At 44.1% G+C, this 57,884-nt stretch overlaps 1 protein-coding gene and 1 long non-coding RNA gene across 2 annotated transcripts; both read left to right on the top strand.

Moving 5' to 3' along the window:
* The first annotated feature begins 14,567 nt into the window (after nucleotides 1-14,567).
* Nucleotides 14,568-20,709, top strand: LOC115384123 (uncharacterized). The gene is made up of 3 exons (XR_003930802.1): nucleotides 14,568-14,773; nucleotides 20,379-20,523; nucleotides 20,621-20,709. It is a non-coding gene; the product is annotated as an uncharacterized LOC115384123 (long non-coding RNA).
* A 5,733-nt stretch (nucleotides 20,710-26,442) lies between these two features.
* Nucleotides 26,443-53,395, top strand: LOC115383831 (complement C3-like). Its single transcript, XM_030086021.1, has 43 exons — nucleotides 26,443-26,519; nucleotides 30,250-30,445; nucleotides 30,524-30,686; nucleotides 32,569-32,663; nucleotides 33,432-33,520; nucleotides 33,670-33,752; nucleotides 34,065-34,152; nucleotides 34,354-34,456; nucleotides 34,735-34,855; nucleotides 34,956-35,071; nucleotides 35,243-35,389; nucleotides 35,894-35,993; nucleotides 36,083-36,177; nucleotides 36,254-36,442; nucleotides 36,540-36,695; nucleotides 39,094-39,223; nucleotides 39,451-39,525; nucleotides 39,657-39,857; nucleotides 39,918-40,035; nucleotides 40,131-40,219; nucleotides 40,311-40,450; nucleotides 40,876-41,088; nucleotides 41,436-41,487; nucleotides 41,571-41,660; nucleotides 47,313-47,519; nucleotides 47,650-47,725; nucleotides 48,304-48,463; nucleotides 48,591-48,686; nucleotides 48,969-49,119; nucleotides 49,558-49,643; nucleotides 50,296-50,373; nucleotides 50,472-50,627; nucleotides 50,742-50,804; nucleotides 50,893-50,974; nucleotides 51,054-51,102; nucleotides 51,209-51,299; nucleotides 51,829-51,918; nucleotides 52,005-52,107; nucleotides 52,184-52,276; nucleotides 52,396-52,488; nucleotides 52,592-52,675; nucleotides 53,010-53,154; nucleotides 53,254-53,395. Exons 1-43 carry the CDS (start codon nucleotides 26,443-26,445, stop codon nucleotides 53,393-53,395), a joined length of 4,971 nt encoding a protein of 1,656 aa, XP_029941881.1.
* The last annotated feature ends 4,489 nt before the right edge of the window (nucleotides 53,396-57,884 follow it).

Below are 57,884 nucleotides of genomic sequence, written 5' to 3'. Positions count from 1 at the left end.
CGGTAAAATGGAGTCCGGAGCCCCTTGTTCAGGGCCTGTCCGGTCTCTGTATGACCGGAGTAGGAGTCTGGTCCGCATTGCCAGCTGTAAGTTGGAGCTGTTCCCGGTGCGTGTTGGACTCCGGCAGTGCTGCCCTTTGTCACCGGTTCTGTTCATAATCTTTATGGACAGAATTTCTAGGTGCAGCCAGGGGCTGGAGGGGGTCCGGTTCGGGAACCACAGGATTTCATCTGTGCTTTTTGCAGATGATGTTGTCCTGTTGGCTTCATCGAACATGGACCTACAGCTTGCACTGGGGCGGTTCGCAGCCGAGTGTGAAGCGACAGAGATGAGGATCAGCAGCTCCAAATCCGAGGTCATGGTCCTCGACCGGAAGAAGGTGGCTTGCCCTCTCCAGGTCGGTTTAGAGACTCTGGCCCAAGTGGAGGAGTTTAAGTATCCTGGGGTCTTGTTCACGAGTGGGGGACGGATGGAGTGTGAGATTGACAGGCGGATCGGTGCAGCGGCTGCAGTGATGCAGTCGTATCGGTCTGTTGTGGTGAAGAGGGAGCTGAGCCGAAAGGAGAAAGCTCTTGATTTACCGGTCAGTCTACGTTCCCACCCTCATCTATGGTCATGAGCTTTGGGTCCTGACCGAAAGGACAAGATCCCGGATACAAGCGGCTGAAACAAGCTTCATCTGTATGGTGGCTGGGCGCTTCATTAGAGATAGGGTGAGGAGCTCAGTCACCAGAGAGGAGCTCGGAGTGGAGCCGCTTCTCCTCCACATCGAGAGGGACCGGCTGAGGTGACTCGGGCATCTGTTCAGGACGCCTCCTGGACGCCTCCCTAGGGAGGTGTTCCGGCCATGTCCCACTGGGAGGAGACCCCGGGGAAGACCCAGGACACGCTGGAGAGACTATGTCTCTCGGCTGGCCTGGGAACGCCTTGGGATCCTCCCAGAGGAGCTGGAGGAAGTGTCTGGGGACAGGGAAGTCTGGGCATCTCTGCTGAGACTGCTGCCCCCGCGACCCGGCCCCAGACCACAGAGGGAATGATGGAAGCAGAGAAAGAAAAAAAAAATTAGGCATTACAGAAGCAACACCACTGAAAGAAGTGATATCATCATCACAACAAAAGAGGGAATGATGGAAGCAAAGAAAGAAAAAAGAAATTAAGCATTGAAGAAGGAAAACCTGCTGGAAAAAAATGATTGATATCATCATTACATCTCTGTGTCTGAGGATCGGTCGCCGGGCACCCTGCCGTCGGCTGCCACCCAATCCACGGTGTCTCTGGATTGGCAGTCCAGGGGGACCGGAGGGTGTGCTCCAACTATAGAGGGATCACACTCCTCAGCCTCCCCGGGAAAGTCTATTCCAGGGTACTGGAGAGGAAGATTCGACCGATAGTCGAACCTCGGATTCAGGAGGACTGATGCGGTTTTCGTCCTGGTCGTGGAACAGTGGACCAGCTCTATACCATCCACAGGGTGCTCCAGGGCTCGTGGGAGTTCGCCCAACCAGTCCACATGTGTTTTGTGGACTCGGAGAAGGCGTTCGACCGCGTCCCTCGTGGTGTTTTGTGGGGGGTGCTTCGGTAAAATGGAGTCCGGAGCCCCTTGTTCAGGGCTGTCCGGTCTCTGTATGACCGGAGTAGGAGTCTGGTCCGCATTGCCAGCTGTAAGTTGGAGCTGTTCCCGGTGCGTGTTGGACTCCGGCAGTGCTGCCCTTTGTCACCGGTTCTGTTCATAATCTTTATGGACAGAATTTCTAGGTGCAGCCAGGGGCTGGAGGGGGTCCGGTTCGGGAACCACAGGATTTCATCTGTGCTTTTTGCAGATGATGTTGTCCTGTTGGCTTCATCGAACATGGACCTACAGCTTGCACTGGGGCGGTTCGAAGCCGTGTGTGAAGCGACAGAGATGAGGATCAGCAGCTCCAAATCCGAGGTCATGGTCCTCGACCGGAAGAAGGTGGCTTGCCCTCTCCAGGTCAGTTTAGAGACTCTGGCCCAAGTGGAGGAGTTTAAGTATCCTGGGGTCTTGTTCACGAGTGGGGGACGGATGGAGTGTGAGATTGACAGGCGGATCGGTGCAGCGGCTGCAGTGATGCAGTCGTATCGGTCTGTTGTGGTGAAGAGGGAGCTGAGCCGAAAGGAGAAACTCTTGATTTACGGGTCAGTCTACGTTCCCACCCTCATCTATGGTCATGAGCTTTGGGTCCTGACCGAAAGGACAAGATCCCGGATACAAGCGGCTGAAACAAGCTTCATCTGTATGGTGGCTGGGCGCTTCATTAGAGATAGGGTGAGGAGCTCAGTCACCAGAGAGGAGCTCGGAGTGGAGCCGCTTCTCCTCCACATCGAGAGGGACCGGCTGAGGTGACTCGGGCATCTGTTCAGGACGCCTCCTGGACGCCTCCCCAGGGAGGTGTTCCGGCCATGTCCCACTGGGAGGAGACCCCAGGGAAGACCCAGGACACGCTGGAGAGACTATGGGCGAATCCCAATTCTCTGCTTAATCCTCAATCTTACTCCTCATTCCTGAAAATGCGCGCTCCCGTGAAGTTAAGTGCTGTCCCATTCCTAAAGAAGTTGAGGAAAGGAACGAGACTAAGGGACGTTATCTCCCTTAATTTTGAGATTCTACGAGACCTACCTTGGAGTTAAGGATGACCCAGAATGCTTGTTAAATAATTTGTTTTGCTGTTATTTTATTAATAAAACATTTTGTATATTAGTTTGGGAGTAATTGTATTAACTTTCTATCACAGATAATATTTACAAAGGCTATTAGAAAGAAATCAAGATAAAGGGCGAATCCCAATTCTCTGCTTAATCCTCAATCTTACTCCTCATTCCTCAAAATGCGCGCTCCCGTGAAGTTAAGTGCTGTCCCATTCCTAAACAAGTTGAGGAAAGGAGCGAGACTAAGGGACGTTATCTCCCTTAATTTTGAGATTTTACCAGACCTACCTTGGAGTTAAGGAGAATCCAGAATGCTTGTTAAATAGTTCGTTTTGCTGTTATTTTATTAATAAAAAATGGTGTATATTACTTTGGGAGTAGTTGTATTAACTTTCTATCACAGATAATATTTACAAAGGCTATTAGAAAGAAATCAAGAAAATTCATTTGAATGCATTTATTAACAAGGTCACACATGCAAAATGTTAAACATTTCTAATGCAGGGCGCATTACTTACAATTATAAAGGGCGTTGTTATGGATCATTGACCAAAATTATCACTGCTGCCAGCCCCCCCCCCCCCCCCCCCCCCCCCCCACCCACCCACCCCACCCCCACCCCCACCACCGCACTAAATTCTGCACCGCCTTGACAACGGAGAGGGGAAAAAAACAGCGGTCCACGCGTGTGTGCTCTCTCTCTCTCCTTCGGACGGTCCAAAGAAGCGTCGCGCGAGCCCCGAGCACCCTCCCGACGGTCCAAAAACTCCCCGCCGCGCGCTCCCCCCTGGCTAAACTTTTTTCCTGCAGGAAACACTGCACTTCTTTCGGCTTTCTTCTACCCTCTTGCGCAGTGCTGCCCCCTGTGGTCCAAGGACGTAACTGTCTTTAAGGGTTGTCCCATTTCCAAGTGACATTACATTCCTTAACACTTGTTTTTAGGAGGCACTTAATTTGATATTGAGGATCAAGGTTGAGGAGTGAGGATTAAGCAGAGAATTGGGATTGGGCCGATGTCTCTCGGCTGGCCTGGGAACGTCTTGGGCTTCTCCCAGAGGAGCTGGAGGAAGTGTCTGGGGACAGGGAAGTCTGGGCATCTCTGCTGAGACTGCTGCTCCCGCGACCCGGACCCAGGCCACAGAGGGAAGGATGGAAGCAGAGAAAGAAAAAATAAATTAAGCATTGAAGAAGGAAAACCGCTGAAAAAAGTGAATGACATCATTATGACCACAGAGGGAAGGACGGAAGCAAAGAAAGATGGTTTCCGGGTCTCAGGGGACGACAGCTTAGAGAGAGGTCTCCCAACCAAAAAGGAGAAATCTACCCCAGAAAGTCAAGTGAAACAGATGAACTCATTTGTTACGAGTTCTGAAGAAAGGGGGATGATGCCGAGCTCGTATAATCAAGCCAGCAAAGTTGACTACGAAAGAAGTGTAGCTGCTACACGCCGGAGACGCTAATGACAGCCCCGCAGACGCTCGCGCGGCTAACCCGGAGATGAGCAAAATGAGCCTGAAGCAGTATCGAATAACACAATCCTCAAGGGACTACGCAAAACGACAAGCATTCAGATTTACACCAGCAGAGGATGATGAGTAATGGTTTTCTACTTTATGTAAGAAATGCCTCATTCTTTCTTGCACAAAGTGGATTTGCACTGACTATATGGCTGACATCATATTGGAGGGCCCTCAAACTTCGGTGGAATCGAGGCTATCCCTCAAGCCAGCATCGGGTCAGGAAATGGGAGTAAAATCTTACATGTAAGTAAAGTCATGGACATTGAATGAGGTCCAAGTCTGGACCTTGTTCAATGTCCATGACTGTTTGTGTGTTTGTTGTAATTATTTCATTGTTGTGTGTTTTTATTGTTGTTAAAAGGGGTAAGTAACATCAAGATCAAAATATCGTATGTTGATCTATCTGAAAAGTTCAATAAAAACGTTTGAAAAAAATCCAAAATTCAGGATGGTGATGGAAGGTTTATTAAAATTACGGGAAGAATTGAATTACTAGATGTAACACTTCTAGATACTTACATTCCACCCGTATGCGATTGGAACATTTATAGACAGGTATTTGACATAATGGTAAACTCTCAAGGAGTAGTAATCTGTGGAGACTTTAATATTCGAGTAAACCACCAATTAGATGTATCAAAATCCATTAATCAAGAAAATTCATTATCGAACAAAGTTAATTCCTTTATAAAAGAAGTTGGAATCGTCGATGTCTGGAGAGAACCACATCCCAAAAGCAGAGATTACACGTACGACTCATGCCCACACAGAATCTATTCAAGAATAGACTATTTTTTATGTTCAGTAGTGAACGTTTCAGAGTAAGAGAATGTAAAATAAAGACAATTCGGAGTATCGGACCACAGCCCTAGTTAAGTGTCAATCAACTTAGAGAAAAAGGGTTAGAAACCTCTTGTGGAAGTTAAATGCCGACATACTGAATAATTCTGAAATAAGGGATATCATCATTACCCATCACAGAGGGAAGGATGGAAGGAAAGATGAAGCATTGAAAAAGCAAAACAAACCTCTGAGAACATTGAAAAACTGATATCATTCCGAACACAGAGGAAAGGAAGGGAGGAGGGAAAGAGAAAAAGGAAAGGAAACGTTGAAAAGGAAAAATCCTCTGAAAGAATCAATTGATATCTCTCTTACAAACATGTTAATGAAATAAACATTTAAATGCATCAAACAAATGATGTAGAATCTGTCCTTGATAGATGTAGTTTACAAAAGGTCAATGAATTTCAATGTTTTACATTGTAAAAGTAGTCTGTGTTCAAGTTTCTTCTGTTCTGACTCCTCTGTGGTGATGTACAATCTATTTGTAGACAGCCTTCCAGCCAAGAGTCCGCTGTGCCTCAGAGCAGATTCCTCCAGTTTCCTCTGTAGTATTTTATTGTCTATAATGTCAAAGGCTTTCCGCAGGTCAGCATCAATACCAATGGGATATCTGTCATTTTCAGATGCCTTAGCAGTTTCTTCTGCCATCTGCGTTATGACATGAGTAGTTCTGTTTTCTCTGAATCCAAATTAATTTTCATTTATTATTTTAAAGGGACTGTATCATGCAAAATTCACTTTTTGTATGTTTTAACCCCTTCAGCTCAGACCGGCCCGCCGGCGGGCCGGTCAACTTCTCCCGATGCATTTATCAAATATCCAGACGCATTTTGCAAATTCCACAGACGCACTATGTACCGTTAGAAAGCTGATATTCTCATGAATCCGCTGGTATAAACCTCTTTCAGATGTGATTACCACAGCGGGTAATATAAACACATTTGTCCAACATACAGCAAATTAAGTAAACAGCGCAACTCACCTTTGGAGGCTCATAACTGATCACAGATGATCCATAATCCAGATAATCCAGCAAAAACTGCCACAGTCCAAACGTATGCATCCAGGCAAAGCTAGAAAGTATAGCCTTTTTTCCAAAACATGTCTTGAAATAAGCAAATAATCCAGAATTAGACGCAGCGCGTCTCTCCGCGTGTGCGTCCGATAATCCATTTTTTTATCAGATAAAAACATCCAGACCTCTCTCACTCGCGCTGAGGATATCCAATATGGCGACTGATCGGTTTCCGTTGCTTATTCATCATATTTCAACCAATGAAGTGACTCATCCCTCCCTCCGATGGCTAACCAGCCAACCGCTGCCGAAACTGATGGGCCCACGTCATCGGTCGTCATCACTCGTCGTCAATGAATTCTGAGCCAATCACGTCGGTAGAAACGTTTGACTGACAAGGCTGGTAGCCAATGAGCTTGCTGAATGGCTGGCTGGCCCGCTAGCGGGGTTTTGTGACTTCTCAGACATCTGCTGAGGGATGCACCTGCTGTCTATCCCTGCTCCTCTCAATCCGAGTGCCTTATCCCACACTGAAGCCTATCTGAAGTGATTTTTTGAGTACTTTATGAGTTTTTGGAGTGAAAATAATGTAAAAACGGGCCAAAAACCAACATATACCATTGTACAGAGGGCATCCAGAGGGTATACAGAGGATGTCCAAAATTGACCCCGCTGGGGCAGAGCAGTACAAATACATGTGTGAAACACTCATTTCCTGTAGTACTGCTCTGACATTTTGACCTGAACTCTGTAAGACCCCAGGCTTTAGTAAAATTGTGTTTTCAAGCTCTCACAGTGCTTCCACACTTATTTCCAGGTGTTTTATGAGGGAAAAAATTCAGGCGAGAATGAAATTCATCCTAATTCAGTGTGCTGCAACATAAATAAATCTGTGCCAGTAGCACCTAGAGTAATTCTGACTGCACTGGGTGAAAATACAGGTTGTCAGCTTTAAAATGAGACCCCAACCATGCATGTACTCCAAACAGTTCAAGAACAGCATTCAGTTTACTTTGGGTACGTCTTTAGTTGAACTTTTAGGCGAAAATGGCCCCGAGCTAAAAGGGTTTTAACCCTGTTATATAGTTATGTACTCACCAAAAACACCCCCAAAGCGTTTTTTTCCCTTAGTGCCTGTGCGTTTGAGCTTTCTTCGTGTTTATGCTGCTCAGAGAGGCAGCCCCTCTCGCACCCATGAAAATGCTCTGTTTCCCATGTTTACATCAGAGGGTGAAGATGGCTCCCCTGAGCCCCCCTCCCACAGGCCCTCGGCAATCAGCGTTGTTGCTTTTTGTATCTCCGATTACGGAAATAAACTTTGACCATCGTCTGAAAGCAACAGTCAAGCAAGAGTCTGAAGGGTCTGCGCTTGGTGAGTTTCTAACAGGAAAAGATGTTTTCGCGTGTGTTTGCATGTAGAGAAGCTAAAGCTAAAGTACGCTGTCAGTCAAAGTCCACAGGGGGAGAGGCGGGATTTTCAGTGAAACAGAGCGTTTTCTCTTCCGGGTTTCAGAATTAGCCCCAGAAAATCTTTTATTTCACACAAAATGACTTTTCCTTAGCGCCAAAAATAAATACCATGTTAATGCCTTTTCTAGGGTTTGGACTAGCTAAAAAAGCATGATACAGCCCCTTTAAGCTTCCAGAGGAATGAATCTAATTGTTTCAAAAAGAATTTCTCCAGTGTTTTGGAAAACTGAGGAAGAAGGAGGGATGGTCGGTAATGAACATGTTCAGTCTTTGTGACTCGAACTCCTGTAGTGTGAGTCCAGTCTGTCCACTCCCTCATCATCAGCCTGGTATTCACTCCCTGATTGGCTGGACGACTCAACAAGGCGCTGCTGGAGCTGCTGTTAAACTCCTCCTCAACGCTCAGTGTGTTCTGGAGACGGTGAAACAGGGAGAGGTGGGAGCTGCCGGTGCAGAGTTCCGAGAATTTTAAAAACATCAATTGAGCATCCTGGCACTTCGCCAAGTGAAAGAACCCAAAGAAAATTCAAATGCAGACGAGGGAATAGTAGCTGAAATAACCATTGTTTACCACACTGTGCAACACGCAGTGGTGGCTGTAGAAGAGAGGTGGCCGGGGGCAAAGGGGGAATAAATTCTAAATAATAAACTAACAATGCGTTTGCTTCATTTTCTGGAAATAATCTGCCACAGAAGAGCAGATAAACAGTTTGGGGCGCTTTTTTATTTGAAAGTGTAACTTTGTAACCCCCAGGACTCCCTTGAAAAAGGGGTTTTTAATCTCATTGGGACTTTCCTGGTTAAATAAAGGTAAAATAAATGAATACATTTTAGTAGTGATTCCACCAATTACTGAATAATCTAAATGAAGGACATGAAATTAAACCAACCAGCTGTTTGATGGCTGCAGCTTGAGGCTCCTTTTAGATTCCCCTTCACTATATGGTGTATAAACGTACTGTATTTAAGTTAATGCCCACTGAAGACTAAAACTGAAGAACGATGAGGTGCCCAACCAAATAAATTCACCACCAGCTGCCACTGGCAACACTCCCCGTCACAGCAAAGCTTTGGAACGTTATAAGATGAGGGGCAGCTTTTTTTTTTTCTTTAATGTTATTTTGGACTCGATGCATCAAGAATGCGTTGGTGTCCCACTTTGTCCCACACAAACAGTCTTATTCTCATCTGGGGAGTCAGGATCTGGCCAGTTTAATTTGAATCCTTCAAATAGCTCTTCCTGCCACTTATCAGCCTTCACAGTGCCGAGCGCACGTTCACTACTTCATCCTGCAGAGACTTCATTACCCATACTGCACTGAGCTTTATGAGAGAAGTAAGCATGCGCTGTTGACAGAGTGACTGTCTGACTCCATCCAGCTGCTCTGTAACTCACATAGAAAATCTTTTGCTGTGTATGGTGTCTGCTAACTGCTGAAGAGGTAAACCTGGGGGAAAAATGAGTTTGTAGCAGTGTTTCAAACGAGCGGTCGAATCAAGAGGCAAGTTTGTTTCGGGATGAGCCATGCCTGCACTTCATTAATTTTTTTTTTTCTTTAAAGATTGACTTATGCAAAAGAGAGCACCGGCACATTCAGACAAGTCGGACTGCTTTAATCTGAGAGGATATCTGTAATTCTGTCATGAAAACACAACCACATCCTGACATATGACAGCAGCCTCCTATCAGATCGAATTATACAAGTCCGTTTCTCAGGAAATCGCTTCTTGCTCAACATGGTTACAAAAGTTTCATAACATGCACAAATATCCAGAGTTAAAAGTCCAAAAAAAAATAAAAAAACCTGATGCAAATGACAACAAATACATGAAAAACCTCCAGAAAGTGACGGAAGCCAAAAAGCAGGTGTAAAACTGCAATAAAGACATGTAAAGTCAATCCTCAGGTGTGTAAATCCACCAATATGAGAGATGATGTTAGACTGGACACCAGGAGGAAAACTGCTTCATTTGAATCCAGGCAGAAAAAGTTTCCCATGTGAGTCTGTGACAACAAGAGTCTTTAGCGTCTGGTGAAAAACATGCAGACAGGACGTGGGTGTGTGTGGAAGCTCCACCTAATGGCTGATAAATGTTGGGGACAGTTGATGATGAGACTCGGAGAGACGTGGTCGACCTGAACATGGAGCTGAAGCTGCTGCTGCTGCTGCTGTGGAGCTCAGGTAGGACTCTGCTGCTCACTGCTGCTTCTCTCTGCTGGGAATTCTCCTCCGTCTGGGAGTTTCAGTGCTCCACACACTGGAAAGAAGACAGTGTGGTCCTGAAAGCTGCTTCATGGATCATCCTGATGGCTCTTTTCTGGAGTGAGCACAGCGGTGGCAGTGAGGATTTGGAGCTTTTGCTCCAAACTTCCAGGCAGTCGTTCCAGTACGACAGTATCAGTGAATAATATCTCATCTGGAGAGCTTTGCTGTTTAGGAAGGATTCGGCTTTGCTGAGGACTGAAAGACTTGTGGGTATTCTGGATTCAGCATGTTTGATGTTTCACTAGAGTCACTCGAGTTTATTTGAATCAAAGCACTATTTGAATGTGTTCAGTTCTGAGTTGATTTCCTCTGAGAGCTGCTCTACATTCACCCTGGACAGAAAATGTTGGTGTCATCAGAAAACAAGATAAATTGTTGTATTTTACAGATTTTACCTCCTTCATGACAGTTTTTTTCAGTGGCTTTGGTGCATTTCTCACATGACTTTTTCCTTTTGCTCAACAGTCAGTTCAGCCTCCTCAACATTCAGTCATTTGTTCTCATCATAGCAGCAGTTTCTGGTTTGATAACATTATCGTTTGCTCATGTCCCGTCAGTCCAGATGAACTCTCCTTGCTGAATCGTCCTTCTCTTCTTGTTGAAGCTTTGAGCCAGGAGAGCATGGCAGAGTTTTCCTTTTATATTGTCTTAACTGAAGAGCTTTGGTTCCACACACCCTTTGGCTGGAATGGCGTGTTTACTGCAGGCAGCTTGAATGAGGCATGCACACTTCTGTGGTGAAGCCCAGGGCAGTATGGGTAATGAAGTCTGTGCAGGATGGGGGAGTAAACGTACGCTCTGCACTGTAAAGGCTGATGTGCTCTGATAAGCGGCTGTTTGAAGGATTCAAAGAGACGCGCTGGTGAGCGTACCGCTACGATGTTGGAGCTTTGAGAAGTTCCAGGACGCTCAGTGGACATTTTTAGAAGTCCTGGAACTCCGTACCGGAATGTACCGGACCACTGAAACCACTGACGAGCTGTCAACATGCGTCAAGCAGATTTGAGACATTTTCAATATTTTTCCTGAAAATATGTCCTAAATTGAAGAATTATTCTCAGGTGAACTTCAGCTTTCACTGATGAGGAGTGTGTGAAGCAGTTTCTGAACTGATCTTATTAGTTGTAACAAGTTTTGGTGACAGGGCTTCATTTTAATGACGCTGACAGGAAAATTTGCTTTTGAGTAATGAACTATCCATTTTGAGCCAGTGACACATTTTTGCAGGTTTTTTACTCCGTTTTCACCACCGGATCAATCACTCTGATCACACCTCACACCACAGGAACATCACACACCATGGCGTTTTCACACATCCATCAATCCTTTGCTGACGTTGATCATCAGAGATCAGGACAAAATTCATCCTGTAAGTGTGTTTCGGCATTAAGCTGTGAGCTTTTGGATCTTCTAGCTGCATAAAGGTATTACTTATTGATCCAGCCTGATTGGAATTAACTGATTGAAATCCTGTTTAAGAACATGGAGAATGAAGAAACACAAACATGTTTAGGTGCTGTGAATATTATTTTTCATCCTGCAGAATACACATTATGTCAAATCAGACTGCTTTAATCGGAGAAGATATCTTTAATTCATGGAAACACAACCACATCCTGACATGTAACAGCAGTCTCCTATCAGATCTAATGATATAAATCCACTTGTCATCAAATCACTTCTTGCTCAACATAGTTAAAAAAAAGTTTCTCAACCTGGACAAACATCCAGAGTTAAAACTCCATCTGAATCCATGTTGAATCTCAGGCAGCAGTTTGCGTTTGTCAATAAATTCATCAAATGAAAATGTTTTATATGATCCTGGAAAACTGTGGGAGTAAAGAAACAGGCCTGTTACGAGGGTGTACCCAAAAAAAAACAGAATTTGATTATAACTTTTTATTTATGACATTTCAAAATAAAACACTACCGTCGCTTTCAAAATAATTTCCATCCGCATTAATGCAGTGCTCCAGCCGCGTCTCCCACTTCACGAATGCGTCGTCAGACCCGCGCGTAAAAGTGCCGTTTTTTTTGCCGGCTGCGATTTTTCTGTCACCTCCTCCACATCTGCAAACCGCCGTCCCTTCAGCTCCTTCTTCAACTTGGGGAACAAGAAAAAGTCACTCAAGGCTACATCTGGCGAATAAGGCGGATGGGAGAGGAGATTCATCTCATTCTTCTCCAGAAACTGCGTGATGCGCAGCGCCGTGTCCGCTGGCGCTCTGTGGTGGTGGATCAACCGGGCTCCACTCCGCCACTACGCGAGCCGCTTCCTCCTCACATCCTCACGGAGCCGTCTGAGGACTTCCATGTTGTAGTCCTGATTTACAGTCTGACCTGGAGGGACAAACTCGCTGTGGACGATACCCTGGACAGCAGAAAAGCAGCTTAGCATTGTTTTCACGGCTGAGCGCACCTGACGCGCGGACATCTGGCCCTTTTTAAACCACCCGAACCACTCATGGACCTGATTCTTCCCCAGAGCATCATCCTTGTAGGCTTGCTGCAACAAGGTGAGTGTTTCTGCTGCTGTTTTTTTCCCAGCAAAAAGCAGAATTTAATGTTTACGCGCTGCTCTGGCTTCCCAGTCAATGTTGCCATTTTGGAAGAAAATCGCAGTCCGCCGCTGCACTCTGTTGCTTTAAATAGCGCCTGACAGGCGTCAGTGTAACTCTCGGAGCTCAAATTTCTCACAGATGTGCATGAGGCTTACCTGCAGCACATCTGACGGCCAGAAGTCGGAACTCATTATTATTATTGTTTTCTGACCAAATTCCGTTTTTTTTGGGTACCCCCTCGTATTAAAGATCTGGTGTTTTTCTCCAGTGTCGTCCAGTGGAATGACTTAAACTGTTTTAATTTCTTTTGGGAATTTATCAGTTTGCAGTGACAGACAGCTGATCGTCATATTGATACCATCCCAGTCCAGAGAAAAACCCCAAACCAGCACAGAACTAACCTACTATGACTCCAAAACCTGCCTGAACCACATCATAGTTTTCAGACGTATTCCCAGATTTTGTTTCTCTGGTCCCGTTTACACAACAATGTTTCAGGTGGCAACAAATCGTTCTTGAGTTTTTGTTTTGGAAAAGTTTTGCATCTATCAATAGAACAAAACTTTTGTTATGTTTTGGGGTTTCTGCTTACACAACGATGCTTGGAGTCACTGAAAACACGTTTTTGGAAATGGCTTCCAAGGTGGAAGTTTTTGAAACCACTCACGCTCCGTTTCCTTGTAGAGGAGAGAAAAGGACACTTTTTGGAAACGCTCGGGGCGTCTCCTGGTTGACTGGGGAAACACTGCCGCTGCACATGCACAGCACGGCCGGGCCAACAGTTCTTCTGCTCATGCTCAGTCGATGGACGACAACAACCAACAAACATGAGTTTTCTCTTGAGAAGTGGTGGAAACGGAGCCTTGGTGTCAATTAAAAACTGGCAATGGATTTTCTGTCCCAGACTTTAAGACTTCACGTCAGACTCTGTTAGATTTGCTTTTACAGTTAATCTTGACCTTTGAACTCTCTTATCCCAGTCTGGATGCTCTTGACCTGAGCTGGACTCTTCGTACATTCAGTTCATCTTCAGATCAAACATATTTCACTGGAATGTTGACACTGAACTCAAGCTGCATGATCAGAAGTGAGAATCACTAAAACCTGATGAATACTGAACTCTCTCTCTGTTTCCCCACAGGAGTCCATCTGGAAGACAGAAACCGTCCAGCTGGTAAAGAAAGTCCTCAAAGATGAAGAAAGAAAGAGAATCTTTGTTCTTGCTGACTTTGTGCTCTTTGCTCAGACGCTGATGTTGAGTTCAGGTTGGTGGGAGGAAGCTCTTGCTGTTCAGGTGGAGTGGAGCTGAAACACCTCGGAGAATGGAGACCAGTGGACGACAAGGACTGGAATCTGAAGTTATCAACTGCAGTCTGTGAATGTCTGGACTGTGGCTCTGCCGTTTCAGTGAAAACATCTGAGTCATCATACAGATCTGCGTGGAGTTTTGAATATGAATGTTTCAAGTCTCCATCAGATTTGAAGAATTTCTTCAGGTCCTCTTATGCTTCCTCTTTCATTAATCTCACGTGCACAGGTAAGACCAATTTGGTTTCAATTAACTCCATGTTCTCAACATGGTGAGTTCAGACAGAAAGCCTTTAACATAACATCACAGTTGATGAAGCATTAAAAAGTCAAGGTTTTTTATTTTCCATTTGTTCACATAAACCATTTCTGGTTGTAGGTACAATGTTTTTTGAGGTTGTAGCTGCAGTGTTTGTGATGAGGTTGTAGTTGCAGTAACCTCCTGTCCTGTGTTCAGACTCGGTGCGGCTGCTGAATGGATCCAGTCGTTGTTCAGGCAGACTGCAGGTGAAGACGAACCCGTCCGAGCAGACCTGGACCTGCAGGATGCACAGGTGGTGTGTCGGGAGCTGGGCTGTGGGGCTCCTTCAGTCCTGCAGGGGGCGCTCTACGGAGACGTGCAGACTCCCAGGTGGAGCCCAGAGTTCCAGTGTGGAGGCCATGAGTCTGCTCTGCTGGACTGTAGAAGCTCAGGCTCAGCTAGAAGCAGCTGCTCACCTGGTAAAGCTGCTGGACTCACCTGCTCAGGTAGAAGAGTAGCTGCAGCTTTCACTCCTCTTCTCTTCACACTCACTTCATCCTCTCACTCTTCTCTCTCTGCTCTGGGTTCAGGGGTCGATGAGTTCAGGTTGGTGGGAAGAGCCAGTCGCTGTGCGGGAAGTCTGGAGCTGAAACATCTTGGTGAACAGAGACCTGTGATGAATAATCGATTCAACCTGAAGACAGCAGCTCTCATCTGTGAACATCTGAACTGCAGCTCTGCTGTTTCTGTACAACCAACTGTTGTGTCAGGACAATCTATGTGGAGAATCAACTCAGAATGTTTTCAATCTGGATCTGATCTGTCGAACTGTGTGGCATCATTCTTCTCCTCTCTCATCCTGAAACTCACCTGCTCAGGTATGTTTTGCAGACTTAAAAAAAATATATCAATATTTTCTTCCTGGTTTTACAGCAGATTAATTTTTTGCTGCTTCTCTGCTCCTTCAGTTTGCTATTCAAACTAGAGATCAGCTGATTGGTCTCCAACAAAATGATGTCAGAAAAAAACCTAAAATCTGAGGATAGAATAGATAGATAAAAATAGACAACTCCTGGAGTTGCACTGAGCTTCTGCTGTTAACTCAGATTTTGTATTTCCTCTATTTTTACTGTCTCTCTTGAGATTCTAGTTTTCCTCTGATTTTCATTGTTTCTGCTGAGATTCCAGTGTTTCCTCTGGTTGACCTCTTACCACTGACTTACTCTAACTGCTGAAATAAAATATAAAGGTTACGTACCAGAGCAGTTTTAATTTTATACCAGTAAACAGAAAAAAAGACGAGGACAAATATAATGCCTCATCCAGTCAGTGTACTGACAATTCTCACACACCACAAACACAAAATGCTCTCACCGTTGTGAATACCTGCTGAACTCTGTGCTCAGCCTCAGTTAATACCAACAACGGTTGTTGCTGTGGCCAATGTGGACAAGCGTTCAGGAAGCAATCACTGAAGGAGGAGCTGTGCTCCATGGAGGTGAACTGTACAGGAGCTTGATCAGCTGGAAGCAGGCTGGTCTTCATAGATTCACTATTGGGGCTCCTTTGGTTTCCTGTGCCCCCTGGTGGACACAAGGAAGAACAGTTAATTCAAATGCAGTGCGCACACTCTAATCAGTGTTGGGCAAGACACTTTTAAAAAGTAATTGGTTATAGTTAGAGCAGATCAGATTTAACTATAACTCTTATCTGAACCCGAGTGGTGTTCTGGTATTGGACTTCTGTGCTAGACACAGTGTGTCCACAACGAACACCATGTTTGAGCACAGGAGTGTCCCTAAGTGCACTTGGCACCAGGACACCCGAGGTCGGAGGTCGATGATCGACTTTGTTGTCGTGTCATCTGACTTCTGGTTGCGTGTCTTGGACACTCGGGTGAAGAGAGGAGCAGAGCTGTTGACCGATCACCACCTGGCGGTGAGATGGATTCACTGGCGGAGGAGGAAACCAGACAGACTTGGCAGACCCAAATGTGTTGTGAGCGTCTGCTGGGAACATCTGGTGGAAACCTCTGTCAGCATGGTTTTCAACTCCCACCTCCAGGAGAGCTTCTCTCATATACCGAGGGAGGCTAGAGACATTGAGTCCGAGTGAACCATGTTTTCCACCTCCATTATCAAAGCAGCTGCTCGGAGCTGTGGTCGTCAGGTCTCCGGTGCCTGCCGTGGCGGCAACCCCCGAACCCAGTGGTGGACACCGGAAGTAAGGACTGCCATCAAGTTGAAGAAGGAATCCTATCGAGCCTTGTTGGCTCGTGCGACTCCAGAAATAGCTGACGGGTACCGGCAGGCCAAGCAAACTGCAGCCCAAACATTTGTGGAGGCAAAAACTTGGATCTTGGAGGAGTTCGGAGAAGCCATGGAGGAAGATTATCGGTCGGCCTCGAAGAAATTCTGGCAAACTGTCCGGCGCCTCAGGAGGGGAAAGCAAGTCTCCACTAACACTGTTTATAGTGGAGGTGGGGAGTTGCTGACCTCAACTGGGGATATCGTAGGACGGTGGAAGGAACACTTCGAGGACCTCCTCAATCCCATCGCTACGTCTTCCATGGAGGAAGCAGAGGCTGAGGTCTCAGAGGTGGACTCGTCCATCACCCAAGCTGAAATCACTGAGGTAGTTGGTAAGCTCCTCTGTGGGAAGGCACCAAGGGTGGATGAGATTCACCCCGAGTACCTTCAGTCTCTGGATGTGCAGGGACTGTCTTGGTTGACACGTCTCTGCAACATTGCGTGGCGGTCAGGGACGGCGCCTCTGGATTGGCAGACTGGGGTGGTGGTTCCCCTTTTTTAAAAGGGGGACCGGAGGGTGTGCTCCAACTATAGGGGGATCTCACTCCTTAGCCTCCCTGGGAAAGTCTATTCCAGGTTACTGGAGAGAAGGATTTGACCGTTTGTCAAACCTCGGATTCAGAAGGAACGATGCGGTTTTTGTCCTGGTCGTGGAACAGTGGACCAGCTCTATACCCTCCATAGGGTGCTCGATGGTTCGTGGGAGTTCACCAGACCAGTTCACATGTGTTTTGTGGTCTTGGAGAAGGTGTTCGACCGGGTCCCACCTGGTGTCTTTTGGGGGGTGCTCCGGGAATACGGAGTCCGGGGCCCTTTGTTAAGGGCCGTCCAGTCTCTCTATGACCGGAGTAGGAGTCTGGTCCACATTGTCGGCAGTAAGTCGGACCTGTTCCCGGTACATGTTGGACTCCGGCAGGGCTGCCCTTTGTCACCAGTTCTGTTCATAATGTTTCTGGACAGATTTTCTAGGTGCAGCCAGGGGTCAGAGGGGGTCAGGTTCAGGAACCACAGGATTTCATCTCTGCTTTTTGCAGATGATGTTGTCCTGTTGGCTTCGTTGAACCCGGATTTACAGCATGCACTGCGGCGGTTTGCAGCCGAGTGTGAAGTGACAGGGATGAGGATCAGCACCTCCAAATCCGAGGCCATGGTCCTCGACCGGAAGAAGGTGGCCTGCCCTCTCCAGGTCAGTGGAAAGACTCAAAATTCAAGGCCGAAGTGGAGGAGTTTAATTATCTTGGGGTCTTGTTCTCGAATGAGGGATGTATGGAGCGTGAGATTGACAGACGGATAGGTGCAGCGGCTGCTGTGATGCAGTCGTTGTATCGGTCCGTTGTGGTGAAGAAGGATTTACTGGTCAATCTACGTTCCCTGCCTCACCTATGGTCACGAGCTTTGAGTCATGACTGAAAGGACAAGATCCCGGATACAAGCGGCTGAAATGAGCTTCCTCCATAGGGTGGCTGGGCGTTCCCTTAGAGATAGGGTGAGGAGCTAAGTCACCAGGGAGGAGCTCGAAGTAGAGCCGCTACTCCTCCGCATCGAGAGGGGCCAGACTATTTCCCTATCCTCAACTATGGTCATGAATTTTGGGTCATGACCGAAAGGACGAGATCCCGGATACAAGCGGCTGAAATGAGTTTCCTCCGCAGGGTGGCTGGGCGCTCCCTTAGAGATAGGGCGCATCGAGAGGAGCCAGCTGAGGTGGCTTGGGCACCTCTCGGATGCCTCCTGGATGCCTCCCTGGGGAGGTGTTCCGGGCATGTCCCATCGGGAGGAGACCCCGGGGATGACCTAGGACATACCCTTGGAACGCCTTGGGATCCTCTCGGAAGAGCTAGAGCAAGTGTCTGGGGACAGGGAAGTGTGGGCATCTCTTCTTCGACTGCTGCCACCGCGACCCAGTCCCGGATAAGCTGTGGAAAATGGATGTATGGATAGTTATCGTTTCTAGATACTCCCTCAACAAAGTAACTTACTTACCATATTTTAAAAATAACTAGCTATGAGGCAAAGTAACTATTGCATTACTGCATTGGCCCGGATATAAGATGATATATTTTTCAGAAACTGTATCCTCCAAAATGGGATCGTACTATAATCGAGGGCTGGATTGTCGTTACACATCCATGCCGCTAGATGACACCAAAGGACCGGTGACCAGAAAGCGAATGAAGTGTGACAGTCAAATGACGTGTGTGGTCACAGTGATCTGATGAAAAATGGAGGAACGTGACCATCTGGAATAAAGGGGCTGGAACGCTAGACAAGTGAGCAAACAACAGAGGCGAAGTGTTGATGCCAACTTTAAACCGATGGTAATCAACGCAGCAGAGTCAACAAACAACTGCCAAGCCGCCAAGATATATTAGACTGAATTATTAATGCTCATGGAGTTGAATAGAACTTGAATTTGATGGTTATAAAGTTATTTACATCATTAATGCAGTTACTGAAGGTTTGAGGCTACTTATTTGTTGCTTATTCACTGAGTGATAGCCTGAGATTTTGAGAAAGGTAATATAGTTTAATGCTGCAGTAATATTTCATGATCTTAAATCACATGAAATCTTATCTCTGTTGTAAGTATTCCTAGGATAATTGTACAACAAAAAATTGTTTTATTAGTAACCTTATTGTCCTCCACATATTCTTATTTTCACAAAATGATATTTAAAAAATCGGGGTCGTCTCATAATCAGTCATCTTATATTCGGGCCAATACCATACTTTTGAAAATGTGTTTAAATCTGTCAACGAATCTGGATCCCCTCTTAATGGAATTTCAGGATGCATGTTCATTTTTTTAGAAAACTAAATATATGATTAAAGAAATAAATGAACACTTGACAGAAAAAATTCCAAACAGGAAATGCTACATCAATCTGGTGTTGTGGTTAACTGTAACATTGTGTTTCCACCAGAAGCGGTGAACGTGAATTCATTCGCGCGACAAGTGAAACCACGTCGCGCTAGATGCTTGAGTTTTGTCACTGGTATAAATGCAAAAGACCCTCACAGCTCGCTGCAACATCACCACACTCCAAGCTCTGGCGGGGGGTATCAAGAGGACGCTCATAGACTGTCCTGGCGCATCAACAAGCAATTTTGCTTGAAAAGTTAGATTATTTCAACTTGAGTGGCAAGCGGCAAGCGAATTTTCGCTAAAATCAATCGCCGCTTCACCGCTCGCCGCTCAAGATTGAGCGACAATCATGGAATTACATTCACTTTGTGTGTAATGTCATCGCGCGAAAAATTTGCGTCGCGTCTGGTGGAAACATGGGGTAAGACTGCTTTGCCAAATGATCTTGGAGTTTTGAAAAGGTCATTTCTGTGTAAAGAAATGAGGCAAACCAGTGGAGACAAACTAACACAGTTACTCCCATCACTGCTTGCATACATCTGTTGCATCTTCACTTTATATATCTATGGTAGTGTCATGGTTTGGGTCGTAAAGTCTGTGGACAGTTCATATGTCTGGAATATTCAATCTGATTTTCAAGTGTAATCCTGCTCAGTAATCCTGTTTGTATCAGATATACCTGAAACCAGATTACACTTCCTTAATGCACTATAAAGGATTACAGTTACGTCTCTTTTGTATCCTATTTACATAACTCTGTTACATGTAATCCGTTCCTCCCCAACCCTGGTGTTCAGACTCGGTGCGGCTGCTGAATGGGTCCAGTCGTTGTTCAGGCAGACTGCAGGTGAAGACGAACCCGTCTGACCAGACCTGTCAGGGTCTGATTTGGTTTGTTCAGGATTTCCTGAAACCAGGTTGGTGGGAGAAAACAGTCGCTGTGCAGGTTCTCTGCAAATCAGAAGCTCTAGAGTTTGGAGACCAACATATATTGAAGAATGGTCTCTGGAGAAAGCAGCTGTTTTTTTGTTCACATCTTCACTGCGGCTCTGCAGTGTCTGCAAATGAGACATATTCAGCCGACTCCACACTTACAATGATAGTTAAGGATGACTGCTTTCAGTCTGGATCAGATTTCATGAAGTGTTCATTTTTCATTGAAGAAAAAAATAGCAATAATCTCACCTGCTCAGGTAAAGTCATCAGTGGTGTGTTCCTCACTCGGCATACTCCGTAATGCCAACAGGAAGGCATTACGTGTCTCTGAAATGGAATTAAAAGAAGTGGTCTGTGCTGTCATCATGGCAGGAAACACTGATGTTGGTCCTATGGGTAAACTGCGCTCGTTCCTCAGCCATCAGCACTGCAGAGGGGCTGTAGGTCTTCAAAAGGGTAAAACGTATCTCATCATGGGCTCGTCCCAAGACATCCGCAGAGACGACCAAGAGCAGACGTACGTACAGTAAGACTTTTCCGCTACATATCATCTATTCTCACATCAGTTCATCATGAGCTCCTGTGTATCTGGCTGGTTGTTTTCCACTCTTCAGGTTTTGGTACATGCTTGATGAGAAGACCTGGGTTGAGTACTGGCCCACAACAGAAGAGTGTCAAACAGATGAACACCGACCGTCCTGTTCGGGCTTGAAACACATGGTGGATCAGTTTCAAGTCTTTTCATTGTCTACAATGAGTCCAAGGAACTGTAACCTTTATTTTTCATCCATCTAATGTGTTTTCTATGCAACATTGCATGGGAGAATAAAGTATGTTGTCCTTAAAATTTGGTGTTTTTCATTTCAATTCTCTTTGCCAGTCCTTGTAAACTTCATAAATTGTATTGGCGATGTTGCCTCACAAAGAAATCTCAATACATTGATCCTGACATGTGTGAAATGTCTGCCGTTCATTATTGTACTAAGAACAGTTGTTTGACACATTCATGGCAAAGTTAGTTAGAATGGGTGTGAAATTTAAAAATTAAGATTTTTGGTGGATTGTTTTACTTCATTAGCTTCAATTTGGAAGCAAAATGATTCGCTTGCATCTTGAGCCACACAAACCTCGACATTTTTTAAAAGTTGAAATTTAGTTTCATCAAATGGTGAAAGACGACTCGCCTGTGGCGGCCAAGCGTTCATAACGATGTTGTTTGATGATCCTTTGATGTCGACTCTTCCTATCATTGTGAAGCAGAATTCACCAAGTGTTGGATTGTTCATCCACTAATAGGGAACATGAGCTGGTTTAGACCGTTGTGAAACAGATGAGTTTTTACTCTTATGATGTGTTGTTGCAATAGTTATTCTGCTGTTGTTAATAGTAATTATCTTCATATTGGATGACATTTTTTTCTTAAGTTCAATGACTATGACTGAGAGGACAATCTGTGTTGCAGTCATGATCACAGTTCCCTCCTGGCCCTTGAGCAGTGCGCTTATCAGCCACTGGAAAATCTGAGGTGCATTAATGTGTTGTCCAGTCATTCTATACTATTAAATGCTCCGCAGATGTCACCATTCAGTCGAGAGTAGCTGTTCACATGACTGTTTTTGACACCTGTGGGTTAAAAATTTGAATTATGGTGTTGATGATGAAAATTTCGGGATTCTCACAAAACCATTTTAATTCACAATAACCTTTGAATTTAAACTTTTCTTTGTTGATATGTTTGAAGATATTGACATTTTCACAAAAAAAAACCAAACAGTTATTGCAGAAAATGATGACAATGTACAATGCAGCGAGTACTTGCTGATTGGAGACAGAGAAGGGCCTGTCGTGGCTCTACCATCCTTGGGGAAAAATAGACATTCGGACTCATAGATACTGCTGAGTGGTGCATCATGGGGGATTTGGAAGTTAGTGTTCATGCTGCTTCTGGTGCAAAATGCAATGAAATGTTGGTTGTCAGCTTTTGTGGCAGCATCGCCGATGCTCGGATCTCAGTGATGTATTGAGTCCATTGTTCTTGAGTCCGTTTTGGCCCACGGGCCTGCTGTTTGACACCCCTGTTCGCATATGGTCAACATAGTGCTGTCCTTGGTGCTGAATTATCAACTTAATCCAGTCATAAGATACATTGTGTGAAAGACAAACACACACGCTTAGAAACTCATGCATGGAGTAAATATAGTGCTGTGCATGGTCCTGAAGTTTCAACTAAAATACAGTTTTTTGGTACATTTGTGAAAGACGCACTCTTACACAAATGCATAGAGTAAACACAGTGCTGTCCATGGTGCTGAAATACCACTGTTATCAGGTATGTTGTGTGAAAGACAGCCACGAACACACACCCATGCATCAAGTATGCATGGTGCTGTCCATGGTGCTGACTGGTCAACTCAATACAGTTACAAGGTACATTGCATGACTCTCTGTCTCGATCTCTCTCCGTCTTCATCTCTGTTTCTCTCTCGCACACTTGTATACCCACACAGCTAACCCAAAACCATATCCTAAACCTAACCTAAGCCTAATTCTAACCCTAACCCAAAAATCTAACATCACGTACGTTGTGAGGACTGGGCAAAAATGTCCTCGCAGTGTAAAATGACTTCCCAACGATGGTGTTCAGCCGGCCAGGACCTGCTACTCACAGCCACTGAAAGACAAACACACGCTGTTTGACAAACACGCAGTGCTTAGCCCGTAGGTGGGCTAAGCACCTACGAAATAGAATAGGAAGTTAAGACCACCAAGAGACTTCAGTGGGTTATTTAGGATAATATTCCACATGTTTATTTGGACACGTAAGAAATCTTTTAACCCAGTTAATGTTCATAATTTGGTGAAATGATGTTGAAGTCAGTGGATTGAGACCTCCTTCAGATGAGGACTGATCTTTTACTGTGATGAAGTTTATTCTTTAAGTTGAATTTGAGTTCTATGGAGTTGAGAACAAGCGGGTGTGGAGACATCTGAAGAAGAGAAACCAGATGCTCTCTTCACATCTCTGCTGCTTTGCTTAACAGAACTCTACCTTAAATGGGCAGATCTCTGGCAGACCAACCGTTAAACTCAGTTTTGTTGGAATGAATGACTGGCAGCATATTTTGCTCAAGAGTTTGTCTGGGATTTTTGGATACTTTCATTCCGTGTTCAGTTATTGCATTTTTGAGCGGAATATTACATATTTCAGATTGACTGCTGTCTCGAGCTGTCGGAGTTTTTACTGTCCTTTGGCCGCTACAGTCGTCAGATTTTTTCTGCACCTTTTTCCGTACACATAATGCATTGACTTCTCCCAGGGGGCAAGGAGCATTTCACTCAGTATGACAAAAAGTGCTTTTGGACAACATCGCCCACCCCAGCTTTAAAGTGTTGTTTATTGTTTTAATCCTCTCAGACTAAAGACTGTCGACTCTGTCTCCATATTGTGGCAGAATTATTTCACTGTAAAGACAAATATTTATTTGAAATCTTAACAATATTTAATCCTGTCAGCAGTTTTACTAACAAGTTCTTTTTTCCCCCACAAATGACATTAATTTATTTCTTATTCCAAATGTTTGCACTTGCTTCCTAATTGAATGTGTTTCTGCTCCAAGACTTGATAAAATACAAATAATGACTTCAGTTTGATTTATTGAGATATTGATCGCTCTGTGACAGACTGGGTGGGGGTGTGAATATTCCTGTTTTATGTGTATGCACTATGGAAATGTGTGATTTATTTTTCCTTCACTGTTATAATGTTCATTATTTATGTTTCTCAGTAAATAGATTTTGAACCAAAAAGGATGCTTGTACTGCCTCCACACCAGTTATCATTAAAAATGGCAAAACTAATCGATAAAAGTGATTGGTCTGCTCCACCTGCTCACTGACGGTGACTTAAGTTATTCAGAGACTTGAAGGTGAATCTCTACACACTGTATACTTGTTGTAAATGTCAATTATTACTGGTAAAGATAATTGGCTGTAACTTCATTTTTCTGTTCTTGTAAATCAAAAACAAAGACTGAAATTAATTTAAGGTCCAACCTTAACCGAGCCTGAAGTCAGTCCTGAAACTGGTCTGAAGCCAAGAGCAGAACACAAATAGAATGAGTTTTTCCTCCCAAAGTCACATTAATTAGCCTATTCTCCATTTTTTTATGATCTTGTTTAATCTTTTCTAATAATGGCGAGAAGTTTTCTTCAGATAATTCCCTGGAAATCAAATTTCAAAGAAGGAAATCAAACTGAGTAAAGTTTCAGTTAAAACCAGTCTGATTTATGTTCTCTCTCTCTCTCTCTCTCTCTCTCTCTCTCTCTCTCTCTCTCTCTCTCTCTCTCTCTCTCTCTCTCGGCACAGAGAGAAAAACAAAAGACCCTTGATCAACAGTGATTGACATTGAGAAGGAGAAAATCAAACCTGAAATAGTCAAATCAACAATACATCAATACTCCACATTTGACCACTTGAAATTGTTTTTTAATCAGTTTTTAATCCTGTCAGACTGAAAGACAGTGGCCTCTGCATCTTGTGTTCGAACTATATCACTGAATAAAAACCTGTGATTATTAAATGAAAGAAAACTAATCAAAAGTGATTTCTCTGCTCCATATGGTCGTTAATGATGACTCATCAGTAAAACCAACCTGTCTCACAACGGTCTAAACCCAGCTCACGTCCCCTGTAAGTGGGTGAACCACAGATGTTGTCATGTTTGTTGTTGGACACTTCTGGACAGTTCGTGGTTTTATTTTTCAAAATTAACACGGCTAATGAATACATGTCAGTTGTTCAGTTTGCACGGTTGAGCACATCCAGCCAATAGTATCCTGTTTTAAGATGTTCTCAATGTAAATATTTACCGTAATTCAAGTGACTGTTGTGCTGTACTTAAGTGTGAAACTTACAGGAATATATTCTCTGACTAATTTGAGGTTTTATTTTGAAGTAGTCCGAGTTTGATTTCAGAATACTGTCGTTTGTGATTTTAAACTCGTTTTGTTGTCATAAAAGCTTCGTAATTGACATATTTATGTAACTGTGCGTTTGTCAGGCTGCTAACTGCATTGCCTTTGTTGATGTAGCAGATGTGTAAATTGGAAATTATTACATTTGACATGAGATTGTCTTTTAACATTTTTCTTGTTTACTATGATTACTTGATACCAAATTTTACTAGCTTTTACTGTTTCATCTTGCTCATTATAGTTAGATTTAGCTGATATGTGTGTGTGACAGATGTATGTTGGACATCTTACATCTTACATGCACAAAATATTACATGTTACATGTACATATTACATGTGATGGTTCAATTACTTATTCCTCCCCCTTCTGTCACTGTTTGCATGCTATCCTAACTAAAATATGAAAACCTATAAATGTTTGGGTGGTTTCAGTTAAAGCAGACACTGTTTTTTCTCCTGTGTGATTTTGACAAAGATCAGATCACATGATGGTGATTTTATGCAGAAATGTGAGAAATTCCAAAAGGTTCAGATACTTTTTCATACCACTGGGTGTGTGTGTGTATGTGTGTGTGCGTGTGTGTATATATATATATATATATATATATATATATATATATATATATATATATATATATGTATAATATACCTTTGCTACAATACTAATAAAACTCGTCACATGCACTTTCAAAGAGCGAAATACGACTCCTGTTGTTATAGGCTAAATTACCCTTCAGCATCAGACGGTCCGGCTTCCGCCATGTTGGTCTGCTGCAAAGTTTCTACGCTCGTTGTCGTGATGATGCGCGTCCATGAACTTCAGGGGTGGAGCTTGGGGTGAGTATGGAGGGCGGGGTGTAGTCTGGGGTAGAGTATGAAGAGAGAGGTGGGTTTGGATACGTTTTCATTTCAAATGCCAACGAACTCACTCCTCTCCTCCAAAATTGCTGACTGCAACTTAAGCTACATAGGCAAGGAAAACAATATGAAATCTGAATTTTCAGTTTTCTGCATGTTTTGGTCATACTTTGTGATCTAATTTACATTAATTCAAAGTCAAGATGACATTTGTAATGGAAGTGTAATATTATTGGCTATCATTGAGCGCAGCCGTTAAATTTCATTTCTGAAAAAGTTTTTTTTTCTAATTTATTAGATTATATTTTTTTGTATTTATTCAAATGTATTTATGAGAAATCCATCTGATTTCTTTGTGCAACCAAATGTTTGGACTCGTAACATTGCTGGATGTTACCAAACACACATTCTTGTCTCATCTCATTGATTTTCTCATGTTTATCGCTTTCCTCTGAGTGCCAGTAATGTTTCCCAACAGCTGCTGGCAGGTCAAGCGCCTGTCTGTTTTCACTGAGAGTTGCTTTTGGGATAATTACGCATGAGGCAGGAGGAGATCACTTGGTAAATAAAAGGAAGGAGCTGCACCAGGACCAGGAGACGGAGGATGAGGAGGACTCTGCTGCCGCTGCTGGCCTCTCTGGCCTTTGCCTCTCTCACGGCTTCGGCTGATGGAGCTCCGCTGTGAGTAGACCTGCTGCAGCTTCTTCAACTTTCTGTTTGACGGTAGACCGGGCAGACGACCCAAAATGTACTGAAGTGCCACTGCTGATAGAGTTCTGAAATGGAGTACTGTCAACAAATACTCAAGAGTACCGTACTTTTTTTTATCCCGAGTCATATTAGCGAGTGCTTCTTTTTCTTTCTCTTTCCTCAACAAGCAGAGATGTTTCATTAAATGCTTTCAATTCGAGGAAGAATTCAAATTACACACAGGCTCAATAACATATTACTCTTGGTTTGAGCAGTATCATCTCTGCTTCCACATGTTCAGTATGCATCAAAAACACGACTTATATTCAGTAATTTGAGCCTTTGTACTCTCTTACCTCCACCCTTGTCAGAAAATATGAAAACAGAACTCAGATAGCAGTTTGTTGATTTATTTTTTGAAGTTTCCAAATAAATGAATAAATAACAACATAAAATTAAAGCCGCAAGCGGCATTGGACGGGACCTCGCCCTCTGGCAAGGTGGCCCCACTGAGGCCGTCCTTGCACCTTGATGACTGAAGTCCAGGTCACTGGGAACCTTGCTCCTCCATAAACAACCATTTTCATGACTTGACCTCATTTCCTGTTGTAAATGGCCTTTTATTTTGAAGGGATTTTGGGCTTTCATTTTGGAAACGTAGTACATGCTTCCACTAACACTGTTTACCTTGAAATTAGGAAGCTGCTTTTTTAAAAATGTCATTTCTTGCAAAAAAGTGACTTTTGTTTTGAAGGGGTGTGAGGCTTTTATTTTGACAGTCATGTGTGCTACACTTTAGCAAACACCAATGTATACATGTTGCTCATCCATAAACATCCATTTTCATGACGACCTCATTATCTGTTGTAAATGGGCTTTTATTTTGAAGGAATTATGACCTTATAATTTGGAAATGTAGTACATGCTTCCACTAACACTGTTAAACCCAAAATTATGAAGCTGCTTTGTTAAAAATGCCATTTTCTGCAAAAATGTGACTTTTATTTTGAAAGGGTGTGAGGCTTTTATTTTGATAGTCATGTGTGCTCCACTTTAGCAAACACCAGTATATCCATCTTGCTCCTCTATAACATCGATTTTCATGACTTGATCTCATTTTGTTGTAAATGGGCTTTTATTTTGAAGGAATTTTGACCTTATAATTTGGAAACGTAGTACAAGCTTCCACTAACACTGTTTACCCCGAAATTACGAAGCTGCTTTGTTAAAAATGCCATTTTTTTGCAAAAATGTGACTTTTAATTTGAAGGGGCGTGAGGCTTTTATTTTGGTAGTCATGTCTGCTCCACTTTTGCAAAAAGAGCAAGTCAAAGTCTCCCTATGCACAAGTGCATGAGGCTTCACCTGTCTCCGTTTCTTACCCCCATGCCACACAGCCACTGTGAGTAGTGAAAGCTGCAGTGGGGGGGGGGGGTGAGACCTGTGTTAGACACACTGCCCCATTCCATATATGCCGAGCAACTGGTTAGAAGGTGGCATGTACTATTTTCAAGGTGTTTGGCATGACCCGGCCGGGAGGCGAACCCACAACCTTGTGGTTGTGAGGCGGATGCTCTACCACTCAGCCATCACTCCAGCAGAGAAGTACCTGATTCCACTAACACTATTCAATACAATACAATCCACTTTATTTCTATAGCTCATTTAACCAACAGATGCTTCCAAAGTGCTGCACAGCAGAATAAAAACTACAATGGGATATAAAACTGAGAAATAAATCCATCAGAACAAAAAGAAAATTCAAAGATAAGTAAAAAAAAAAAAGAAAAGAAAAAAAACCTGTTGAACCTGAAATTATGAACATGCTTTGTTAAAAATGTCATTTTTTGCAAACGTGACTTATCTTGAAGGGGTGTGAGGCTTTTATTTTGATAGTCATGTGTTCTTTGCTTTCACGAACACCAATATATCGATTTGAGTGTCAGAGTAGTGTTATTCCATACATCCCATTGTCTGTCTGTGCATCCACGTATCCATCCATCCATCATTTATCCACCAACTTAAAGAGTGATTTCAGGTGTATGGTGTGTATCAGGTGACATTTCTGCAGGGTGACATCTGTTTAGATCATTCCAATGTGTTTCAAGTATTGCTTCCTCAGTGGCTTGCTGCTGCAGGGGCACTGCTGCTTCAGTCATGCGTGATTTGTGGTCACGGTGCGCCATCTACTGTGGAAAGCAGGTACAACATGCAGAATGTTGCCCAGAGGCTCAATGCCCATATATGGCATAAGTAGGTCACATGATGTTAGAGTGTGACTCGGCAGACACACAGTTTCTCTTTGGTAAAAACAGCTGGGGAAATGCATTTCCGTGGACCAAAGTGAGCAAACAATGTCAGAAAGTGATAGGGAATTTAGTTGTCTTTCACTGTAGAGCTTTTCAGAGCAGTCAGACTTATAGTTTTGAAACGGGAGGCTTAATTGATGAAGAAGGTGAGATTTTTGAGCAAAATTTGAGCAAAATTTTGAGCAGAAAGTGTGAATGACGGACTTCCTGTTGCATTTAGGTCATAGGCACGAGTGAGAAAGTTGTAGATCTCGATGAGACGAAGGCGTGCATATTTTTCTTTTCTCTGTACCACACTGTGAAGGGTGAAACAGTCCATATTAGTGGTTTTTGAGTGAAAAGTGTTTTGAGGCACATTTGATTTGACAGGAAATAACGGACTTCCTGTTGGATTTAGGTATAGGTATGTCTCTTGGTAAATTGTAGAGCTGGATGAGACGAACTCATCCATGTTGATTTTATTTCTCTGCGACATTCGTGCGGGTCGCACTGTCCATTGTAGTGTTGCAAGTGCGTTTTCAGACTTCAAACTTTAAGGGTTAATAAAATCCACACCCTGAGACTTTTGAAAAAGTTTTGATCAACTTTGTGAGAGACACTTGTCCTCTTTTATTTGGCACTGCTCTGACGTCTCCACGACAAGCGGTCTCGGAGCAGATAATTTTTAAAGGAGGAGTCATTTTTTGCCAAATTTTACACTGTAAGGGAAATACGGGACTTCCTGTACGATTTAGGACATTTTTGTCAATGAGAGATTTTTAGATCTTGAGGAGACGAACGCATCCACATCAATTTGATCTCTCTGCGACATTCCTAATGGTTGCTGTGGCTATTTTACTCTTTCTAGGTGGCGCTAGAGAGCAGATGGGCTTATGGGGTTAATTTTTCCACCATATAAAATTTTTCGCGAGTCAGGATGTGCTTGCCAAATTTGGTGAGTTTTCGTGCATGTTTAAGGGGTCAAAATTGCGTCGAAAGACGGTGTCAGTATAATAATAATAATAATAATAATAATAATAATAAGAAACGAACGAAGAACAATAGAGGCCTTGCCCTCCAGGCAAGGTGGCCTCAGTTGAGGCCACCTCGCCCTCGGGCTCGGTCCCTAAAAAAAGGAAAGCCCAGCCCAAAGCTGACAGAAGTTTGATTTGATCCCCGCTGGATGTTTGTCAAGCTCATCAATAGATCACTCATTGTGTGTAAAGTCCAGGCAGCAGCAGCTCATCACCCTCGTCTGAGCAAATACATGTTTTAGGGACGCAAGCTTTATTAATTTGAGTGAGCTGGACCTTCAGAGAAAATAAGTCATTTACATAATTTTAAGAATTCAAGTTGACATAAAGAAGATTCCAGGAAGCTTCACTCTGAAGCCTCTCTACATCCCAGTTCTCTGTCTTCTCTCCTCTCTGCAGCAAAGTCCTGTCGGCCCCCAACCTGCTGAGAGTGGAAACAACAGAAAACATCTTTGTGGAGTGTCAGGACTGCACCGGAGGAGACATCAGGGTCCAAATCAACGTGTTAAACCACCCAACCAAGACTAAATACCTCGATTCCACGTCTGTGACTCTCACCAGGCAGAATAACTACCAAATGTTTGGACAAGTCAAGGTGCGGGAAATAATCCTAATGCAGAAATGGTTCTGTTGAAGGCCCCTCGTTCCTCTCACTGTCTGTCTGTTGTTTTAGATCCCGGCTGTAGAATTCAGCAGGGATCCCAGCGTGAAGCAGTACGTTTACCTGCAGGCTCAGTTTGACGATCAGTCACTGGAGAAGGTCGTCTTAGTTTCCTTCCAGTCTGGACACATCTTCATCCAGACAGACAAGACCGTCTACACCCCCGACAGCAGCGGTGAGTCTGCTGCTGCTGAAGCCTGACAACACCTGTCCTGATAGAGAAGTCAGTCACTACAATATGAATTATAGCAACAGTAACAATTCAGATGATGTTTTTGTTTGAATACTGGATTTTCTGATGAACTTTCACATTGTCACTTGTTGAAAGTCATATTACTTACATATTACTCTAAAGATGGAGTCAGACTCGATCCAGTAAAGATTACAGCCTTCAGAGACGTGGAGCCACCCGAAGACAAAGCTGGAAACTATTCTTGGCAGGGTGAACTATCTGACAAAGTTTTCCCTAATGCTGTCAGATGTCAGTGCTCCACTCCGTCAGTTACTGAAGGAGTCGGCACAACCCTGCTGCAAGAAGGTAAACCCATTGGCTATGTGTCCGGATCGCTCACTGACAGTGAAGTAAACTATGCGCGGATTGAGAAAGAGCTTTAAGCCATCTTATTCGGATGCAAGTGTTTTCACCAATGCGTTTATGGGCGTCATGTCGTCGTGGATCTTGACCACAAACCTCTCTGATAATGGTCCTCAATACAAATGCAAGGAGTTTGAAACACGTGGAAGTTCAAGCATATCACCGCAAGTCCACACCATGCGCAGAGAAAGCAGTTCAAATTGCCGAATCACTCATGCAAAAGGTCAAAGCAAATTACAAGGATCCATATTTAAGCCTTCTCAAGTATTGCAGTACACCTGTGAAGAATTTCAAAACACCAGCCCAGCTGCTGATGGGTCGTCGCCTTCGTTTAATCATTGCCTACACACACACACACACACACACACACACACACACACACACACACACACACACACACACACCAGCAGCCCAGGCCTGAAGTTGTCAGTTGCCGTGGCACTCACACCATAAGAGTGCTTCGTCAAAATCAACAGAAGAAGTAGTGTGACAGATCTGACAAGCCACTCTCAACTCTACACGCAGGACAGAGGAATCGTTTCCAGGAAAATGGACGTGGGAAGCCAGCAGTTGTCACGGCTGCCGACACTGCGAGATCTCATCATATTCAAACACCAGATGGAGCTGAGTACAGGAGGAACCGCAGTCACCTCCTGGACACAAAAGAAGAGCCGCTTTCTCACTCCAGTGATGCCTCTGATACCTGAAAGGGCAGTACGCACTCCGAAAACATCAACAACCCCTGAAACTGTTGCTTTTCACACCCGATCCGGTTGTGTGGTGAAGCCCAGAGACATTTTGGATCTGTGATAATGTTGCAAATGCATTCAATGTTTGGCATTCTTTGTCAAATTATGGTTTGAATGCTACACTTTGAAATTATGTGCAGTCGTGTAATAAACTGAATTTACTATTGATGTCATTGATAATGCAGTATAGTTAAATACTGCATCTTTTTCTGTGCAGGTTCTGCAGAAATTGTTGCTTAAACTTATTGTTATTAATATTTGAGCTGTTCTTCCAGTGCAATATTCTGGCTATTAGTGAGGACTCCTATAAGTTTCTTTCCTTCTTTTTTTTTTTTTTTTTTTTTTTTTTTTAAAGGAAGCGGTATGTAATATTCTGAGAAGAATATGTTGACATTTAACTTTTGTTTTTTTTAAAATGTGTGCTCTTCCACCCAATTGTTTGACATTGTCACATGGTGAAAGCCATATTACTTTACATGAGATACTTTACGAGCTATTTCAATGAGTCAGCATCATTCCACATCCTCCTCCACGCTTCATGTATGAACCGTATTGGTACAACACTAATAACAAGTGAAATACTGCTGTTGTTGCATTCAAGGTTTTGCAGTGAAGCTTATTTCCCAGCTCCAAGGCTCCGTCATTTTAACTGAAGATTCACTGGTTGTCCCTTCCGCAATTGAACTCTCCCATTTTCTGTCCTCTCATCACAGTTCGTTACAGGCTGTTTGCTGTGACGCCCCAAATGGAGCCAGTGGAGAGGGATCCACGAACCAGATTTGAAGACGCTGTTGACATTGAGATTGTGGTGATGTTTCTTTCTCTTTTTTTTATTCTTGTCCTGTCTAGCATCAAAGCAGTAGAATGGAGGTCTGGCTGTGAGCCCAACAGATTACTTTTCCAAGAGGAGCTTATGTAGGTATAAAGCTCCTCTTGCTAATATGATTTCTAACTTTATTTTATATATTCTATATTTATATATATTCTGACCCCTGAGAAGATCAGAGGCCAGCCAGAAAGGCCCTCATGGCCCAGACAACCGGCGGCCACCCCTGAGCCCAGAGCACCCACAGGCGGCTACTTGCCCCAAGGCAGCAACCCCCCAGGGCTCCGGATGCGTACCCTAAGACCCAGGATATCACAACCCCCCCAAACCCTCCCAACCAGATGAGCAGTCCCCCCCGACCCAAACCTTAATGGAAAGGGGCAGCCCCCAGACACCAGCCCAAACCCCCATAACATCTGGCCCAAAAGTTGCGAGGCCCCAAGTTGTTTCTTAATACAAATGTGAGAACAAAGCCGAAAACATAAAGAACATGTAGACGCGCTTAAAAATCAATAGAAAGCTGGAACATTTAAACCCATTTATAGCTCTTTAATTCCTTTTGTCTACAGTTTGGAATCACAACAATTTCATAATAAAAAAAATATTAAAAAAAATACAATTAAAATAATCTTTTTTTGTTGCTCGCAAGAGATATGTGTCTCTCTGAGCTGCATATATCCACGTAAAATAAAAGTAAAGTCATGTCTGGACTGGATTTCTGGATGATAAAAGTGTTTTTCTTTCCCTCAGACCCCTGATGGCCTCATTTTACCAATTGGTCCAACCTTTCTGAGATCAGGGATTCACTTTGGCACTTATCAACTCCCCGAAATCGGAAGGCGAGTATTTCATTAGATTTTTATTTGTTTATAAATTTAAATTTTTATGCTACGGACTTGCAGGAGCAGAGAACATCCACATCAGATGGAAGGTTTTTGCAAGAATGCAAGCTGAAAAATGAATAATGTGTGTGTGTGTGTGTGTGTAGTTGTGGCCTTTGGAAGGTGGTGAGCAGATTTCAGAATAATCCACAACAAAGCTATTCATCAGATTTTGAGGTTAAAGAATACGGTGAGTCTCCTCTTAACGTCTCTGTTCGAGTTTCTGTGAATATATATTTTCTCTTAAAGGAACATGGGGTGGTGGATCGTGGTGTAGCTCGGTTGCAGGGCAGAGGGATGTCGCTGGAGTCTCTACCTTTATGCCTGATGTGGCCATCAGAGGAGGGGGGAGGGGTAATCAATAATCATCCACAGCTGATCACAGTTACCCTCCCCACCCTCCTCTCCACAGCCAACTCCAGCAACCTCCCTCTGCCCGGTAGTCGAGCTAAACCGCGCCCCACCACCACAGAATAACATGAAAAATGTTTTCTTTTCCCAGTGCTTCCCAGTTTCGAGGTGAAACTCAAGCCTCGGGTCCCCTTCTTCTACGTGGACAGCAGCGACCTGACTGTGGAAATCAGAGCAACGTGAGTCAAACTTTAGAGGAGTTTCAGTTCAGGCTGGGTTGTTGGTGTAACTGTGAGAGATGAGAAAAACAAATGAATCACTTTAGAATCTTTAGAATGGCTTCTGTTGCTTCTAAATGTGACCACCTTTTTTAAAAAAAAAAAAAAAGTTCTGTATAAGTCCCTTTGGAGGCTTGTTCTGACTCATTCTTGTGGTTTCAGGTATCTGTTCGGTGAAGCGGTGGACGGGACGGCTTATGTGATGTTTGGAGTTATGCAGGACGGACAGAAGAAGGGCTTCCCGGCCTCTATTCAGAGGCTCCCAGTAAGTACAGATTCATCCTAATTCAAATGTTGCAAAGGGGCACAAAGCAAACTTAACTGATGGTACCCTCCATGGCAGGAAGAGAAAACGTCAGGTCTTCTGCCCTGCACATGTACTGATGCAATCACAAATACAGTCTGTATTTTGATAATGTCAACAAATCCAGTTCAGGATGTTTAAATGACTTCCAAAACTGGACTGTTAAACTCTTAGTTGTAATAATTATTTATGAAGCTGCAAAGATTTGAAATGCTGAAGATTGTTTGTTGCCGTGTCAGGTCCAGCGGGGCGAGGGGAGGGCCGTACTGAAGAGGGAGCACATCACTCAGACCTTTCCCAACATCCAGGAACTTGTCGGAGACTCCATGTTTGTCTCTGTCAGTGTTTTGACCAAGCTCGGTAAGAGACCAGGACGTCTGCTGATGCAGCTGAATGAAACTAACAGATGACCCTCTGCTCTTCGCCTCCTGCTGGTTTTGTGGCTTCCTTCCTGCTGCAGGTACTGAAATGGTGGAGGCAGAAGTCAGAGGCATCCAGATTGTCACTTCACCCTACACCATCCACTTCAAGAAAACTCCCAGATACTTCAAACCAGGAATGTCATTTGATCTCACGGTGAGGAGCTTCACTTGTGTGCACATAAAAATTAACTGCAAAAATTAGGATAGTTCGATACATGTGAACTTGTTGATATTATAACATTAATATAATATATTGCACTAAAGCAAAGAAAAAGACCGAGAGTTGCAGCTGCATAAAGTTTTACTATTTCTCCACTGACGGCAGGTTGAAGTTTTGAACCCTGATGAGACTCCAGCTGGAAATGTTCCAGTATTACTTTTTCCTGGTGACATTCAAGGAGTCACTGGGAGCAATGGCATTGCAAGGTTCACCGTCAATCCAGAAGGAAATCGACAATTTCTCGACATCCAAGTGAGTCCAAGAAGGTTTTCTTACAAACTTTGTAAATGGAAGCAGAAAAGAGTACAAACACAACTTTTTATTGGTTGTTTTATAACGGATGTATCTCCAAATGAAAAACATTCTGTGTGCTCTGCAGTTTAAGACCATTTTCCCAATGCTCCCAATATTCTCATTTTTACATGACCTTCGGTGGGTAATCCCCTCGATGTCCTTCATAATCTAATGTTTCACATGGTGTGAGCACCAAAAAAATTGTACTGTAAAATATTTCAGCAGCTCAAAGTATTTCACATTTTCACAAGGAGAAAATAACGTTAATCAGTACAAAATCAAAGGACATACAGCACACATGGAAATACAAATGTATATCTGGCTCAACATGTCTGAAACGAGTTACAAAGAAGTAAAACTTATTTAATCCTAATCCTTCTCCAATATTCTATGATCAGAATTTGCAAGGGTCCTCCTTCCTGGATGTATTATTTAATTTGTCTTTGTGCATATTGATTCCAGGCCAGAACCAATGATCCTGGACTGACACCAACAAGGCAGGCAGAGGCCAGAATGACAGTACATTCATACGCCAGCAGCTCTGCCAGATTCATCCATATTGGTAAGAAACACATACAATGACATCAAATGGTTCATTATTAATGTGGTGATTTTATACAGTGGTGATTTATTACTTTTTTTTTTTCTGAGGTGTGGATTCAGCAGATGTAAAAATAGGAAGCTACCTGATGGCCCACCTGTCCTTAAACAGTTTGCCAGTTAGGGAACAAGACATCACGTACCTGGTGAGTCCTCTTTCATTCCTGCAACTTTACTCACATGCTCACTCAGGTAGACTAACTGTGTGGACTGTCTCTGCAGATCCTGAGCAGAGGTCAACTCCTGAAATTTGGACGTTTCAAGACACAAGGACAAGTGCTGATTGCACTGAATATTCCCATCACCAAAGAAATGCTGCCGTCCTTCCGTATCGTTGCTTACTACCATGTAGACCATGCAGTGGTGTCAGACTCCGTTTGGGTGGATGTGAAAGACTCCTGCATGGGCTCGGTGAGATGTGGATATTTTCTACAAGAGAGTTTATATGAAGTCAAAGAAAGAAAACATCAATTCAGCTTCATTTCTCACTTGTTTGCTCCACTTTTAGTTGAAACTAGAACTGGAGAGACCTGCAGCATCCTATCCCCCTCGCAAGATGTTGCATCTGAAGGTCACCGGAGACCCCGGAGCCACGGTGGGACTGGTGGCAGTGGACAAAGGCGTCTACGTCCTGAACAACAAGCACCGGCTCACGCAGAAAAAGGCAACGTGTCACTCTTCAAGCAGGAATAAAAAAAAAAAGTGTGTGTGTATATACATATATATGTACACACACACAATGTTCTCGCCAACTCGGCGGGATTGTGTCTGTCTCCTTCAAGCTCGGGTCCTCTACCAGAGGCCTGGGCGCTTGAGGGTTCTGCAGGATCTTAGCTGTTCCTAGGATTGTGCTCTTTTGAACAGAGCTCTCAGATGTTGTTCCTGGTACCTGCTGGAGCCATCCTCCCAGCTTGGGGGTGACTGCTCCCAGTGTCCTGATCACTACTGGTATCACTGTTGTCTTCACAACCCACACTCTCTCCAGCTGTTCCCTCAACCCTTGGTACTTCTCCAGCTTCTTGTGCTCCTTTTTCCTGATGTTGCCATCACTTGGGATTGCTACATCTATCACCACAGCTGTCTTCTGCTGTTTATCCACCACCACTATGTCAGGTTGAAGAAGTGGCTGACATTGGAAAAACATACCAGTGGCTGGAAAAGGCTGGACTGAAGGACAGCACAGAGGCATCACCTGCTTGTCAGTCTGGATCTGGAAGTCCCACAGGATCTTGGCTCGATTGTTCTCAACCACCTTAGGAGGTGTCTGCCATCTTGACCCTGGGACCTCCAGTCCATACTCGGTACATATGTTCCTGTACACTATGCCCGCTACCTGGTTGTGCCGTTCCATGTATGCCTTGCCTGCCAGCATCTTACCCCCTGCTGTGATGTGCTGTACTGTCTCTGGGGCTTCTTTGCACAGTCTGCACCTGGGGTCTGGTTTGGTGTGGTAGATCCCGGCCTCTATTGATCTTGTGTTCAAGGCCTGTTCTTGTGCAGCCATGATTAGTGCCTCTGTGCTGTCCTTCAGTCCAGCCTTTTCCAGCCACTGGTATGTTTTTCCAATGTCAGCCACTTCTTCAATTTGTCGGTGGTACATGCCATGCAGGGCTTTGTCTGTCCATGATTGCTCCTCTGGCTCCTCCTTACTGGGCTTTTAATGTCTGAGGCATTCACTTAGCAGATCATCACTGGGGGCCATCTTCTTGGTATACTTCTTGGTTTCCTCCTGGATAGTGGCTCTGACGCTCACTCGTCCTCGGCCCCCCTCCTTTCTCTTGGTGTACAGCCTCAGTATGCTGGACTTAGGGTGGAACCCTCCATGCATTGTAAGGAGCTTTCTTGTCTTGATATCAGTGGTTTGCATTTCTTTCAGTGGCCAGGATATTATGCCAGCAGGGTATCTGATTACTGGTAGGGCATAGGTGTTTATGGCCTGGATCTTATTTTTGCCATTCAGCTGACTCTTCAGGACTTGTCTTACTCTCTGTGGGTATTTGGTTGTGGCTGACTTTCGAGCTTCCTCCTCATGGTTACCATTTACCTGTGGGATCCCCAGGTACTTGTCGCTGTCCTGCACATCTGTTATGTTCCCTTCAGGTACTTCAACTCCTTCAGTTGTGATCACCTTCCCTCTTCTAGATACCATTCTTCCACACTTATCTCGTCCGAATCACATCCCGATGTCATTGCTGTATATCCTGGTGAGGTGAATCAGTGAGTCGATGTCACGCTCATTCTTGGCATACAGTTTGATGTCATCCATGTAGAGGAGGTGGCTGACAGTTGTTCCGCTCTTGAACCGGTATCCAAAGCCACTCTTGGTAATGATCTGGCTGAGGGGGTTCAGGCCTATGCAGAACAGCAGGGGGGACAGGGGACCTTGGTATATGCCGCATTTGATGCTCACCTGTGCCACTGGCTTTGAGTTAGCCTCTAGACTTGTCTTCCACAGCCCCGTTGAGTTCTGAATTACAGGCCTCTCTCATCATTTTAACCCCTTAAGTGGGAAAACTTGCACAATTGTGGCAGACTAAATACTTTCTTGCCCCACTGTATGTTCTCCATCAAAATTCCGTAGGATGCCCTCTGTCATGTCTTTATGCAGGAGCAGTAGCCGGTCGTCTGGAGTGTCGATATTAACTGAAAGACCATCATATCTTTGCACACTCTTCCTTCTCTCCACTCTTTTTGTTGTTGTTGTTGTTTGCTTGTCTGTTCACTTGTTTTTCTTTCACTCTGTGTCTATCTGTCTTTCTGTCCCCCTGTCAGGTCAAGCAATATCATGTATCAATACTCAAATAAAGTAAGAAAGCATGTTCACAAGAAGAGCTTTACGCTTATAAGCTCCTCTTGGAAGAACAACTCTGTCGGGCACGTAACAGCAGCCAAGACCTCCATTCTACTGCTTCCATGCTGGACAGGACAGGATAATTAAGTTTTGCACAAGTTTTGAAATATCTCAATCACTCATTTTGTAAAAAAAAAAAAAATGCAGGCTCCAGTAGGTTGAGACCTTCCTTCTGTTCTCTGCAAGCCTAAAGTTTGTGTTTTCCTCACAGGTGTGGGACAAAGTGGAGAAGCACGACATGGGGTGCACACCAGGCGGAGGGAAGGACAGCATGGGAGTTTTTCATGATGCGGGGCTGCTGTTTGTGACACACCGTGGTTCAGGAACTCCTCATAGACTAGGTAACAATGCACCCCCCCCCCCCCCAGCCTTCTGATATAAATGTGCCCCCTCATTCGAAAAAGTCATTGGAATTATATGTATTATATCCTAATAACAAACAGACAAGAAAAATACAAAAAAAAAAACCTAAACACAAGACATGAATAACCGCAAGGGACATTACAAAGTTCTTTGTTTGACTGCTCACTCATGTGTTCAAGATCCTATTTTCTTTGTGTCTTTTCAGAACTGAAATGTGCAGAACCTCAGGCAGCGAGACGGAAGCGAGCCTCTCCTCTCATGGAGGGTACCACCACTTTAGGTGAGAATCACAGCTCAAGATAACTCAATTATTACAAATTCAGTCTTTTCTTTTCAAGTCACACTTGTAATTTTGCTGTCTTTGTATTATTGGTGAAGAGATATTAACTGGCACAAACTGTTCATTTGTAGTTGATAAATATAAATCAAGCGAGCTGCAGAAGGACTGCTGCGTGGATGGTATGAGGGAAACACCTCCTTCATACAGCTGTGAGAGACGCAGCGAGTACATTGTCGACGGCCCGGCCTGTGTGGAGGCTTTTCTGGACTGCTGCAGAGAGATGACCACACAGCGAGCTGACCACCAGGAGGACAGTCTCAAACTGGCTCGCAGTGAGAGACGACTTCTCAGCAGGAGGTCATTGTCTGACCTGGATTTCATTGACCCTTCAGGAGAAGAGGACGACGACAGTTACGTGGACAGCATTGACATCTTTACTCGCAGCAGCTTCCCTGAAAGTTGGCTGTGGACTGATGTCGACCTGCCCGCCTGTCCTGCTGGATCACCGTGGTGAGTTCGCTGCAGTTAATCGATGCACATCCAGAGTTTTCGCCTCCGAAGCTGCACGTTCAAATCTCCAATGCTTAATGTTCTCTGTGTCACAGCGAACTTACATCAGTTGAGAAAAGTGTTGTCCTGCCAGACTCCATCACGACCTGGCTGTTCACCGGCATCAGCCTGTCGCGGACTCACGGTGAACAATCCCAACTCACAATTCGACGTGTTTCACCTGCGCCTCTCCTTCTCTTCACACCCTTCATACCGTCCTCCTTCCACGCTCATAGGAATCTGTGTTGGAGAGCCGTTGGAGGTTATTGTCCGTAAACAATTCTTCATCGACCTCAAGCTGCCTTATTCTGCTGTCCGAGGAGAGCAGCTGGAGATCAAGGCCATCCTCCACAACTACTCCCCCGATGCAATCACTGTATGTATCAGCTCGATTTTCTAAAACAGAAGAGTTACTATTATTTCATATTGTATATTTATTTTTCCAGCGAGACTTTAAAAGAAATCAATTATTTTGCTGATTTTGGTACAAAACTGGCATCATTTCTGTCCCAATTGCTTTTCAGTCACTAAAAAAAAAAGGTTTTCTTTTGCATATTTGATATATATGGTATGTTACAAGTAACATGACAGAGACACAAATCAAGTTAAAGGTAAACACAAGCACCTCAACACCCTCAATATACTGAAGACATAATTATTTAAAGCATCTTCAAATACCAGTGATGGGACCTGAACCTGCTACATACAGTTTCAGTGTCCTCAATGCACAGGTCAGATCAGCAGCCTGAATCCACTTGTGGGGATTTTCACACTCATGTTTGTCTTTGTGTTGCTTTCCAGGTGCGAGTGGATCTGATGGAGGCGCAGTACGTGTGCAGTGCAGCGTTCAAACATGGGCCATATCGACAGGAGGTCAACGTAGGACCCCAAACCACACTATCGGTGCCGTTCTTCATTGTCCCCATGAGGGAGGGAGAGGTCCAGATTGAGGTCAAAGCAGCTGTCAAGGACTCCTCGCTCAATGACGGAATCATGAAGAGGCTACGGGTGGTGGTGAGAGACACCGACACAAGTTCTTTCTCATCTCCACAGAGTCCTCCACAGAACTCAGGACATTTATTCTTTCAGAAAGTAATTTTTGAAAGTTGGGAAGTTGATCTCATGCTTTCTTTAACAACAACGAAGAAGCTACAGCTGCAGAGAGCAATTTGCAAGTTATTATTTCGAGGGAAAGAAAGATGTGTTTTTACAAGGATGTTCACAACAGCACAGCTCTGTGTGCAGCAGCTCATTTGTCAGATTCCACACAACAGCTTGAGGTTATCCATTACGGGGCAGGTTGGCCTTGATTTGACCCATAACATCCATGGTGCTCTTTAATGTCCTTGTTGTTTTTCTAGCCTGGAGGTGTACTTGTTAGGAGTTCTAAGATCATCAGTCTGGACCCTGAAGGTGTGGTTGAGTTAATTAAATTCACTAAAACCATTTATTTTCACTTGTCATTTTCACTATCCAACCACTACTTTTCCATTCAGGTGGAATACAAGAAGAAATTCTCAACAGTCAAATTCCCAGAAAGGATATGATTCCACACTCAATTGAGAGCACACACATCTTTATCACAGGTAAGACAAATCAATAATATATATATAATATTTATAATATATATTCCAATTGACCTTTCACCAAAGCCCCCGCCCTTATTTACTGTGGTACACCGGTGTGTGTCAGTGACTCTTTATTGAGCGACACCAGCGCAATATCCGTAGTCGGCTCCTCTGACTGTAGCGCGATATTTTGAAGCGCTTTCTGCAGTAAACTTAGTGTGATGATGAAAAGAAGATGATAGAGATAGATACTTTAGTGATCCCCGTAGGAGAAATTCAGGTGTCTGAGTAGTCACACATTTATACACATAAAAGACTCATACAGACAAACATATAAAAAGGACAGATTAAAAGTTACCAGCAATGGTAGTAAAATGTACATGTTCAAACAGAGTTGTTATGCAGTCTTATAGCAGAGGGAAGAAATGATTTTCTAAAATGCTCTGTCCTGCTGCTCAAACAAAGAAACCTTTTACTGCGCTGACTTTGCTGAGCGGATAGTGTTGCATGCAGAGGGTGTTTTGTGTGGGATACAGTCAGGTCGGCACCACTCCAAGTCGGCCCCGGCCAACTCGGCACCGCCCCGGGATACAGTCAACTCGGCATCAAGCCAAGTCGGCATCTCGCCAAGTCGGCCTCGCGGGCGGGGGGGCTCTCGAGTGGCCGAGTTGGTCGGTGCGGACTTGACTGTAAGCTGCTTACCAACTCGGCCAAAAGCGTCTTTCTTTTTTTTTTAATCACGATGGTGGATAATGTACCTGGGAGCTTCATGTTTGACGTCCGAGTAGCTTAGCTACAAGCGCGCAGCGCTTAGTGGCTGTCTGGTCATGTGACCGGTCCCAAGGCATTCTGGGAATCGTAGTGCAGCGATGCCGGCTGAGCCGCGACGATTTACAGTTTTTTTCGTGCCGGCAGCGCCGCTTCTCCTCACGTAGCAGGCAGGGGACTGGAGGACAAACTGTGTGGTTATGGTGACTGACAGGTTAGAGGTGGAGAATGGACCTGGAGCTTCATGGTTGACGTCCTGCTTGAACCGAGTAGCTTAGCTACGAGCGCACAGCGCGAGCGGCTGTCTGGTCATGTGACCAGATCATATGACCGGCATGTGATCCGCAAACGCCGCATGATCAAACCAGTCGCCTGCATTATAATTTTATTGTAATGTTCTCCACCCCCGAAGTTTGGTCAGCCAGTACAATTAGATTTACAATTAGATCTAAAACATGTAGGGTCACCGCTCCTGAGGAGTTGGCCGGGGCCGACTTGGAGTGGTGCCGACCTGACTGTAAACCGTTTTGTGTTTCCAAGGATGCCCTGCATTACAGCCCTCATTCTCCTTTCGAGCATCAGTCCCACTGAGTCCACCTTCCTCCCCAACACAGACAAAACCTTCTTAATCAGCTTATCCAGCCGATTACTCCCTCTGGGTCATATTGCACCCCCAACAAACAACCCCAAAGAACAACGCACTAGCCACCACAGACTGATAAAAGATGTAAAGCATCTCACTGCACAGGTCAAAAGATCTTAGCCTACGCAGAAAGTTAAGCCGAGTCTGTCCTTTCTTGTACACGGTGTCTGCCTGTACGGACCAGTCCAGTTTACCGTCCAAATGGACTCCCGGGTACCTGTAACTGCGCACCATCTCAAACTCTAAGGGTGCTCATGGACTTCTGAAGGATTTGTTGCGCTTTAAAAAATGGTTCAGTTTGCAAGACAAAATGAAAACTTGGTCAAGAGGAGTTTAACTCCCAGTGAAGGACATTGACTTTGAGCAACCGCCGCCACAGTAAACACCCAGGTGCAGCCGACGTACCACAGTCGAGGGAGTACCATTTTCCAGTATGAGAGTCGCTGCAGTCGCGTGGATGGAAGTACGTGGAATAAGCTAGATAAAGCGATCACTAAATGGTTGGAAACTGACTGCAGACTTGTCAACGTGGTAGAAGACCTCAGTCTGAATGATGTTATCAGGTTGGCATGGTCTGAATGTGCACCTTACCTCATGGGGATTGTGACGACTTCAAAGACCAACCTTGTCACCTGAAAGGAAAGTTTAGGGTCCATCTGACGCGCTGCCGACTCATCCAGGAAGCAAACCAATACTCGGGATGCGATTTGGTGGTTTGATTACGCTCACACTCGATAGATACTGGTACAATGTTGCAATTCAACATACAACATGCAGACTGAAGCGGTGCGGTGCTTAGGGTAGCTGCACAAAGGAAGCGACATGCGCTAACTAATGCGTTACATACGGACATGCGCTAACAAAACATGTGGTCAACAACCCGCTCTCCTCTCTCCAGCTGACTGCAGGCCAACACGCCCTTTTTGTAGCTACCTGTCGATCACTGCATGCATCACGTGACTCAAGCTCCGTGCGTTGCCATAGTAACCCCAAACACCATGTCACACATTAATTCACTATAATATGGCTCCTACAGGGATGTTAGTATAACCGGCTGGTTAATGGTGATGCCTCACAGCTGTGGCAGGAACCAATGACCAGCTGGGCTGTGTTGTGGGAGGGGATAAATTCGGTGCGGACACGCTTCCTTCCCCTTGGCACTTCTGGGTTGGAGCAGGTATGTGGCAGCATGCGTGTCTACTGACTCGGTGTTGGCGTGCATTAATATTTTCTATTTGTTCCTCTAAGTCTCAGCGAGCAGGTCAGCGTGGCGGCTTGAGGGGTCGGGACAGCCGAGTTGCATCTGTTGCCTTGTTCTGTCTTCTGTTTTCTTGGTTTTTTTCCTTGCTGTGTTTTTACTGTGCCTCAGCTGGGTCAGTGCGTTAGCTGGTGGGATTGTTTGGTTGATTTCATTTTGGTATATTTTTTTTTGTTGGTTGTTTTCTTTTGCAGGAAACACCAGCCAAGGCTCAGCAACAGACTGAGGGTGGGTGTGCTTTGCTCGGGTGCGTTTTAACCAAGTTGTGCGTTGTTGTTCTCCCACCGTATTTATTATTAGGTGGTGAATATTGTCTTTTTCTGTGTCCACTGAGTAATAATAAAGCAGGTACTTTTAACTCTCTACATAACTGCCTCAGCTTCCATCTCTGAGCTGTTCCTAATTGACTCGGTTACATTCGCATTTCGTATTTCATATCTGCACTCCCAACCCGAGTTTCATGTGCCCCGGGGCAGCCCATGGCTGGCCATGCTTCCTCACTGCTCGTACATTGCGTTATTAATCTTTTGACAGCCTTAAAGGGACTTAAGGCAACTTTACAAAATTTACCTCAGTGCTGCCGCGATAGGCGCTGCGGGTAACTGCAGCCACCAGCCAAGGCGGCACGGGAGCGCGCACAAACATTTTACAGAATTGGCCGGCTTCACAGCACTGCACCAGGGATGCTAATACTGTTTACTACGTCGCGGTTTACTGCAAGACCACAGTGCATATTATGTGATTTTTGTCAGCATCCGTTTTCACTCCAAAATGCAGCTGAAGTTCCCTCCATGAATCAAACGCATATCCAATATTTATTCGGGTGCCTGCGGCTTCGGTCTTTTTTTTTTTTTTTGGACTGACGAGTTAACGCTGAAAAAGTCCTTTTTTTCTTCGTGGTGTTTTTTGTGGGCTTTGAGTGGACGGATGCAGTTATCCGATTGTATGGGGGGGGGGGGCGCGCTTCAATTCACAGACCGGGAGCAAATATATAATATACCGGGAGAGCGGACAAATGAAACTACAAATACAACTGCAAATGAACTTTCTTCTGTTGATTCTTGGTTTGTCAGCAAGTGAGCAGCAGCGTATTGCGCACGCGCGATTCATTTGAAATGTGGACACGGAGTGGTGTGGGTTTCCTCCTCTCTGCTCTGACTGCAGCAGGGAGTGCTGCGTGAGACTGACCACCTGTGACTGCTTTAGGACGGGGGAGGGGCTCACGGCAGCACTCGCTGCTTGCTGAGGACAGCGGAGACGTCCTGTCACGTCTCCACAGTCACTAAATTTGTCACTAGTAGTAGTAGTAGTAGTGGAAAGTCGCCAGATTTAGCGAGAAAGTCACCAAGTCGGCAACACTGTCCGCCCCTGATCCCAGCAGTGTTTCAGTCCGTGTCCACGGCGGCCATGTTCTTCCTGTTTGGCAACGTGCATACAGCGTCAATTTAGGTCACATCCCCACGATTGCGTGGGAAATTCGGACCCCGAACAGCAATTTGGCATTATTATTTGGCACACAGCCTGTATAAGGCAACAGACAGATACGCGGATTGGCCTGTTATATTAGGTTTTTAATGCTTCACGACCCATTAGCATTGAATAAACTGGAAATGCATGTGTAGTTTTTCACAAATCTTGCCTTAAGTCCCTTTAATATGTAAATATATATTTTAAATGGTTGTCATGGTTCACAGTAAGATCTATGCCTGGGCCAGGTATGGCACTAGGTGTATAGTGACTACACAGGAAAGGTCAACTCGGATGTAAATAGTCTTTACTCCATTGACAATGGCCTCTTCCAACATGTCAGAACGCTATGGGTGATGTCATGTAAGTTTGGTCCATTTTTATAAACAGTCAGTGGTCTTGGCCCAGCAGGGGAATGTTGCTGTTCACCCCAAAAAAGGTGAGTGACATTATTATGACCTGTGTAGTTTTACAGGCTGCATGGTGGCGCAGTGTTTAGCGTTCAATTACCGGCCGAGGCTTGGGGCCTTTCTGTGTGGAGTTTGCATGTTCTCCCCGTGTGTGCGTGGGTTCCCTCCGGGCACTCTGGCTTCCTCCCACGGTCCAAAAACATGCATGTCAGGTTAATTGGTCACCCTAAATTGCCCCTGGGTGTGAATGGGAGTGTGAATGGTTGCATATCCCTATGTGTTAGCCCTGCGACAGACTGGCGACCTGTCCAGGGCCGCCCTGCCCCGACCCTCGTCCGCAGCAGCTGGGATAAGCTCCAGCCACCCACAACCCTGAGAAGGAGAAGCGGAATAGAAAATGGATGGATGGATGGATGGATGTAGTTTTACACAACATTGCATTGACCAATGATTAAATACAGACAATGAAAAAAAAATTTTTTTAGGACTTCTTTAAACTGTCGTCAATTTTGTTCAGTGTGTCATTGTGGGACCATCACCGCTCTGGGGAGGAGACCTGGCTGCTGTGCCGCTGGTGTCTGACTCTAAGACACCATTAAACGAAACAATTAAAATGTCACCTGTGTAACGTGTGAGCCCATATATTTGCAATGGACAATACTGTCTGGGTTAAATTGACAGACGCGTAATTTATTCAATCCTTAGCCAGTGTCTGTTCATCCACAGTGATGCTGTTCTCTGCTGCTGTGATCTTTCTGTGGAGTTATTCTGGGCTCCTTTAATTCCAGTTTTTAGGATTCTGAAGAGCTCATCCTTATTTACCTCCACCTCAGACATGAAGGGATCAATTTCCAGCTCAGAAAAACTTTCTTTTTGCCAAGGCTTCTCCTCTCTGTTTGACCTCAGTGGGCCTCTGAACCATGAATATATCAGGGTGTGGCACGTCAATGATGATCGATTTCAGCCAAAGTATTTATCGTAGCCACTCATTCGTACGCTGATATCGGTCAGATACGAAAGTTTCGTAAATCCCACTTGTGTTCTGTCATGCGGTGAGATTGGCAGTCTGATCTCTTCTCATGTCTGTACAACATTGATGAAAGGCGGCCAACGTGTTTGTGCAGGAAGAGAAGATATTTCAGCTCTCATGGAGAATGCCATCAGTGGGAAGTCAATGGCTGAACTGATCTACAAGCCCTCAGGCCCTGGAGAGCCGAACATGATCCACATGACTCATCCTGTCATTGCGACCATATATCTGGACAGAACCAACCAGTGGGAGACTGTTGGCTTTCAGAAACGTGCTGAAGCCCTTCAACACATCAAAACTGGTAACTCGGTCAAGCATACATACTTTATAAATCACATAGCATGCAAATGACTATAACTATGCTGCCATAGAAGTAAAACTACACACATTTGATTAGAGTTACTGAAAAAGCTGCATTTCTTTTTGTCCAGGCTACTATCAGGAGTTGGCTTTCCGTAAATGGGACGGGTCTTTTGCTGTGTGGCCGAATCGCCCAAGCAGCTCCTGGTGAGTATTATATCCAGAATCATGATCCCGCTCAAACACACCACATTTACCCTCCCTTTTTAAAATGTCTGAGCACTCCTATGAACAGTAAAGTGCAATAACAGCAATTTGGTGCATGAACAAAAAAAAAAAAAACATAAAACAATTCGGGTGGACTACCGGTTTACCTTCATAGCCCTGTGGATTATTCTGCCACGTCACCGGCCATGTAACTGAGCTTAGGTTTAAAAGTCAGTGATGTAGTTATTGAAGTCCTGGCTGCACAGGCTCAGGTGGCACGGCCAACTCACAGGATTGCCTCGCTGAAGTCTTCACCTGTGCACGTGGAGGGTCCCAGACCTCATCGGTGTTGAGGGGATCCGAGACAGTCAGCTGATCAGACGGTGATGGTGACGCCACCCGTCGGAGGCGACTGGCATGCCAGCGTGAACTGTCGTTCAGGCGAAAAGTGGCCGGTCCCAGCTGTGCTGTGATCTGCAGTGTGCAGACCTTCCCCTGTGCACCTCCATTCCACAAACATACTGAACACACTTATAATTCCAAATTAAATAAAAATAAGACATTCTCTCCTCTTTAAGGCTGACAGCCTATGTTGCTAAGGTGTTTACCATGGCCCATAGTCTGGTGGCGGTGCAGGAAGAAGTGATCTGTGACGCCATCAAGTATTTAATCCTCAACACACAGCAGCCCGACGGCATGTTTCGAGAAGTTGGAATCGTGCTCCACGCAGAAATGACTGTGAGTGAAATTATTGTGAATTCTTCAGATTTTCCCTCTGAGATGAATAACAAAGCTGGAAAAGATTCATCTTTTAAAGTCACATTGATGTGAGCATGGTAATGTGAGTGGGATTCTGTCTGCGTAGGGAGACGTAAAGGGAAGAGATACAGACGCCTCCATGACGGCCTTCAAACTGATCGCCATGCAGGAATCACGGCCGCTTTGTGCTGCCACCGTAAATGTGAGGATGCCACCAGCATGTGCTCTCTTCTCTTATATTTACTTCATTAACTTACTTCATCTATTTCCATTAAACTGTGTAAATTGCAGTTTTTTGTGCATTTTTAGATATGATGAAAACAGACACACAAAATCCCCCACCCCAAATATTTCATGATAAATCTCAGCTACGCTTCTCAGATGGACAAAGCGAGAGAAAGAGAGAAACCTGCAACCCTGTTGCCTGTTTCCCTACGCTTGTGTTTAATACCTCGTGTCTATCCTGCTTTCTCCATCTTTCCAGGGTCTGTCAGGCAGTATAGACAAAGCAGTGAGTTACCTGGAGAGGCACCTGGACAGCCTCACCAATCCTTACGCCGTCGCCATGACTTCCTACGCGCTGGCCAACGAAGGCAAACTCAACCGGGAGGTCCTTTACAGATTTGTTTCCCCAGGTGTGTTCACAGTGGAATATACCAAGCAGATATTCACACACAACCAGCAAACATTTCTTTGTCATAGTACTCTATGTGTTCTCAGTGATTTAATAATTGGTGCAGATATCTTAACCTTTTTAGAAAAATCATTTCATGTCTGATTTTACCTCATTGCAGATAGAATAGAAATACTTTGTTAATCCCAGATGGAAATTGTTCAACAGTATCATTTAGTGAATGGGTTAACACAGTAAGTGCTGCAGATGTATTAAAAATAAGCAATTATAAAAACATTCAACATTAGAACACCACTTTAGACCTAAAGTCATGGTATCTCTACCAGGCTAACCTTGGTAAAACATTTTTAAAAACTGATACATGAACAGTGTGTATCAGTCTGCTGGATGAGGCGTCTTTCATGTCGAGCACAGTGTTTACAATGTTTTTGACTTTCAGATTTGTCTCACTGGCCTGTGCCAAGGGGGCATCAATACACACTGGAGGCCACAGCGTACGCTCTCCTGGCTCTGGTCAAGACCCGGGTAAGCAAACCTGTAGGCTGAGAAGGCAGCGAACCTGAGCTCAGAGTTTGATGGTGAATGGCTTTTGGGAATATTGGAGTTTTTGTCACGCTCGAGGGTGAAGAGTACCAGGAGAAAGTCCCAGAGAGCCAGGCAGAGCTGGAGTTCAAAATGAAAGTAATTTTATTATCCAATAAGGGAAACAAACTGCAAAGAGTCCTAAACGGAGAGTCCAAAAATCCACAACGGAAAGTGTCAAAGAAATCCAACAAAGGGAGAAAGTCCAAAACAGTCTCAGGATGGAGCCTGCCACGGACTTGGGAGATGAGGCGGAGAAGCTCCCTCCAGAGGAGGACACGGGGACATGAACCGACAGGACACAGACAGCCAGCCCCTTAAATGCTCAGTGCAGCGGGTATCTGGCATCACGCAATCAAGACATCAAGATAGGGAACAGCAATCAGACGGGGTGGGGGGGGGGGGGGGGGGGGGGGGGGTGTTACCACAGGTACAGGACACATTAGAAACACCACAACCACAGACAGGACTAGAAAAACTGGAACAGTCTTGGTGATGATGATGAGGAGAGATGTAAGCTGCACTCGTTCATTTGTCTTTGGTACCAGTGGTTCCAAACCTGAGGAACTTGAATTTTATTCTTCTGTTCATGAAGGCTTTTAAAGATTCCAGGCCTGTAGTGAGATGGTTCACCCAGCAGCAGCTTGTGGGCAGAGGCTTAGGATCAACCCAGGTACAACAAAACTTCCTTTACTCTTTGTCCTCAGTGGACTTTCTTTGTTTGCTCCTTGCCTTCGCCTCACATTTTCTTCCTCCTTGTTTTCTCTCCAGGCGACACTCATGGTGTGCCAGGCTCTATCAGAGTACTGGATCAATGCTGAAAAACCAGAGTACCACCTGAACGTGGACATTTTGATGCCGGGCAAGCCGAAGCCTTACAAGTTCAACGTGAACAGAGAAAACCACCATCTCACAAGAACATTGAAGGTGGAACCACAGTCCTCCATTCACATTCAGAAAACACACCTGTGATGCCGTCTAACCTTTCTTTGTGTGTGTGTGTATGTGTGTGTGTGTGTGTGTGTCTAAAATTCTCAACAGAGTAATGGTATAAACCACAACATGACAGTGAGAGCCACAGGATCAGGAGAAGCAACAGTAACAGTGAGACATCAGCTTTGTGTTTCCTCAATATATTTTCAAGCTTTTGTGAACGTTGTTAATATTTACATTATTCTTCCATCTGTTTCAGATGGTGTCCGTGTACTATGCTCTGCCTCAAGAAAAACAGAGTGACTGTCAGAGGTTCAACATGTCAGTGGAGCTCATCCCAGGTAACCTGCTGCTTTCCGTTTCTGCTATCCAACCTGTGTTTATGATCTTTTTTGGTAATCTGATGCTTTCCTTTCTCAGAGAAAATGGATGTTGAGGAGAAGGTATTCCAGCTGAGAATAGAAGTCTTGTAAGTGAAGCTCACCTCTTGTCCTGCTTGTTTGAAATCAGTCTTTTGATAAGTGAGCATGTTTGTGTCTTTTTGTAGTTCCTCTCTTATTTTTCATTTTAAACAGGCACAATGACAAAAAGCGTGATTCGACTATGACAGTCTTGGACATTGGATTATTGCCTGGCTTCACTGTGGATACAGACGACTTGAACCTGGTGAGAAATTTCAAAAACATCCACATTGAGTAAAGTTTAAAAGTTGGCGTATTGAATGCTACACTGTGCAACACTGTTGGGATATCTGTCAGTATCTGCTTCCCCCCCAGATTGCCTGTGGAATGGTCAAAAGTTTATAGTGAAGCCAAACACTGCAGACCCTCCACTCTCTCAGCCAGTTTCTCCAATCAAACTCCAGACTGGACTTGTTAGGTTTTTATAATCTCAGACCAACACTTGGACCCCGTTTGTGATCACGTCCCCAAAGAGGTCATCTGCAGGGCTGCATCACACTACTTGGATTCACTCCTGCAGCTTACATTCAGAGCAGTCATAATTTGTGTAGGTTTGTGAGTGTTAATGGATGCAGGACATATAATCTTATAGATTCAAGATAAAAACGTCAGAAATGTTTTCATTTCATGTGGTCTTAAAACTCCAGCAAAAGATATTGTCTGTTTTTATCATCTTTCTTTGAAAACAACCTCGTGGTTACAATGTGAGTGTGTGTGTGTGTGTGTGCACACAGTTGTCTGAGGGACGAGCCCGCACCATTGCAAAATATGAGATGAACAACGTGCTGTCAGAAAGAGGCTCGCTCATCATCTATCTTGACAAGGTGCGGCCATCTTTGTCACCGTCCTTATCTCCCCTCCTCACCACGGTGTTGCTTCAATAACATCAGGTTCCCCCGTCGCTCCACAGGTTTCTCACACACGACCGGAGGAAATCAGTTTTAGGGTCAGACAGACACTCAAAGTGGGCGTCTTACAGCCGGCGGCTGTGTCTGTCTATGAATACTATAAAGGTGAGTCTCCGGGTCACGAGTCGCCATGGTTCAGTAGCGCAAAGCTGTTCCTCATGAACTTTCTTTGTTGTAGCAGAAACAAAATGCGTGAAGTTGTACCATCCAGAGAGGAGAGCCGGACAGCCTCTGTGGTTCTGCAGAGGTGGTGAATGCACATGCGTCGCCGAAGGTGAATGAGATTCACCCATTTGGATGATGTGCCCTTAAAAGTAAAACATTGTCTGGTTGTCTTTCTTGACCTCAGAAGACCTGAACATTCACACGTCGTCTTCATGTTTTTGCTTCCAGGGAGCTGCAGTCTGCAGAAGAAGGGCAAAATCAGCAATGATGAGCGAAGCGCTAAGATTTGTGAGGCTACACTGACCAACAAGACAGAGTTTGGTAAAAAAACAAACAAAAAAAAAGTTTCTCTCCAATTATGAAAGTGTCTCTCTATGTGGGAAAGGACATATCACAACAAATCAGTCTCTCACTTTTTACACAGCATACAAAGTACAGCTGGAGGAGACAGTAGCTGATCTGTCCACAGACACTTACACTGTGAGGATACTGGACGTCATCAAAGAAGGTGAGTATCTTTAACTTTCAATACCTTTTTATTTACATTTTTAGTCTGTTAAAGGCCAAACAGTCTTTATACCTCCAGTTTTATCCACAGATCTTTTACATGTGTAAGAGAGAGGATCTTAATAAATCTCCTGTTTGTAATCCTAAAATCTCTCCACTAGTCACTGCTTGCAGCTCATCACACGAGCCTTTGTTAAGTTAGTCAAGCAAAAAGCAGTTGACTTATGGTGACATAACTGCAGTTCCTCAAACGATTGACTGTAGTGCCAACAGGAAGGCATTACATGTCTCTAAAATGGAATTAAAAGAAGTGGTCTGTGCTGTCATCATGGCAGGAAACACTGATGTTGGTCCTATGGGTAAACTGCGCTCGTTCCTCAGCCATCAGCACTGCAGAGGGGCTGTAGGTCTTCAAAAGGGTAAAACGTATCTCATCATGGGCTCGTCCCAAGACATCCGCAGAGACGACCAAGAACAGACGTACGTGCAGTCAGACTTTTCTGCTCTATATATAATCTATTCTCACATCAGTTCATCATGAGCTCCTGTGTTTCTGGCTGGTTGTTTTCCACTCTTCAGGTTTTGGTACATGCTTGATGAGAAGACCTGGGTTGAGTACTGGCCCACAACAGAAGAGTGTCAGACAGATGAACACCGACCGTCCTGTTCGGGCTTGGAACACATGGTGGATCAGTTTCAAGTCTTTTCATGTCGACAATGACGAAGTCCAAGGAACTGTAACCTTTATTTTTCATCCATCTAATGTGTTTTCTATGCAACATTGCATTGGAGAATAAAGTATGTTGTCCTTAAAATTTGGTGTTTTTCATTTCAATTCTCTTTGCCAGTCCTTGTAAACTTCATAATTTGGCCGGCCGGCCCTCATTGAGGTTCTGGAGGTCCAATCTGACCTTGTGTCAACTTCCAAAAAATTCTTGGTGTTTTTGTAATTCTCTTCCCCTTTTCAAGAACATTTGTTTATATCCTCATTTAATATTTTTCTTTTCAATATTTTTCCATTGTTTTGTGAATCTTGATTAAATGTTCCTTTATTTTAGATTTTTTTTTAAAATTATATTGTTATATTTGTATTTGTGAAGGACTGAAAAGTCACCTCAACTAAGGATGTGGCTATCTTATAGATTAATTTATATAAAATACGAAAAATCCCCCCCAAAATGCACAGGATCAGCACCTGTGCCTTAATTGGGCCATCGTTACTGGCTGGGCTAAACCAAAACCCGAGGGGTGTTTGAAACTAAGAATATTACATTCACGAAGGACATAACTAGATGTAGATAGAATAAATAACAACAGTTCATAAATATATACAACGCCTTTTTTTTTTTGTATAACCTTTTAATAGTTCCCCAAAAGTATGTATAGAACCACATACATAAACAGCACACCCCTACAGGGTCCGAACAATGGACTGCGCCGTCTGAGGTCAGACAGGTGAAACAGCGGTGGGCGGCGCACCTTTCTGAAGGAGCAGACAGGAGGAAGAAGGGCGGGGCCAAGGTGAGTTTTTGGAGTGTTACGGGAAGTTCAGACAATATTCCAGGAGGGGAGTCGTGGAAACATCGCCAGCAGTAGGGCCGTTTGAACATTTATTCAAAGAACACGTCTATCTGTTGCTCCGTTGTTGGAACTCTACAATAAATTCAAAATTGCAATATTCTTAGGAAGAATTATTAAAACGAATACCCCCAGTTACATTTTTGCTTGTGTACACATTTTTTGACAGTGTAAATCTTAACTAAAATTCATGTATCAACAAAGCTTTATATGGTGTCCCACGTTGATGACATCATCATCAGCGCGACAGTGCACAGCGATGTAAACAACGGAGAAGCGCACAGTCCCGTTGACGAATCTCCTCTTCCCCTCAGATCAAGAGAAGCTCTCTGATCTCGCTATCTTGCCAATGCTGGGTCCATCTTGATGAAGGATATCTCACGCTGTGTCCAAAAACAACAAGCGTACTAACGAAGGCACGCTATGTCGACGTCATCACGTAAATTACCTCGTCGACCCAGGTCTGCCTTTCCCACTGAAGCGAGCTGATTGAAACCCGGGTCACTTGCAGGGTCAATCGTCCCGGATCGAAATGCTATTTAAATCCTTTGCCACTGCCAAAAAGAGCCGATTATTAGCAGGTTTATACTAAAATGGGGTCGTGCTATAATGGAGGACGAGCCAAAGTACCGGTGACCTGAACTGCCTCTGCTTGCATGCAGTGGCTCCGCCGCCCCGTTAGGGGGAGCTAGTGAGCTGGACAGAGTGTAAGCCTACAGCAGTGTGAGAAGAAGGCTGAGCAGCGTGGCTGGTGTTTGTTTTTCTAAGGTTCATTTCAAACACTGCATCGAAAATATCTGCCTGTAAGTACTCGAATATACTTAGTTGATGTTCAGGATAGAGGTGAAATTGATTCTTGTGAGTTTGTCCGTTTTTTTTGAAGTTTCAACGCAGATGCCAATGCCGTTAGCATGATAATGGCGTTTCCATTAATAGTTAGCATTGAGCTAGCGGCTTTGATTTTAAATACCATCTTGTTTCAGTTTCACAGTGCCTTCAGGAGAAAGTAATAAACACTCAGACCTGCTGAAATCTCTTGCTTTCTTTCTGAAGAACTGTTACCTACATGATAAACTGAATCCAACATTCACAGAGGCCAAAATTATGAATGTTCATGAAGTTGAATTGAACTTGGATTTGATGGTTATAAAGTTATTTACATCATTATTGCAGTTATTCAACCTTTGAGGTACTTAATTGTTGCTTATTTTGAGAAAGAGAAAATATTTTTTATTTAAGACTACAATAATTTATATTTTATCTTAAATCACGTGAAATGTTATCTCTGTTGTGAGTTTTTGAGTTTAGAATAATTGTACAAAAAAAGTTATTTTATGAGTAACCTTATTGTTGTCAACATATTTTTATTTTCACAAAATGATATTTGAAAAATAGGGGTCATCTCATAATCAGAGTCGTACTATATTCAGGTCAATACGGTAGTTTATTACTTTATTTATTGTTACTTTTTGTGTTTATAACTGTTTATTACTTGATTATTGTTTATAAGACTGTATTATGTCTATTTTTCTCTCTTTCAACCAAACACACATACACACACATGTCATTGTAACCATATAAGGACATTAATGCCGATGAAAGGATTCTCTGGCTGGAATCTCCCGCCCAACACCGAATCCCCTTGCCATGCTTTACATCGGTCATCATGCTGAATTAGTCAAAACATTGTGTTTGTGTGTGCTCTGCTGTCCATCGTTTGGTTCCCTCAGAAAATGATCGTGCCCCGGACCGCAAACAAGATCCTTTCTTCTGACCAGGGAATTGGGAAAATTTAATGGATCGCAATTAAATGAAAATCTTTAATTGTCACTCTTACAGCTATTCACCACTCTGAATGACTGGAAGCTGAACTTCATGACCGTCGACCGGGAGCACAGCAGCACCAGATGTTTCAGGCCGTCGACGCCATGAGTGAGATTTTAAGCACATCAGCAACGTGAGTATGAACAAAACGTATTTATTCAGCACTGTATTTAAAAGGTCAAAGTCGTGATATTCAACCACTTGAGTCTCATTAATGACATGCTTATAAAATGGATAGTCACTGTCCGTGTTAAAAATAATTTTCAAACTAAACTAGTTGAACTAAAATGATCTGAATCGATGAGTTTATTGTTAACAATCATAGGTTTGCATGCAGTGATATAATTCAGAGACCGTCCACTGTTTAATGCTGGAAAAAAGCTTTAAAAAGGTAAAATGTGGAGTATTGTGGTTTAGAAAGAAGATAAACAGTGAGACAATCATAAGTAACATTAATTTTTGTCAGAACAAGTAAACACAACAAACCGCTTTCTTTGAATACTTTCAGATTAGGTTTTAAACAAGTTTAGCTTCACTGCTGCTGTGAGCTGAGGAAACACTTGAAGTGGTGTTACAAGTTAGTCAACAGATGAAAAAGGGTTCGTGACTCGCTACTCATACCTCAATTTAAAATAGATCAATATGTAACTTGTACAACAGCACAGAGAGGAGGAGGAGGAGAGGGGGAGTGGACCGGCAACACCGGCAACGGTACACCAGGAACAACGAACACTGTGAGTAAATTGTGGGAATCATATGCAACCAAGTAGTGCCACAATCAACAGCTGTGACACAGAATGGCTTATTTGCTCGATTGATCCCTTTGATGAAAGTATAGAACAATGGTGAGTTTGGGGATACATGAAGTGATTCATAAAGGGACAGGCTTGTATGTGGACTGAAAAATGAAGCAGCTCAAAAGAAATGACTGACAGAAACTGACTTGACTCTCAAGAAAGCAATTTAAATAAGTGTGTCCATGGAAATGGCATCTGAAGAGGCCCAATAGCTGCAGGCACCAGGGAGACAGAGATGTTCACGGGCCACGCTTTGGCAGTGACGGGTCTGGCCATCCTTTATCTGCAGGCTAGTGCAAAGACATGGATTGCCGTTTAAAAAAAGAGACACATTCACACAGTCAGTGGTGGAAAAACAGAGTAACAGTGATTCTTCAGAGCGAGACGTGTCTCCTTCAGTGAAAGCACGAAGAGAAATGACTGTGGGGGATAGTTCAAATTGCGTCTGTTCCCAAGTTATGTTGGAAAGAAATTCCATAAAAATGCAGATAGACACTGAAACGAGAGCATCATGAATGTCTGACAAATTCTCAGCCAAAAGTTGTTGATTTAAACTTAACAAAAATGTTACAATCAATGTTGTCTTGAAAGAAAGAACAGAACGAAGACGGAAGTATTAAATATTTGATAGGTTTAATATTGAGTGTTTGTAGCTGCAGACAAGAGGATTACATTCAACCTAAGACTTGCCTGAAAATATAAAGTGTTGAAACTTATTAGTTTCAATTTTTCAACTTTATGCACATTGCATCCTCGGAGGTTCTCCTAGTGGGGGTGTGGTCTCCACAGCAGGCGTGTCAGTGGTTTCATCCATGGGCTCCTCACTGAGTTTCCTTTGCTCACGTGGAATTTTTCGCTGTGGATGAAAATGTTCTTTGGTGTGCTCTGCATATTCCAACCTTTCACTGAATCAAATCAAAATGTTGTCGGTATTTTTAAACATCTAAATGATCCTGCCCTGTCTGTTCATCAGTACATATGTCTATTGTTTGCACCGGCTCCAGCTGCACA

This window comes from Salarias fasciatus (assembly GCF_902148845.1).
Source record: "Salarias fasciatus chromosome 23 unlocalized genomic scaffold, fSalaFa1.1 super_scaffold_20, whole genome shotgun sequence".
Taxonomy (NCBI): Eukaryota; Metazoa; Chordata; class Actinopteri; order Blenniiformes; family Blenniidae; genus Salarias; species Salarias fasciatus.
The sequence above is the reverse complement of the archived record's forward strand: the minus strand, read 5'-3'. Positions and strand labels throughout refer to the sequence as shown.

Coding starts and splice junctions, on each gene's coding strand:
- LOC115383831 (XM_030086021.1), top strand. CDS start 26,443: ATGAGGAGGACTCTGCTGCCGCTGCTGGCCTCTCTGGCCTTTGCCTCT. Junction 40,036..40,130: donor TGTCCTGCTGGATCACCGTG/GTGAGTTCGCTG, acceptor TCTGTGTCACAG/CGAACTTACATCAGTTGAGA. Junction 52,676..53,009: donor ACTGGACGTCATCAAAGAAG/GTGAGTATCTTT, acceptor TCATCATGGCAG/GAAACACTGATGTTGGTCCT.